This window comes from Phoxinus phoxinus, assembly GCF_949152265.1.
Source record: "Phoxinus phoxinus genome assembly, chromosome: 2".
NCBI classification, from domain to species: Eukaryota; Metazoa; Chordata; class Actinopteri; order Cypriniformes; family Leuciscidae; genus Phoxinus; species Phoxinus phoxinus.
The window spans coordinates 33,870,293-33,942,381 of record NC_136877.1 but is presented as its reverse complement, the minus strand read 5'-3'; the positions used below and the strand labels follow the sequence as shown (position 1 = coordinate 33,942,381).

Here is a 72,089-nt window from a genome sequence, read left to right as displayed (position 1 = left end):
TGTATCTATACAGCTGCAATTCATACTAGCCCTGTATGAATTTATAGAATTATTTTATGGTGTGGTGTGCTACAGACTTATCCCTTAATAAAACATGAACAAATACACACAGTTAACTAGAATTTTTTTTTTTATCTGACATACATTTCGCAGTAGTATATTATTTATTTTTAAGTGAAAAATAACTTCAAATGCAGCCACAAATCTAATACTGTAAACTGAAAAAGGTATTTTAGTTTTACAATATAACTGTATAAAAAACAGTACAACAAATAAATCTAGTGTTACTAGGAATAAAATATATATATATATATATATATATATATATATATATATATATATATATATATATATATATTAATAATTTAAGAAAATAATCTCTTTAAAACTTAAAGATGACGGCGTCACTGTGCCCACCCAGTGTGCTTGTCAAACTCAGTATTCAAACTCAATTTTTTATTGGTATAGTTAATTTTTTCAATCCACTGACAGCACTAATATAATATATTACATGTTAAATGCCCTGGCACCTTTTCGGTTCGGAAAAAGCACCAAGTGAATATAACAGCCAACCACATATCCTGATGAATATCACTCTGCTTTATGAAGTAAAACATTAATTTGAATACAATCTCACATTGTAATTTTATATCACCTTCTGCTGAATTTAAACACCTAATGAACTCTCTCTGCATGTGTTTGGAGAAATGGAAAACTTCTCCTGGCATCTAACACAGATCACTTCAGAACTTTAGGAGGCCTGGATACTGGCTAATGTCTTATAAACAACACATAGCTTAAAGTTGTCTCTGCACATTGAATTAGGGGGAGAAAGTATTTTTTAATCACAAAAATGACACATGAAGTGTTAAACCCTGAGTTTCTTTTTAATTTCCATTAGAAGGCGCTCATGCAAAAGAGTCATTTCAGGAGAAAAGAAAACAAAGCATCTAGAGGCAGTGTTTCGGAAAATATTGCAACGGTGTTAGCATGCATGATTTGAGAATAACAGTCTGTGGTTCGTTTAGCAGACGTCCACGTCAGTGGTGGTACCTGTCTTTTGCCAGCATTAGATGTTTGGTGTGCTAGTCCTGGGAATCGCATTAACCTGTTTTCAGCGGCAGACAGAGCACAACAATTCACAGCAAATAGATTAGAGCTGCTATCCGTCTTTCGCACAAAGCGCTGGCCATGTACAGCTTCAAAATGTGTTAATCTGTCTTTGTTTGCTAAGCTGTCCCGTCGTGCACCCCGCTCCATGCCAAAGAGTGTTCGGCTTACTTTAATACCCGCACAGCCATGAAACAAACGATTGTGTTTTTTTTCTGGCATCAGGACTTAGCTGATTTCAGTGGATAAACAATCCTACAGTCGAGGGCTTGTAGTAATGCCCTGCACTTCAGATGAATGACGTCAGACTTCCTAACACAAAGAGTGATGCAACTCCATTGTGGTAATGAATTGTGAAAGATAAAGACATTTATGCCATGTATATGCAAGTTCCTTTTGTTGAGGATGGCAGAGCTGCCAAAAACAATACAAATGAAGGGTAGTTTTCACAACACATTTTTGGGAGGATAATCATTACAGCCCTCCCTCTCTCGGTCTCTTATTTTCTCTTCACATTAGTCATATACTGTAACAGTAATTTCTCCCTATTTTTTCTTTCCCTGGTTCTCTTCATATCTCTCCACTGAATTACATCACAAACACTGGAATGATAAAAGAAAGCCTAGAAAATACACAAACAAGTTTGACACGTTTTCCCCCCAAATGTCTCATTTAATTTGTTGTGGATTCTAGTTTAGCATCTTATTCACTATAAGCATGGAATGTTCTTATGAACTTCTGCAATAATATATAAGTCAGCTGGAAAACTTCCGGGGAAAAGTCACTTGTTGGTGACTCTTTCATTTTCCAAGGTAGCTTTAACAGCATCAATAGTGTAATAGCTAGTTATAATCAGAATGTAGCCAGTTAAATAGTCAGGCCTAGCATTAATGTATACTGTAGTTGTTCAAATGTAAAACGAGCGGAGCACTGTTGCGACCCTTTAGTGTTCCTCCTCTGCAAAAATCAATTCGACCATCAGTTTTCACCCCACTGATGACCAACAAAAAAAGAGATGGATCATAAATAAAATGGATCATCTGCTTCTATACAAGATATGTTGGTCTTTCTGTTTAAAAGTTGTCCACTCATAAATCTGTATTGTTATATGACATTGGTTTATTATAAAATGTGATTGCCTATCTTGCCAGTATCTCTTGTTGTTTCTTTATTGCTAGTTGCCCAACTTGACAGGCAGCTTACAGATTTAATGTAGGATCAGATGCAGAAGTAAAGTTCAGCCTTTTTAACAATGATTATTACCTCATTACATGAGACATGATACTCAGTAAGTCGTTCTATATCTTTCAACATACCTTCTGATGTTCATTCATGCTTATTTGCTGTAACTAATAGTAAAGGGAAAGAGATGATCAGTCCACGTGCGCTCTGCGCTGCCGCTCTGCTTATAGACAGCGATTTGTCACACCTCAATCATCTAAATTTGAATATATTAAAATGCTGACCCAAGGCAGATCTTGAAGGCAGCAAGTATAGAATGACATCTTGACAACTGACAGTTCACCGGAAATGCCCGAGCTGGCTTGTAAAAAAACAGAAAATAACCGTGCATATAGCGAATTGACCTTTAAAGGAACACGCCGACTTTTTGGGACTTTAGCTTATTCACCGTATCCCCCAGAGTTAGATAAGTCCATACCCTTCCCATCTCCGCGGGTGCCGTAAATCTGTCTGACGCACCCACCGCTAGCCTAGCTTAGCACAAAGACTGGAGGTAAACAACTCCAGCTAGCATACTGCTCCCAATGAGTGACAAAATAACGCCAACATTTTCCTATTTACATGTTGTGATTTGTATAGTCAGAGTGTACAAATAACAAGGTCACATGAGACACAGCTATCTTCTAACCGTGTACATTCTCTTCTAACTATATTCTCAGAAGGCGAAGCACTACTTGGGTGGAATGATCCTTTAAGATAGTTAAACCAAAAATTACAATTCTGCAATCATTTGTTTTGAACACCACTGACTTTCACTGTACAGACAAAAACATTCTTCAAAACTTTTTTTATGTTCCTCCAAAGAGGGAAAAACAGGTTTGGAATGAGAGGGTGAATAAATTATGGCAGAATGGTAATTTATGGTGAACTATCCCTTTGCAACTGTGCACTGCTTAACTTAATTGGTCAAATCCTGTTACTGACTTCTAGCATTTCACAAATAACTATTATAGCCTACCACAAAATTTGGCCAGTGAAACTCAAGTGGTCCTGAAGTATTTGGGGAATGTGTTTGGCTCAAGCACCTGCGCTGGGAGCTCACAGTGGAGCCTGTGCAGTGGATTAGAGTGTTCCTAGAAATCCCCTGCTGATTGTGTTTGGAATTTAATAACTGAATAGGTGACTCATTTATCTGTGAAAAAGAGCAAATCGTCATATTTCCTTAGTTGTTGTGGTATGAGAGGAAGATAAAAAAGCTTTTGCAAACAAAGAAACTTAAGGCAACTTAAAAATGACTGATTTCACAGCTGCTGTACAACTGGACTGATTGAGTGCGTAAGCGAGATAAGAGTGTGTGCATGACTGGGAGGACAACTAACAGTTCAATCCAAGTGAGCTTTAGAGTCTGCATGGTAAACTTTCCTCTCAAATGATAAGTTTAATTGTTGATACAGAGCATGTACAATAAATGTTTATTGCTTGTCATACATTAAATGTTTATTGGCCTATTGTCCGATTAAAAAAGCTGTTTAGTAAAAATGCATAGCTTGTATTCTCCTTACATTAGTTTATGTCTTGTATATTTTGAACAAAGATGTTTGCAAATAACAACCTGATCAAGGAAACTTATTGGACCTTCTTGCAACAGTGGTGTTTATAATACATAATATCAACATCCAAACCAGATGAAACTGTTCCCAGCAGGTATATCACAAACAATAATGTTTAACTAACTGTATTTAAACCTCACCACAGACCTCATTTCATACTTAATGGCAGGTAATGACAAGTTAACATATTTGTGTGTGTGATGATAGTTCAAATGAAAACATTGCTTAAAGGATTAGTTCACTTTAAAATTTAAATTAGCCATCATGATTTACTCACCCTCAAGCCATCCTAGGTGTATATAACTTCTTCTTTCAGACGAATACAATCAGCTATATATAAAAAAATTTACGCTGATATTTATTTGCGTCATTACGTCATATCTGTACATAAAGGTGTCTCGGCTAGAGCTATTGCGTGTGAGGATGTTGCAGGTGGAGATTTATAGCCTTTTCTCACAGCACTTGATATAATTAAACGTATTATTTGATGGCGGATCCAGAAAGGTTTAAACGACAATCACCAATGACAACTAGAGATTCCCCCATTGTAAAATGCAAAAGACTTCGGACTTCGGAGTGGCTACAGAAAAAAATTGAGACTGCAACCGGGCCCATGCGAAAACAGCGATAAATATAAGAAAGGCCTTAAATGTAGTCACGCAATGCTGATGTTGTTAACATGAACAATTTGAAAACAAAGTATAATTTGCACAGTTTGACGTGATATAAGCGATCGTTAGATTTAATCAGCACGATTTACTGCAATGCTTTTTTTCCCCTTAGTTGGTCAGAACAAAAGTGGATGTTACTTGTTCAGATGACATTTTCCGGTGAAATTCTTATGTTGGTCATACTTCTAAAAAGTATAATCTGTGATTGCGAATGACAGTATCCACACCGGCGTGGTGACTGACAGCCGCACATTCTCCTCAAAACATTGGATTCATCCGCGCTGTGCCATGTCGAGGCACAACTTATGTAAATTTGTTATTTCCTCGAATAACTGCAATTGCAGATTTCGAAACAGAGATGGCGACAAAGAGGAAAAACTGCAGACTGCAGCTTTAAGTGTAAAGCGCAACTTATGCAAGTAATGTGACGTACTGCTGATATTTACGCTACGCCATGACGCACTACTTCTGACGTCACAAGTTGCGTAAGTTGTGCATTAGGCATAAGTCGACTGCCATTATAAAACTTGGAAGAGCCAGGACATTTTATAATATAACTTCTGAAAGAAGAAAGTCATATACACCGAGGATGGCTTGACGGTGAGTAAATCATGGGCTAATTTTCATTTGAAAGTAAACTACTCCTTTAATATTTTAACATGATTCAGTAGAGACTTGTGAGGATTACATCCTCAGGGTCCAGAAATGTATTTATACAACACACACACACGTGCATACTTGTTGAATGTACTTCATCAAATTCAGTAGCCTATATAGTCTTTCCTGAAAGTTTTGAAATTTGCAGCAAACCTTTTGCAAAGGAAACATATGTGGATGGAAAATGCATTGTTGGAATTACCGTAACTTCAAGACAACGACTCTACGATTCTACAATGAGCTGTTCACACCCTCATTAAGATTAGTTGTTTCTATGGCAGCACACATAACAGAAAATAGATTATTTTTACAATACTGAAATCACCTCTACTTTTTTCATATACATTTCAAACTACAATATGTGCCTACAAAACTACTTTTAACAGGTGAAGCTTTCATAAAATTGAGTTTCCAACATGTTACTACTAATCCAAAAAAAACATGTAATTATGGTAATTCTGCAGCATTACTGTAATAAAATCATACCCCATAGTGCTAAACAGATGAGGTGTGTGTGTATGTTTGAGGAGGGGGTGCGTTTGGCAGAGGGAGCTGAGGGTCTGTTTGATCACCAGCAGTAGAGCCAGCTGCTGTTTCCAGTAGAGAAGTGAAGACCCTCGCGCTGGCTCGCCGGTGCCGCTCAGAGTCTCTCTCTCGCTCTCGTTCTCCCATATTCTACTACCTGCCTCACCTCAATCGATACCTACATCAAAGGGCCAGGAGGAGGTGGCCACATTCTTTGAAGTTGTTTGCACAGAGCTGGGTTTGCAGAGCTAACACCGGGCTGAGAAGACTCCTCCAATAACCCTGTTTGCACAGAGCTCCTCGTGTCGTGTTTGCCAAAACACCTAGTGGATTCTAATGGAGAGCAGACTTCACTTTTAGCTCTCTGTTTTCCTCTCCGTCATTTTTTCCCCAAGAATCCATAAACCAATCAATGAGGCCTCTTATTGTGCCAACCTGATATGTTCTGTGTATGCTGCATGCTGCCAACTCTAATATTTATCCAGCATTTTATTGGCAGAAGCTTGTTGGAAACACTGAAAAAACATGCTGACTTTTTCAATAAGGACACAATGAAGATGTCCATTTGTTCCCTCCAACTGCAGCTGAATTGGATAATTACTGTAGTGGACTACATATTATTCTTTCTTTTTTTCCCATATAATCTTGCTAGGATAGCAATGAGAAGACTTTGAACTTGACTGCATGGTTGCAACTCACAAATGGTTCATTCAGATAAGAAAAAAATGATGTGCAAATGATTCTGATATGTGAAACACATTTGAAATAACAAGGTGATATGAAGTGATTGAATTGGGAATTTTTGTTGTACAATCAGTTAAGATAAAGGGCATTAAATTCACTCTCTCCAGGAGATGGCAGTACTGTCTATCAGAGTTGAGTCTCTCTCGCTTTCTCTACTGGTCTCAATCATAGTATTTATCCTGACCAGATAAAGCGGTTATAGCTTTATTAACATTAAGAAACATCTCAGCTAGAACACACTATCCTGGTCATTGCTCTGCAGTAGATGATAAGAGACTGATTATAGTGTTTGCGCAAATTTATGGCAGTTTCAATAAAGAACGATACTGGGCTGTACAGTTCCTCTTGTTAAGCATTAAAGGCCATAAACTGTTATCAAGTCTGTGGAAAATCATATCCAAACACTCACAAGGTTATTATTACCCACCCTTCTTCGAGAAATTCACAAGGTAAAGAGATAACTAGAGACTTTCTAGGTCATTTACACTACAATAGCAGTTCCGATAGCAGTCATAAAGACAGGTAACTGAAATTTTCACAAAAACACAGTTTCAGAAACAGTTAACGTTCAAATGCTAGCATCATACAGCAACACCTGCCCACTGTGACATCACTTCCTGTTCTGATCAGCCCCAGGCAGGGCTGTTATTCCACTGTATCTCTAATGCTCTTCAAATAGTATTTTAAATGGCCAAACTCAATAGTGGCAGTGTTTGGCAGCAGAGTAAATATTGGCTGAGCACACAGACAGAGAGGAGTTGCTATGTGTGTTACTGTGTGTTAAGTGTACGCTCCTCGCAAACCTGGCAACAACAACAAAGACGGGTAAAAAAGGGAAGGAACTCAAACATTCTGCTTGCTTCTTCATGATGTGATTCTTTGTTTGACAAAGAACAAAGAAAGACATTCCCTCTTTTCTACAACTATCAGTTGTGTGCATTGGATATTGTTAGCTTACATTCCTGCCATCTTTGTTGTGTCAACACATCCCAGCTCATGTTCAGACAAACTTCAATAGAGATTCCAGGATTTTTGGGTCTTTGGCTTTGTCATGTGAATGTGTTTTATTTATACACAAACACATTTGGAAAAGTCAGTGAATAACTAAGGGCATGTCATTGTGCGTCCTTTTCATACCTAAAATTTCTAGGCAAGAATCATCTTTTCATTGTAACTGTTTGATAAGACAACAAGAGCCATGAAGACACTGGAAAAAAATATCTGGACTAAACTGGACTTTGGTCCAGTCTGAGTAAATAAAAGAACAAGAGTAAGACAAGATAGCAGTTGTGAAAATGTTTGTGGAGATCTTAATCACTTCTTGTCTAAGGCGCAAGAAAAACAAAGAGAAGATATAGTGTGTTTAACCCTTTGCTTAACTGACTCTTCAGTGACAATGTTGATCTAAGCCTTAGCTGCAGCTGTTGTGAATTTGTTCAGCTATTTAGGAAAAGGCGGAGAGGGTGAGAGAGATAAAGAGAGAGAGAGAGAGAAAGAGGGAATTGATGTATTTCAATAATAATGTGAAGAATGTGTGTGTTTGGCAAGCAGAGAGACAGAGTTATGGCTGAGAGTTTTTTAACTTGCTGTGAACTGACAGCACATAAACAAACACACCACAATAGACGCATTGTGTTCTAAATGCTGTTTGGCATTTTGTAAACTCTGAAAGGATTCATCTAATCTTAATTCAGTGATACGATGATATCCATCACTAAATACTAAATGAACAATTAGGGTAGGCAATTTCAGAGAGGCTAGCATTAGCAAGCTAGCTTTGAAAGCATAAGATCAAAGCCTCTTGAAGGCAAGCCTGCAACCCGGAAAAAGCATAATGCATGCTAACGGTGCGGTAAGCAGTAAAGGAGGCCATTTTTTTATGGATGTTTGTTTTGTAGTTTTTTAAGAGAAATCACTGACAATTGCCTGACAGGTATGATTCAGTTTACGGCACTTATTAATTTATATGGTATCCGCAAACAGTGACTGCCTGTCGTACAACTCGATGAAATTCAATGACATCAGGCTTTAATGCGGTTATCAAGGCACATATGATACAAGTTAGCGGTTACGTTTTTTCCAATGGTAGACCCACGGACACTCGTATCTCCCAATAATAAGACCATCTCTTATAAGATCCCACCCTCCCTTCAGAGCGTCTCCAAATTGAGGCCTCCTCCAAAAGACATGAACGTGCACAGCCAGAGCAGAGTCCGCCGAGCGTCATGAGAGACTGCATTAAATTACCTCATGTCTAAGCACATAACATTACAATAATAATAATAATAATGAACGTAAACAGCTTAAAGGGATAGTCCACCCAAAAATTTAAATTAGCCCATGATTTACTCACCCTCAAGTCATCCTAGGTGTATATGACATTCTTCTTTGAGACGAATACAATCGGAGTTATATAAAAAAATGTCCTGGCTCTTCGAAGCTTTATAATGGCAGTGAATGCTTGTTTCTGTTTTGAAGTCCATAAAAGTGCATCTATCCATCACAAAAGTGCTTCAGGGGGTTAATAAAGGCCTTCTGAAGCGAAGCGGTTAGTTTGTGTAAGACAAATATTCATATTTAACACGTTATAAAGTAAAATTCTAGCTTCCGGCCAAACACAGTCGACTTACGCAACTTGTGACGTCGGAAGTAGCGTAGTGCGTCATGGCGTAGCGTAAATATCAGCAGTACGTCGGATTACTCACATAAGTTGCGATTTAGACTTAAGTGGAATCCGTATGTTCGTTTGGCCGGAAGCTAGTTATTTTACTTTATAACATTTTTAAAAGATTTTAGTTGGTTCACTGACTCGATTTGTTCACAGTGGTCAGAAAGTGGTCGCAAAAAGAAATGTATGTCTTTTCGTCACACAAAGCTATTATATAACTTCAAAAGACCTGGAATAAGTACAGGAGCCGTATGGACCACTTATATGATAATTAATTTAACATTGTGTTTGCATCATTTTTAAAGTTTGAAACAGTGGAAACATAGGCTTCCATGCACAGGGGAAAGATGTTTGTGTGTGTGAGTGGCACCTTTCAGAACAGCGAGCACAGTTAAAAGCCTCTGTTTTTGTTGGCCTCATTCAGGATCGCTCTGTTTAAACACCAGCTATCCACATTTCCTCTTCCAGTGAGCAGAAGTCATGAAAATGTCAGTGGTTTTGCATGATTAATGAAGACCCAACCAGATTTTTGACATGGCGTTGACAGCATCAGCGGCCTATAGCGGAGATCTCTTCATCAGACCATATAATAACACTCTAAACCTCTAGCTGCCATTGGCCTGCTTGTTTAATTCCCGTTTGGAACGTTTCAACCCATTCTTGCATTTTTCATGCCACTAAGATCGCCTAATAGTAATGCGCAAAGTCAGGTGAGAGGGAAACATGCCTGTCAGCTTGGTAAGAGTTGGCTAGCACTGATCAGTTCTGATGATGAAGCATAGGGGAACTGATATAATTTGAGGGGGAAATTGAAGCTCTGAGCGTGAAATTACCCATCATTAACACAGCTTTTTAAGGAAGAAAATTGTAAAAATTAACTCCCATTCCCTCTAATAACTCTGTCCACAGACACAAACTGCCAAAAGAAACAGCTCTGTAATGAAGCTCTGTTTTCCTTGGTCATTTTAAAGGGATTGTTCTCTTATGCTGACCCTCATTTTGTTCCAAACCTCTATGACGTTCTTTCTTCTATGGAACACAAAATAAGATAGTTTAAAGAATGCTGGTAACCAAACAGTTTTGACCTTTTTAATTTTTGGTCGAACTATGTTTTTAATACAGGTGTTGTCCAATCCGTCTGACTTTTAGGAATAACTCCAGCAGTTTTGCCCTAAGAACTCATTTGGGCACAGGCCGAAACGTTTGTTAATGCACAATATGTGCATGAATAGTCACACCTAGTTTATTATTGTTGAAAATTATGTAATAAACAAACTTTACTCATTGTAAATGTGTAAAAACATGTTCATTTAATTATCTGGGAAAGAACAAATGTGTATTCGGTATAGGAACTTGTAAGGGGAATTTGTTACTTCCTGATGCATGCACTGTGGGCGATAAAAAGTTCCGTTTCAGGTTTCTGTATTATGTGTGCATTATTGTTAAATACACACAAGGTTCAAAGGTTTGGGGTCAGTATTTTTTTATCAATTTTTTTTACTTATATATATACATATATATAAAGACACTAAGAGAGACAAAAAGAAACAAACAACACGGTGACCATTAATTATGTAACACTGACATGCAATGAAAGTAGTGTGCAAAGTAGTGCACTGGCAGCCTGACACCACACATAGGTTGAGAGTGTGTGTGTTTAGTTAAAGCATGCTGCTGGCCCAGACCATGCATTAGTGATGAGACTGTAGGCCTCACAGACCTCACATCCCCTCGGCCAAACTGTCAATCAAAGCCTCCTTACAGCCTGCAGGAATTACAGGAGCTACATATTCCAGCACTATCTACTGCATCTGCAAAGCTATTATGAATATATATTGACCCTATTATGACAGCATACTAGCGTGTGTGTGTGTGTGTGTGTGTGTGTGTGTGTGTGTGTGTGTGTGTGTGTGTGTGTGTGTGTGTGTGTGTGTGTGTGTGTGTGTGTGTGTGTGTGTGTGTGTGTGTGTGTGTGTGTATGTATGTTAGTGAGTGAGTGAGAGAGTGAGAGAGAGCCTGGGGCAGTGAAGCATACTTTCTACAAATTAAAGAGCAACTCTTGTGTAGTTTATGGAATGTTGCACAAGCAAAAAGGACAAAAAGGTGTGAGGCTGAAGAGAGAGATAGGGAGAAAAGTAGTGTGATGAAACATTAATAACATTTGTGTGTTTTTCCAATGCAATGTGGGAGTGTGAATGATTGGCACATTGTATTGTATTCAAAAGTTTAAATTGAGTCGGTCACACTCATGTTATTCATATTTTTATCCACTCAATCAGACAATTACCCCAACCGAAAATACAACTTTTTTGCATTTTTAAAATTAAGAAAAACATTAGCTTTATTTATATATTTAAATACAATTAAAAATATATGTAGATACATTCAATAAATGAATAAGCAAAATGACATGTTGACATACTTTAAACAGGTTTTTGGAGATTTAGCAAATTTCTGAATTTTGTCCCCAAACTATGCAAGTCACCCACATCTTGCTCTTCGCCCAGACACCACGTCTTGCTCTACAAATCGACACCTCAGTGCTTGTATTCTATGTTAAGTTTCAAGGTGAACCTGAGACAGCGATGTGGTGATCGTGTTCCTGAGCAGACGATAGAATAAGTACACACAAACACACACACATCTCCACTCGCGTGTGTGTGTGTGTGTATGTCTGTCAAGACAACTGAGCTGACACAACCTCAGGAGGTGGATGGTTTCACAGGGTAAGGGTGACAGTTTCTTGTTTCAGCCAAGTTAGATTGGTGTCACACTAAATTAAGTCTGGCAAAGCCTCACATGCCACTAAATCAGTATGTAGAATTCCTGAGTTGCCAAATATCTTTCCAACACCTCTTGAATGACATAATGTGATAGGTGGCCTACATATCTGCTCTTATGAATTTGGCTGGTGGGAGAATAAAAAGCAAAACATACACATAATTTGATACTGTGTTAGTCGCCGTTTACAAGATTGACAAAGAATAAAAAGCGTTATGCTTAAACCAACACTGTCACACTGCTTTTAAACTATAGCGTTATTAAATCAAGAAGATTGTTCTCACTTTTCCAGCTTGTTCCTCTTCCTTTAGGACTTACAGCTTTGTTTGTTTTGTGTGCTGGTATGAGGTATTTTGACGTACGATTACTGCCTCGTCCCACACCTGTTCTTCTCTCTCGACCCCTAAATGACCTTTACGCTTTCAACCGACTTCCCCACGGCCAGCAAGAGCCTCAAACGCTCTTTCTAGCTCTTTAGCAGGTCTGCAGCTGCTCCAAAAACAAACAGCAGGGGAGCAGGAGCAGGTGCTGAAGGTTATGAGGGCTAAAACTCCAAGATGAGTGAGAGGTAGCCCAGCGTCGACTGAAAATTCACCCACAAGATGGGAATAAACGTCAGGTTAACAGTCACACAGTGAGGTTCACGGGTCAATGAGTACACGGTTCACAGCCTGTGTGTGCGCGTTTTTCTCAGAAGTCCTTGTGTAAATCACACAGAAAAGCTGTTAGAATGCAGCTCTGTGGTGACTGACAGGAGTTTTGATTTGAAGTGAACCTTTTCAAGACTGTACATGGGGGTGTGAGACTTTCCAAAGCAGACTGACCTTTATCATGAAAGACTCTAACCCTTCCCTTCCCTTCATGGTGTTTTGATTACGGTGGTTGAATAAGAGTGTCTTTCGTGTGGGTCGGACACGGCTGCTAAAACATGACAGCATTATCTGAGCACCAATCAGAAAGCAGTTTGGGCTGGCGAGGGGGATATGGGGGTACATGTCCCGTACAACAAACATACTGCGTAACAAAACACGCTCACCAGGAAGTGAGTCATTTTCAGGAAATTGTGTTTTAAAATTCATTCCTGTGCAGATTTGGAGAATGTTAAGATTACACAGATGCACAAATGCACTGGAGGAGTGCAAACGTGATGTGGATGAAAGAGAAATGTGAAAGTGGATTGCTGTTTGTTGGCAACGTTTGTGCTGCTTGCTTAGATCTAATCTTTTCTGATCAGAGAACCGCTCCATAAGCACAAAAATGTCTTGACTGTCAGTCTCATTTACCTCCTATTGAGAAAGACTGTACGGGCAGCCCGTACCAACCATCACATTCCACAGACTGCGAGCGTGATAGCTTCTTTTCATCCGTGAGCTCTCTTTAACCTTGCTAAGATAGTGCACCTGCATTGATGTTGCAAAAACTTGAGTGGTTAGCCTCAGAGAAAGCAAAGCTTCTCTTTGAATTCCAGACAAAAAAGATAGAACAAGAAGCCTGATAAAATCCACGGTCAAATTATCATTCTCTAAAAAACAAAAAATGCTGAAGTTCCAACCTTTGATATGATTTTTGCATTAAAGTCGATGTCCATACAATAACAGACCGGCGACCAGATCTAATAAATTTTTCATTCAAGAATGTTGTGCAAGTTTACTGCAACAACAGAGCCACAAATCTCACATACTTTTGAAATTCAGCCTTCAGTTGATCCTGATAATAATAATAATAATTTGTTACATTTATATAGCACTTTTTCTGAGACCTCAAAGTGCTTTACATAGAAGGAGGGAATCTCCTCAACCACCATCAATGTGCAGCATCCACCTGGATGATGCGACGGCAGCCATATTGCGCCAGAATGCCCACCACACACCAGCTTACTGGTGGAGAGGAGACAGTGATGAAGCAAATCAGTATATGAGGATGATTAGGAGGTCATGATGGACAAAGGCCACTGGGCATATTTTGGCCAGGATGCCGGGGTTACACCCCTACTCTTTTGAAAGACATCCAGCGATTTTTAGTGACCACAGAAAGTCAGGAACTCGGTTTAACGTCTCATCCGAAGGACGACGCTCTTTGTCAGTATAGTGTCCCCATCACTATATTGGGGTGTTAGGACCCACACAGACCACAGTGTGAGCGCCCCATGCTGGCCTCACTAACACCTCTACCAGCAGCAACCTGGATTTCCCAGGAGTCACCCATCCAGGTACTAACCAGGCTCAGCCCTGCTTAGCTTCAGTGGGCAACCGGTCTTGGGCTACAGGGTGATATGGCTGCTTGGAGCCGCTGATGAGCGCTCATTGTCACAATTGACGGCGTTCTTCTCGAGGGGTTTCGCGTCACGCTCACTCTCACCTTGTGCAGGACATGCAATAGTCAGGAGAGGTGTCGTATTTGGCCAGAGAAGACAAAAAATTTGTTACGGTTAGAAACCGTTTAGGCACCGGTACCATTTTAAAAGCATCGATTTGGCACCGGTATCGAAAAAACCCAAACGATACCCAACCCCAGTCCTAACGCCCCAGTATAGTAATGGGGACACTAGACTGTAACAAGCACCGTCCTTCAGATGAGACGTTAAACCGAGGTCCTGACTCTCTCTGGTCATTAAAAATCCCATGGCACTTCTTCAAGTTTGTATTTGAAGTTTGTATTTATTTATATAGCACATTTAAAAACAGCAAACAGGGCTGACCAAAGTGCTGAACAATACACAAAATAAAGAACAAGGACAAACCACACATTCATGACAGAAGCCCACAGTGAATTAAAAGCTAAAGAAAAAAAAAATGGTTTTAAGAGAGGATTTAAAACCAGTTAGAGATTGAGACGCTCTGATGTAAACCGGAAGGCTGTTCTACAGCCTAGGGCCAGCAATCGCAAAGGCTCTGTCCCCTTCTTGTAAAGAGTAGGGGCGTAACCCCGGTGTCCTGGCCACATTCCATCCAATGGCTTTTGCCAATCATGGCCTCCTAATAATCCCTATCCATTGAATTGGCTCTATCACTCTTTCTCTTCTCCACCTGTATCTGGTGTGTGGTGAGAGCATGGCGCTGTTGTAGTGTGGCTGCCGTCGCATCATCCAAATGGATGCTGGACACTGGTGGTGGTCGAGGAGAGATTCCCTGATATGATTGTAAAGCGCTTTGGGTGTACAGTAGTACTCACTCACTCATTCATTCATTCATTCATTCATTCATTCATTCATTCATTCATTAATTCATTCACTCATTCACCCATTCATTCATTCATTCATTCATTCAACCAATCTTTACTCAAAGTAGCAGGAACTACAGACAGTCTGCATTAAATGGACATAATTTTAAGTATAGTGGCCCACAGCTGATTAGCAGAAGTATTTCAGTAAGACAGGAATAACTTGAGTTAACCGGAGACGTACACAATATAAAACACAAAATGACAAATTTTGAACACTCTGTAGAAAATACATAATTCATTATACTTACAGTGATTCTGAGGAGAAAGTTGGTACTGTCCCATCTTTAATGGATAAGCATTTTTGTAAATCCCATTTAGACCTCACAAAGATTTGAGAAGCAATTGTCAGAAGGTTATACTGCTGTTGTATCGCTGTGAAACCATCCTTTGTAAGTGTTTACAAAGAGAATTTGCTTTTGCAGAGCAGAATACAGCATCTTCTCGACATGTACACAACATGAACCATCAACAGCGTTTGAGGACGGGACGTTGTACGCGGGCAGCCAATGAAGACCATAGGTGGGCATTATGTGTTACGTATGCAGGTCATGGAAGTGATGATGGATTTCCTGACTAATCGGCGGTTCAGAGTAGATTCTTTTTTTTGGGAGACAATAAATTTATTTATCGTGCACTTTTGACTTTACAACTTTGCAGACCGTCTACATTCACAGACAGCTATATTACACACTGCATAAAAAGGCAATATTCGAAAAAGCATAATAGGGGCACTTTAAAGCATTTGTAAAATGTTTAATTTCCTGTTGTTCAACTAAAACCCAAAAGTTCATAAACCCATTTCCTCCAGCCTTGGAGCAGTATGTGTGCGTGAGTAAAATCTGCTGCATGTCTCTGCAGTGCAAGTGTGAATGTTGTTGAGCATGTGAGTCAGAAGCTGCCTATGTGTTTCTCATTAATAACTGTGTGGCTAGTGCTGACACTTGCTGATTAGAAAGGAGAGCCTGTTATTTACTGTACAGTAAGCTACCAAACTACCGTAATAAGAGTAGAAGATGTACCTACAGTACATCCAGAGACTCTTACACATGTTCAGTACTGTATTTAATTAACTATATTACAATCCTATTCAGATCCTAAAATCATGTTGCTGTAAAATGATACATAAAATCAACCAAACATTCCCTGGCCCTTATTAACCACTACGTCATGGTACAAACACACACTCACAAATCATAGTTTAGGTTTCCTCTGCTCTTTGCAGCTTTGTACACTTTGATGAAACTGTCATTGTTGTTTATCACAAACATTCACTCTCTGTGATCACATATCTAATGTTCTCCATCCTTTGAATCTTGAGTGAAAAGGACAGACTGTGTTATTTATTTGCTAACGCATGAAAGAAAGAACTGAAAGAAAAGACGATGAAATGTCTGTCAGTGCGAATGACTTAACAACACACTGCTGTATAAAGCAGTGACCATTGGCTGTCAAATCCCCAGCAAAAACAATGTAAGCACTTTCATCCTGCAGTCTTTTAGCTCTCCAGACACCTCTTCTGTGTTTGAATTGCTAATGTGCTCTCACTCTTTTGAGCCAAGTCTCCCTCAGTATTACCTATTCTGTTGGAAGGGCTGCCAAGCTACATGCAAGCTAGCTTCCATCAAGACACACAGGCGAGTTCTTTAATACAGTCTGAAAAACATGCATCATGCACAAGATACTGCGAAATTCCCAGAGAAAAGATGAGGACTGTGATGGGATTCAACAAAAACATTTAAAAAATAAAGTCCAAAAGGGCTCTTTAAAAGTGTCATATCAGAATGCGTCACCTCACTATGGTTCAAATAAGCCCATAAGTGTAGAGTCCACATGATGTGACAGGTTTTCTTCAATCTCAATAAATTCATGGTGTTTAAATCCATCTGCCTGTCTTATAAAGCTATAAATATTCCAACAAGTGAGTACTGCAGTATACTGTCAGAATAGCAGCGCTTGCCACTTGATCACAGTGAAGTTCACAGTGCAACAGCTTTTTATAACAAAGGACAGCATAAGAGCACAAGCTTTTTTCTTTGGTTGCCTACTTGAGTTGTTTATACTGTACAGTAAACTAGTTTGGGGTCATAAGAATTTGAATTGATTTTGTAAGTCATTCATTCGATCAAAAATACAGTAAACCAGTTATATTATAAAATAGTATTACAATTTAAAATAACTCTTCTCTATTTTAAAATATAATTTATTCCTGGCTAAGCTGAATTTTCAGCATCATTACTGTCACATGATTTGGTTTGTTTTTATTTACTGATTTGGTGCTCAATAAGCATTTCTTATAATTACTTTATTCTCAATTTACTCTAAATTACTTTATACTTTATTCTTTTTGTGGAAGCTATGATACATTTTTAGAAAAAATCGTATACAGACCTGAAACTTTGTTTTGTTTTGCTATACTTGTGAGGACTCTCCATAGGCGTAATGGTTTTTATACTGTACAAACTTTATATTCTATCCCCTTACACTGCCCCTATCACTAAATCTACCCATCACAGGAAACATTCTGCATTTTAATTTTTTTTATAAAACATTGTCTATGTTTTTTAAGCTATTTGAATTATGAGGACTCATGAAATGTCCTCATAAACCACATTTAAGTTGTAATACCAGTGTAATACACATGTCATTCACACACACACACACACACACACACACACACACACACACACACACACACACACACACACACACACACACACACACACACACACGTTGTGTTTTCAAGTTTTATGGGGACTTTCCATAGACATTATCATTTGTATACTGTACAAAATATTCTATCCCCCAACCCTAAAACTGCCCGTCACAGAAACCTTTATGCAGTTTTACATTTTCAAAAAACATCACTTAGTATCATCTTAACATCACTTAACATCCTAATCTCCACAGTGGAGGGCTTTTAGAGAAGGATCAAGCAGGTTCTTACAGAAGGGGTGGGGACTACCTTGAAGCCTGAGCAGAAGCTAAAACTCCCCATCAGCAGCCTACATTAAAACATTTTGGTGACCCGAAGGGAGGTGCTGCAATACCGTGAGTCCTGTGACCCAAAAGTCTCCCAGGCGGGGATTGAGGTCAGGACATGGCAGAAATGGCAGAAATGGCAGTTGATGATGCTGAATCACGTCAAAGCAAATTAAGTTTCCAGAAACTGTTGCCATAACATCACGAAGGCCAGATGGTGCTGATCTCAGAATACTCCAAGCAAATTATCCTCTTAGAACTTACAGTTCCCTGGGAGGACCGTATCGAGGAGGCCAATGAGAGGAAGAGAATCAAGTGCATTGAGCTGGTACAAGAGTGCCGAAGTAACGGCTGGCAAGCACGGTGCGAGCCCATTGAGGTGGGATGCAGAGGGTTCGCAGCCTAGTCTCTCTGCAGGGCCTATAATATGCTGGGCATCAAAGGGGCCAGTAGTGTTGTCAAAAATATCGATATTTCGATAAATATCGATACTGAAATATCTGAATGGTAGGCTACCAATACTAATTTCACAAAGTATCGATACACCCATACTAGCCGAGCTGTCACTTCTCTCCAAAGACACGTTGACAAATACCACACGTGACCGCACTCGTCTCATTCGCTCTGGTAGCAAAAGTAAAGTGAATGAAAAGATGGCGAGTGCGGCGCCCCCGCGACCGGTTTTGGTTGATAAAGAACACCGCAAACTGGCATGTCGGAGAATAGCGCGGACACACGTAAAAAACACACCGTGATTGGGCATGTTGGAGAATAGCGTGGATACGCTACGCAAGCAGGCATGTCGGAGAAAAGCGCGGACACGCGTAAAAAAACACACCGCGAGCAAGCATGTCAGAGAATAATTGTTGTTTGGACAGACCTGCCCCCACTGCTAAAAAAATCCTAAAGGAAACACTGTAACTCTTCTCATTTTAACTTTTCTGAAACATTAACCAAGATGGCCTAGCTAGGCCTATTGTTGTTGATATGAGTGTGTGTGTGGTCTCGTTTTTTCACCGTAATTCTTAAAGTTAATATAATCTGACTGATGTTTTATGTTTTAACTCTGGTCAAATGTAAATTAACTTGTGCCTATTTAACTTTATTAAAAAAAATTATTATTTAATTCTGCAATTTGCCTTCATTAGCGATGATCAACTATTTGATTACACAAATACTAATTAAACTAAACTAAGCTAGACAATGACAATAATGAAATGCCTTTAACTGAAAATGTAATGTTTAATCTTATTATTATTATACATTACTGACACTCTATCCTCCAATTTGACTGTTAAGTGATTTGACACAATCTGTATTGTTAAAAGCACTATATAAATAAAGGTGACTGACTTGACTTGATGTCGATCCAGTGAGCATTGTTTTCGCGTGTGATGCACGCAAGTTTGCGTTTAAATCTGTTCATCAAATTACGTTAATGTATTAACCAGCATTTATGACCAATGAGCAATGCATTTGTTACAGTATATTTTAATCTTTGATAACAGTAGGTAATACAAATACAATGGATCAAGTTAGCTCTGAAAAAATATTAACAGATAGAACTCAGGACATTTTTGTTCATGTAAAATATACCTCATTGTCATGTTCTAGACTTGTTATATTTAGATTTAAATAAATAAAAATACCCCCTTAATATTGTGGCAGTTTTTTCTCTCCGTGGTATCGAAAATGGTATCAAATATCGATATTTTTCAAGGTATCGTATCGAAGTTCGAAATTCTAGTATTGTGACAACACTAGGGGCCGCGGAAGTTGCTTCAAGATGGCTATGGATCAGGAGAGGAGAGCTGTGGCTGGGGTAGTGCTAGCTGGACACAATTCAGGGCGTGATCTACCCCGGCTGGGTCGTCTAGGTGTCTGATTGTCTCATTGACCCGAAACACCAGATGACCCAGGTAACATCACTGATGATGTGTTCAGGTGGATCAAATTTGTAATGTAGGATAAAAGTATGATTTATAAGCAGTTTTTCTCATGGGGACCAAAAATGTCCGCACAAGGACAAGGATTCCAAATATTGCCATCTTTGTGGGGGCATTATGTCCTCATAATATAGGGTATATCAGAACCACACACACAACTTTTTTGCAAACACAACCTCCCAAAATAAATCAATGCAACGTGACAAAGCATCACTGCAACTGATCATTTAAAAATGAAACATGTGGCCATAATGTGCCACTTAATGGTCTAACTTTTAAATTGCTTTTGTCCTCTCCTAAATTTAGTGTGAGATAAATTATTAGGGCACAACCTATCAAATGAACTGGAAAATAAATCACTTTTATTAGTATACATTTTCACCAAAATGTAATGTTTTTTGAGGTATGAGAAGAAAAAACCCGAAGCTAGGACAAACAAACCTGCAGCAGAGAACTCCAACCCACGTTTCTCTATCATTGCTGCTTGCTTGTCCTGACTTCAAATCACTTCCACGGTCTGCTTGTCATCCATCGCAACAATGCTCACTAATGACACACCAGGCCGCTGACATGTCTTATCAGTTTTACCGGCATATGTAACAGACCTCTGTGTGTAATAAGTGATAAGGGACATTTCTCTCTCTCCTTCATCAGACAGAGCGAGAGGCATCGCTGTCAACAAGACTGGGGAGCAAGAAAAGACACGGACCCTCATCACTTCTAAACTAGCATGAAACTGCCTTCCGTCACGGATTAGCCAGCCAACACTTTTCATTACCTGCCATTCAAAGAACGGTATTTATGGCGGCAGGGGGTGCAAGTGTGTAGGCAGTGTATAAGATGAATACATGTCTTGCAAGCATTTCGGAAGCTTTCGGAAACCAAGCACAACTGTTTAATTCTGCAGCCAGAATTACGACAAAGACAATGACTATACATTTAAGCATTATTAAGGATGTATAACAGGGATTTCTTATATATCTTATAATAAATATTTTTTCAGGTTCAGATGGTACATTGGCAAGAAAGGCTAGTGTTTGACGTGTTTTACATGTCTAGCAGATGCTAACAGGACAGATTACAACAAAAGAACATTTTAATAATATCCAAAAAAATACACTTCACTAAAAATAAACCATAATTTCTGACCATTTCTTCTAACATGTTCCTAATACATAATTGTAGTATCCATTATTCTATTGACAACACTACACATATATTGATGTTGTGTTTTGCCAGGTAATTTGTATTTATAGGTCATGTCACAGGATTTTTCCCCCCAGATCTAACAATTTATTAAGAAAAAACAAACACCCCACACACAACACACACACGCGCACGCACGCACACAATGAGCAATGAAAGTCATTTTTAAGTTTGTGTCCTCAACAGACAAAGTGATGTTCACGATGTAGAAACCAGACCTAGAGAAGAGAAGAGGGCAGGAAATGTTTGGGCATAAGAGGGAAATGGAGAGATGTCCACAGCAGTTGTCCTTCACATCCCACAGTAGCAGCTGCCTGGATTTCTTAATGGTCTTTTCATGCTCTCGGACACTGAGTGTCTCTTTGTAAGCCGCTAGCTGTGGCCAGGGTATAATATTACTCCACTGTGTCTACTGCATACTGCATACTGAGTCGGTGGCACTCAGTAAAGCATTACTGAAGCCCAATGGTGCATGTTTGAATTTAGAGCTAGGATACTTCATTCACAGGTGACCACAGAGAGAGTAGCATTTACCCTTTTAAGTTTAAGTTTATTTATATTCTATTTCGTATTACATTTGATTAATGTTTTTTTTTTATATTCTTAGGTGTAGTTAACAATAACAGTTAGTTATCAGTTAGTTCTCACTTTCTTTGACTCTAGCAATTGGCTTTTTATTAAACTGCATAAATATTTTCTGTCAAGGAGAAATACGACGCTGTGTTTCTTAATGCTCTGAAGAGCAGAGAGCAACTATAACACACACACACACACACACACACACACACACACACACACACACACACACACACACACACACACACACACACACACACACACACACACACACACACACACACACACACACACACACACACACACACACAGTTGGCCCATCTGCCAGGTGACGCTTGGTCTCCTCAGCAATCATACCTCACCATGGCTTGCCCAATCTGTCCCACCACAAGCAAAGTGGCAGCAAGCCACATACCACTAGCTTATTAACAAACTCAGCTAGAAGTAACTCTCCACAGCTTTCAACCCAATGCTAACATCTAATACTTCCAGCCAGTTTATATAAAAACTGTGCACAACGATTACATTGTCGTATTAACATATACAAACAAAAGATTAATACTGTTCGCATGACACCATAATAAAATAATGTGTGGGAATTAGTCACTGCTGTTATTTTGCTTTATTATCTATTTTCTCATTGTCCTTGACTGTTTATCTGTACCTGTATGAGCAGGTGTGGCCCTCTCAATGGATGTTGAGCTAAATATGGTGACGCGGCAGGCATTAAAGAGTGCCAAGATATGCAAAAGGGAGACCTTGGCAGTAGCAATGACACCTATATTGTTAAATAGTCAGGGGAGTGGCCTGTACATTTTTTTTAGCCAATCAGAAAACGGGCCACTCTGAAACATCATTTTGGACAATGATTGCTTTTTATATAGTTCAAGTTAGGAAAAGACACCAGTGCTTTTGCATTATAGCATGTTGAGGTACATATAGCAGCAGTCAAAAATGCACACTGGAATTGAGTTTGGTTATTAATAATTATAGAAGAATGATAAAATGCAATATAATCTAGTAGGCCTACTATGGATACATGGTTAGTAGATAGGCCTACTATGGATACATCCCCACCCACTCCTCCCAGTACCTGCAGAGACGTTTTTGCTTTTTAGCGGCGTGTTAGGGGTCCCGGTACACCAGCGGTATACCGAAATAATTACTACAATACCTGCCTACGTTCTGCGTGGACAGGACATATTTTTTACTGACAACTGCTTCTCAAATCTCAGTTCAATGGGGGATTCGCAAAACGCTTGCTTTAGAAAGATGGGTCAGTACGGTTTAGTATGGACCAATTTTTTCTTCAGAATCACAACCTGTAAGTATGACTAATTATTGATGTATATATTTATGTATATATATTATGTCTTACTGAAATACTAATGCTAATCAGCTGTGGGCCACTATTACCTAAAACTGTGTATTAATGCAGATTGTCTGTTGTTCTTACTACTTTGAGTAAAGATAAAGGATGGAGCAAGATTTGTTTTACCAACGTTTATGTTACATCAGTCATTCACGTTAGAGCTCGGATAACATAGGCCATGCATGGTTATTGATATAGTTCCCGCATGTTTATCGAAATATACACATCAGTTTGTTGATGGACATACACTGTTAATACTAATAGTGAGGAATTACAGATGCAATATCTCAATGTAGCTCAAACTGAGTAGCGCATCACTGAGAAACGTCCTGTTCAAGTTGTCCTTGTGATGGAGGTTCGGGTTGAATAACTAGTTCTTCCAATGTTTCATCTTTGGACTCGCGCTCAGATTGTTCGTTACTGTCTTCTTTAGTTTACGGTGTACAATCGCTGAGCTGTAGGAAGCCTCCAGATGGAGCTGACGTTCAGTTATGGCAATGGGCGTTTTGGTTTCCGACACGCGGTGTACGCGGTAGACCAATCACAACCAGACTGAGCTATCTGGCCAATCAGAGCAGAGTAGCTCTCGGAAAGGAGGGATTTAGAGACTTTGGCTGTGTCCGAAATTGCCCCCATACCCTTAAATAGGGCACTATTTGAGTTTGTAGTGGTGTCCGAAACCGTAGTGGACGTTATCGAGTGCGCTTATTCAATCCCATAATGCACCACAATAACGATTGTACAACTGATGTACGCCAAAGAGTATAGAAGAACAAGAGGCGAAACTCTGATGCTTTCTGGGTAACAGCCACTAGGTGGCGCGGCCGCCATTTTGGGGTGAAGATTCCAACTGGAGTTACTGGACAACAGCACAGATAACAGTTACCGTAACAGTTACACATAAACAAACAGAATGACAACGAAGTCCAAGTGGAATAAAAGAAAGCAGTGCTCGGCAATAAACTGCAAAAACTATCAGTGCAGTACAAATCTTGCCTTTCATCGGTTTCCCAAAGACCCTGACAGATAAATTTGGCCTTTATGGCATGCAACTTATATATTGGTATTAATTCAGTGTTTGAAATGCTAATACTTGAACTTCAAAGAATGTCAAACCAAACTGAAGGTTTTGTGGGGAAAAGAAGACTTGTCTAAGTCTGTGAAATAAACTGTTAAACGGGATTTGATGATCACTAGTCTAGTGATTGTACGTTATTATATGTTGTCATCATTCAGTTAGGATTTGATCTTTAATGTACTTTTTATATATATAAAGCAGCTGATATTGCCATAGCGACAGCAAGAAGCTAGTGGATAGTGATGGGAAGTCCGGCTCTTTTCAAAGAATCGGCTCTTAGAGCCGGCTCCTTCGCGAACGACACATCACTAGTAGTGGACTGCCGAGTCGCTTTCACCCCAAAATGGCGGAAACGTAGGGCTGCTGCTGGGCGCTGGTGTTGCAATGGAACGTTCTATTGGCTTTCACTTCTTGTCAATATACGTTCTTTGTGTACGCTCAACTGCTAGAGAATACCCATAATGCACTGTGTGTCGCGCGCTGAATGAATTCCCGCATCTCGCCTGGAGATGGCGCCGCAGCTGAATCAATCATCCATTCATTTTCCAAACGCACTTCCGGCGCACTTAGTGTCCGAATTCAGTGTTCATTCACTCCTTCAAGTGGACTATATTAGTGGAGTAATGTAGGGAATAGTGAATGAGGGTAAAGGGGGTGATTTCGAACACAGCATTTGATTCATCCAACGAGTCGTTTGAGAATCATTAAAAAATGTGGTGATGTCTGTGCAATGTATAATATGAAAATGAAACCTTTGATGCATGTAAACCTGTTGTAGGAGACCTCCAAAACTAAATTAGGAGACTTTAAAATTCCACAATAGGGGCACTTTAACTTGTTTACAAAGAAACTGTTTTATCATAGGTTTTCAAGAATGACTTGCTCCTTGGTAAAAAAAAGAAGAAGAAAAAAGATGAAGAAACACTTCATATGTGGGGATATTTCTATTTCCAAGAATCTCTCCACACTACATGCCTGTGGACACTATTTGCATTTTCATGACAACACCATAAAAAAAGCAAAACAGTCATCAGCTCAGAGATGAGCAGTGTACTGAAACCACAATGTTTAGAGCATTTCTGTGAATGCTGCTGGGGGGCTTCCTGAGGCTTCAGAAATACCCTCACTAAGCAAAGTGTGGATACATTATCTGAAACCAAACAACAACACACCCTAGGATATAGCCAGGAGAACATTAAATATAGAGCTTTTCTTTTTCCTGATGTTAAGACTGGGATTTGTTTCCCCCATTCTGCTGGGTGTTTTTTCCCCCCCTCTGACAGCTCCTGGCAGGAATCCCCAAACCTCAGCGCCTAACCACATTTTAACATTCTCAGTCACTCTCACATCTCTTTTTCTTTTACTCCCTCACTTTCACTGAATTGTTATGCACACTCTGAGCCAACTCATGGTCTGAGCCAAAAGAGCTTTATCCTGCAGAGTAAAACTGACACATAATAGTGTGTATATTATAATTATTGCTATTACCACTCACATTATTACAACAACCATCTATGAAAGATGCATATGGTTCTGAATATTTGCTCAGAACTTTCTCTTTTACCTCTGAAAATAACAATAGACAGAGACAAAAAGACACAATATAGCACTGGGAAATAGTATACAAACAAAGTACATTTCTGTTGTACTTGCTTGCGATGAGAACCAGAAAACAATCAAACTTAGATGACATCTCATGACTCACTAAGTGAGGAAAAACTGGTTTGTAATTACCATAATTCTGCTTAAACATTTCACCACATCTGATTATGGCTGAAAACATACGACTGTGGTAAAAAGCTGCTTTTCCGGAATCAGGTAAGGTGAGTGCGCTTTGAAACCCTCCTCCACCTGCTTCAGTTGATCACTTCACATGAAATAATGAGCAAAGATAGCAACTTAGACAAACGCTCATGAAACCGCACACCAATGAAACACTCTCACAGAGAGGGAATCATAAGAGGCGAGTGTCCATTGTCAAGAGAGCATACTAACAGAAAAAGGAGTTAATTACAGGATCAGCCCACCTGGAGCATTCTGAGGTTAAGAACACTTAACATGACTTACACAAATAGGACACTTTCCTGGATTAGCATCCTTTTTTTTTTTCTTCCTGGAATAACATTCCTCTCATCCAATAATTTTAAGGTTAGGGTTAAGGCTATGTTTAGAAGCTTCCAGGAACAACAAATGTTGTTTATCCATAAACATATTCTATTTAACACCTTCTTAGTTTACCCAAAAGTGAAATAATACTTTCATAATTCTTTGATACTTTATTATATTTAATAATTAATTAATATTATTCATAAATAATAATAATATGTAGATGTAGAATCATTCATATTAAAAATTATTATATATTTTTTATTTATTTACAATATTTAAGTATTACCCAAGCGGATATTCATTAAATCTTCTTTTGTGTTCCGCATAAGAAAGAAAGAGTAAAAACTAGGGCTGTCAAAAGACTAATCGTGATTAATCGCATACAAAATAAAAGTTTTGTGTTTACATAATATATGTGTGTGTACGGTGTATAATTATTATGTATAAATACACACACATTCATGTATATATTTAAGAAATAATTGCATTTATATACTGTATATACATTTATATAATTTATATTATATATAAATATTTTATATATAAATATAACCAATTTTTCTTAAATATATACATGAATGTGTGTGTATTTATACATAATAATTATACACAGTACACACACATATATTATGTAAACACAAACTTTTATTTTGGATGCGATTAATCACGATTAATCTTTTGACAGCCCTAGTAAAAACCTATTTGCACAATAACTAAAACGATTACAGCTTTAAAAAATGTTCCACTGTAATTCTATAAGAAGAGTCCACCACACAACTACAATGATAACAACATAAGAGGAATGATATCATTGGAATCACTTTTTTTCAGCTAACTCTAAAGTGTCAGGGATCAAACCTGCAAAATTTGCACAACCACCTTTACCCATTACACTAACCAGCATCTGTTTATAAATGCCACATACAACTTTACATCAGCTGAGATGACTCACAGCAGAGTTCATCTCCTCAATGAGAGAAGCGCATTAATGCGTAAGTACCTAAGAGAGCAGCCAAAAGCACCTCATTCAGCTCTTCCCCTCCCTTCATTAAACAGACAGGTGCTCGGGGCGACCGTAACACTAGCCCTGTAACCCAATCAGCTGCTAAGCTATTACCATGCCAGTGACTGTGACAAAGACACATCTGCTAATACCCTCCGAGTGTCATCAGAATGTCAGCTGACGTCACAGCTCAGCAGGCCCATCGTGTCAGAATGCCCTTCTCTCCCAGAAAGCATTAAAGTAGGGTTGGGTCAAATGTGCTGCTCACACCTTGCAGTGAGATCGGGCACTGCGGGTTTCCAATAACCATTTACTACATGCTAACGGGCCTCACTCTAGTTTAAGAGTCACTAAGAGTTGGTAAGACTAGAGGAAGATCGGCTAAACGAGAGCTTGAAGTCAATTGTAAAAAAGGGACGGGTTTAAGGGGACTGATGATTGGAGAAGTCCAGCATACATCACAAGTCAGAACAAGTTGAGGTTATGATCTTTTGAGTAAGTATTACAGAAATGTAAACGGATGAATCCATCCCAAAAAGAAGATTAATAGAAAATAGGCTGAATATAATTCATTAATATTTTCAGAACACAACTGTATAAAGCTCAAAATGTGTATCTAACTATTATGTACAAATGTACAAAAAAAAATTTCACAAATATTTTGCAGGAAATACTGGTAACACTTTACAATAATGATTCAATTTGTTACTTTAGTTGCAAATAGAATATAAAATGTTAAAGTTAACTTTATGAATCTATCATTGTTCATTAATTATAGTTCAGTATACATTAAATATTATACCATGATACCTTATGCATTAACTAATGTTAAAAAAAAAAAAATCTTATTGCAAAAAGTTACCAAAGTATTTTACGTTGCACATTCACTGTAAGATTACATGTGTCCGCGGCCCTGCAGTAGCACTGTATCATAGCGGGAGGCTGCCGATTCTGGCAGTCTGTGTTCCTTTCCTCACAGCTGTAGCGGTGTAATTAAGACCTCTCTGGAAGTGACAGCATGAACTGGAGACATAAAACTCTCTCTTGCTCGCTCCCTCTCTCCTCCACCCTCCCTCCGAGCTCAGCTGTTTCCTCCCTTTGCTGTCACAAGCTGTGCGAGCATGAGAGAGAGAGTAAAGGAGGGTGGAGTGCAGGGAGGGCTGACAGGTGTATTTATAGCATGCCAACACATTAAATTGATAGATGTCACCTTGCTGCTGTAGTCCTGAGGGCACTGCACCAACCCTCCTGTGCACTAACAAGCTGCAAAGTGCTTTCAGGGAACACCAAGCGAGAGAAAGAGAAAAACTGAGAGATGGTAAGATAGATAAAGAGACAGAGGGGGTGAAAAACAAGCGCTGCCGGCAGTTAAATGAACAAACAGAGAGAAGAGGAGAAAACAAGCACAGTTCTCAGTTTCACCTGCCTGACTGCATGTGCCGCTCACTAATTAAAACAAAACCGCAACTCCCAGAGCTCCTCTGTTTCCAGGAATAGCGTCACTCTAACGACCAGGCAATTAGCAGCGAGCCGCTGAATGATGCGTCCTGTCTGGACCATACTGTGCATGTCTGACAGTGTTCGGTATCAAAACTTTTTAAAAGATCTCTGTTCCAGTTTAAATCAAATGTCATCACAGGCTGCATACAATACATAGCCTACAGTGAGTACACTGTAAAAATTGCTTTAACTTAGGTAAGTAGGCTTATTTTGGTAAGTTATACAAGATTCAAATATATTTTTAAGTCTATTTAATGTAATTTAAGTTTAAATTACTTAAACATCCAAGTTGATTGTACTTAAAGGCAGCTTTTTTTTACAGTGTACAGAAAGAGTAGTGTAGCCCAATTCACAAATGAACTGGTTCAATAACATCAGCATAGCCAGTACAAGCCCAATTAATGAACAAATGACTAGTAAGTAAGACATAATTACTTCCAGTGAAACGAAGCAGAATATTTTTTTCTTCTTTAATACAATTATTTTTCTTCTTTACATTTTTTATGTTAAAATATATTTCTATTTCAAATAAATACTGTTCTTTTGAACTTAAAGGTACACTATGTAACTTTTGCCGCTCTAGCGGTAAATAAACAAAATTGCCTGCATCTTGCGGAAGAACATTGTAGCCACTTCTCTCCGTTTATGGATATGACGAGTCGTCCCGCCGGTCTAGAATAGTCTGAATATAAACACTTATTATAAGTGTACCGTAGTGAATTAGGATAAGACAAAAACGCAGTTTGGAAGATGGATTCATGACGCTCATTATATAATTTTTTTTTTACATTTTGAACAAACAAAGAAAGTGACATAGTGTACCTTTAAAACAAACTCTGGAGGGCCACAGGCCTGCAGAGTTCAGCTCTAACCCTAATTAAACACATCTGATCCTGCTAAGGTCTTTAGGATTACTAGAAACTTCCAGGCAGATGAGTCGGAGCTTAACTCTACAGGACAGTGGCCCTCCATGTAGGAGCTGAGTTTGATACTGCTTTGAAAAAAAAAATGTATCACGGTTTCCACAAAAATATTAAGCATTACAACTGTTTTCAACATTGATAATAATGTTTCTTGAGAACCAAATCAGCATAATAGAAGGATTTCTGATTAATCATGTGACACTAAAATCGGATCAAATGGATAGCTTGTGTTCCTATTCACTGTGATACCTCTACCTTGCCTACAGGGTTTATAACATTTGAATTTTTATTGTTTTAGTCCAATTGAAATGAAACATTTAAAGTGCATGTGAGCATACTAAATGTTTTGTAGCTGAGCGAGATGTTTTAATAGTGAAGGTCATGAGTGTTCTCTTGTGTTACATCTCTCCACAGCATTACAGAACACATTATCCCGTAAACACATTAGACAGTTTCAGATAAAGAGTGTCTGCGTTGAGCCGGTGGTGTTGAAGCTGCTGAAATAAAAGGCTGTCAGAATGATTGTGTTGACATTGCTTAAAGTCAGCATGTCACCTGACCCCAGTCTCCTGAGGCCGGCTCTGTCCAGTCGAGGTATTGGGTGTCAGCGCCAACGAGCTCTCTCAAAATACACTTAGGCTAAATTAAAGGGTTGGGGAGGCCCGGCTGTATATGTCAAGACCCTGAACTGTCATTTCCACACTTCTAAAGCCCACTTGGCTCACACTTATAACTATATCTATAGCAGCCAGGAATACACTGCCTAAATGAAACCCAGTAAGATCAGCACATATTTAGTTGCTGGTAAGCTATTAGCTTCAATAACACTCATAATGTCCCATTACAGTTGCTTCAACTGTCGGTGTGTCTAAAGCTACGCTGTTAAAAGGCAATCTGAATGTGTCAGTGCATGCATGTTTGTGAGTATTGACCTAGTATGTGCCTAGATGGTATAGCAACATAGTACTTATTATCCACTGGGAAGGAGGTGGAGGTAGAAGAGAGAGAAAGAGAGAGGGGGGCGGCAGACAGATAGGATACACTATCTCTGTGCTGACATGTGTCACTGGCCTCAGCTGCTTCTGGTACTCTGTCAGAGACTGAGGGAAAGAGCGATGGAAACAGAGATAAGCAGACAGAAAGAGAAAGAAACTGTGAGTGCAGTGAGATATGAGGATATACCACAGCAACACAAACACCGCCACCAAACACTGATCCATCTGTTAGTCCATCTGTCTGTTTGTCCATACACTCTTCCAACCCCACTTTTTTTTTTGGTCTGTCCTACACTGCCATTTTCTCTACACCATGCTAAGCAAAATGCCATGCTATTCCTGCTGGCTCCACCAGCTCACACAGACATGAGCCGTCCAATACATGTGCCACATTAACTACTGCTACACTCACATCCAAGTAACATTTATAGAAGGGCAAGTGCCACAGACTGAATATGTCTCTTTAAGACTGTATAAATAATATACTGCTTATCTGAGAATTGCTGAAGTTTGACTTTGAAGAATTGCTCAAAAGTTGTATTAAATGATCACATTAGGCTGGAAATGACCATTGTATAAAATGTATCTATATTGATAAAATGCACTATTCAGGGTGACAAATGTAAAAGAAACCCTGCACTGTGATAAACGTTTGTATACAAAAGACAACTAGGTAAAAGGGAAGATTGAGTTCTGTCATCCCAATATCCTGAAAATGTGCTTCTCATAGTAAACAACAGGAGTATGATGAGCATTTTACCCTAGAAGCGTTATTGTAAAACTAAAACTGCCAAAAAATAGTTTTAGTAATGGAAATAAAGCTGAAATAAAAGCTAAAAAACAAACTGTTTTCTAGAAGAAAATAAAAGGTAATTAAAAAATATTCATAAATACTACAATAGTATAAAATAATACTAAAACAACACTGAACACAGGAGTACGATATATTATATATATTATATGCATAAATGTATAAATCACATATTTAGCTTTACTTGTTGCCATCATTTCAAGAGTTTGCATAAAATCATTTTTAAAGCAACTTTTGGATTCACTTTACACTCAGAGACGTGTATTCAGACGGGAATTAAATTACAGAACAACCTTGGTGTTTGCCCAAAAAAAATCAGCCAGGAACATTCTCACTGGTGGTAAATAAAACCCCCTGACTTTTCAGATTCTGCCAGCAATTCTCAACATAAAACAATTACTGTCCAAATAGGGCTACATTGTGTGTATCGAGACATAATTAAATATGAAAATACTCAAATGAAGTGGTGAATGCAATGACTTTCCATTAGACATAAAAGTAAAATCATCTCATGAGGTTGGGGCATCTCCTCTGTAATAAAGTGTCACGTCGCTCATGTGAGCTGAGGATAGGGTTACTCTTTCGGGACACTGACCACATTACCATGAGAGCGGAAGAATGCTAATGTACTGTTAGTTATGACCCTGTGTAAATACCCTGCTCAAATGTTCTCCGTGTACCCGTACCTCACACAAACAGCCATAAGCAAACATGGTGCAAATCACAGTCCTTGGCCAGTATCCTGGGCGCAGTGTGTAACTGGTGTTGGAGAGAGCGTGTCCTTCCCCTCTCCATCAGAGCGGCCAGTAGCATGCTGGGACTCCGCCAGCGGCAATCATAGTTCCCAGAAATATGCTTACGTTGTAGCCCCTCACGAAAAAGCATCTGGCACGTACACACACACACACACACGCACACTCTCTCACACTGAGGGTCATGTTTGTCTCGGGTGTGAAAATAAGATCCCTTGCATCGGTAAATGCCTTTTAGCAGCAGGGCAGTTTAAAGCTTTCCAGCTATGCCAGGACCTCTCAGCCTAAACCCCCTCATTAGCAACAGGGGACCTCATATTTGCAGCCCAGTTTAACACCAGCTAGATTTACACTTAGTAGGCTGCCACCTCGCCAATTCCTAGCTGGGTCACCTCTTCAGACCACTTTGTATGCTCCTTGTGTGTATTAAATGTAGACTAAACTGTCTGCACATTACTTTTTCTACAGCGTGTGTGTTTCTAGAGTGCAGATATAGAAAAAGTCATTCGTTTTGCAGCTAAAAACATTTTTGAGCAACACACTGATCGACATCAGATCGAAATCAGTTACAGTAATCACATTCTTTGTTATTTGTAATTGATAATTCATGTCCATTTTATTTTATTGCATTATATTATTAATTAGTATCATTATTATTATTATACTATAACAATCATTGTTTTATAACTTCTTAATTTCTTTTCTTTTCACTATAACAATATTGTATCACCATATATCATGGCAATGAAGCATTTTGAAACTGAAATTCAGAAATACAATCTGTAAGAGTTTGTGAGATAAATGTAGTTGTGTCGCATGTATGCGTTTACGTGTGTGTGTGTGTTTAAGATGAATAGAGATCTCAGACTGAAGTCCCACTACTGATGAGAGTGTCAGACATGCTGTGATAGTCTGATCCGCTTAAAGCCACTCATTCGGTTTCATTCACTCAACCACTCATCAGCTCAGAAAACTGAACCTACACACACACACCGAAATACATTACATGCATTTCAGTCATATAACACCTCTCCATCTAATGCATGTCCTCACTAACATCTCATCCATCACTGTATCATATTTTTACTTTACTATATCTGACATATAAATACACATTTGTGTTAATATAACTGTATTCTACTATATATATGTATAATATATATATATATATATATATATATATATATATAAGATCCATAATATAGTTAAAGTAAAGTAAAAGTTAGTTCCATGATTAGTTAATATAACTTTATTAGTTATTTTATGCTATTTATTAAAAACCAACAGCACAAATTCAAATTTTTGTTTGTAAGACATCAGACCAATTTAGAAGTTTTAAGTAAGGACAAGAAGACTTGTGAAGCAATTCAGCGAAAAAAACAAACAAACAGGAAATATATAAACACTTATAAGCTGAATCAAGAGGGTGTTTCTTCAACACAGGATCTTATTAGAGATGCAAAAAAAGGTGTAAAGAAAGAGAAGAGGAAGCTATTCACGCACACACACACTAGAGTTTGGCAAGAGAGTCAGCCTTTTGAGACTGTCCTTCCTCCTGCATCCCTTTATCCGTATGGCAGGATACTTTCAGACACAACAGGGGTGTGTTAGGGTTAAGGAGGAGGTCTGTTGACAGCACAGATACACACTGATGTACAAATGCATGCACACACATACACACAATAATCTTCTGGCAGAACAAAACAATACCCTAGTGAGTGGCTTGGCCCGGGCACCCTGGCATCCACTCTCCCGCATCCTCAGTTCCTGGCCTGATTGGTGCCAGCTCTCCTGACTCTTTCTGCCAAATGCATAAAGAAAGACTGTGAAGAGGGGCCCTGTGGAAGAGATTGAGGACGTCTTCAGATATTCCGGTAAATAGAGAAAACAATTCTTCCAGGGCAGAAAACCAGGGGAGGCCACAAGAACATTCCAGAGGAAAGATATTTCACTCTGCCAGTCAGACCTGCTGCATAATAATTCAACAGCCGACGATAAAAACCTGAAGACACTAAAGTATCATCATTACATGAGAGGGCTCTGAAATATTTAAAAAGGGTCTGATTGGCTGACAAATTATAAAACACTCAAACGTGTCTTAGCAAAGTTCAAATGCTAACACCAGCTCGTGAATTGAGATGAAAATCAGAATACTATAAAGCCTAGGAGGTTTAATACTTCTACCCTTTTTCTCTCTCTCCCTCCCTCTCTGTTCTCTTCTTGCTTCGCTACTCCAGGCCCAAAGTGCTCATTTGTGATTAAATAAGTCATCGTCTAGCAATCATTTATTCTTAAATGAATTCCAGTCTCTCTCCAGATCACTCCGTCCTCCAAAACTGTTCTTCCTCCTCATCAATGTAATATAAGAGAGTGAGAGATAAAACAATGAAAGGGAGATGAACAGTCTATATGCAGTGGATGCAATGCACAGTAAAAAAACAACAATAAAATATCTTTTCTTATCTTTTGACCTTTCAAATTAGCAAAAGTGGTACTGAGGAAATGTATGAATCAGAAAAGAAAACATAAAAAAAGCACAAATACATAGTTTGAAAGAGAGAGCGAGCCATCAGATTACAGCTGTTGTTTGTTGCAAAATGCCTGTATCATGTGTATTGTCTGTTTTCAATGACTGCCTGATGACCTCCCATCAGCACAAAGCCAGTACAAATCCCTTTGATTCTTCATCGCTTTTCCTTCTTAAACTTCCTTGGCTGCATTTCTGTTTCACTTCTGCCAGCAAATCATTGAAAAAACACTGATTGCAAAAGTCTGCATCTATTTTATTTTTCTAAACGTTTGCTCAAGGCTACAATAAATAATATTTTTCAAGGAATCATTGCAGGATAGTTTAATCAGGCATCTGTAAATTGGCAATCATCGTCATAACATCCATCTATGACCGGTAGGGATACTCTCAGCCAGTGCTGTGGATTGATTTAATGCGGCACAAGTTTCTGTGGGTACAAAGTGGCATAACTATGGTTTCTTATTGGTGGGAACAAAAAAAAAGATACAGCATTAACGTAACAGAATATACATAATTTCCAGACCATATTTTAAACATATTTATATTATTTCCACAATGTAAAAATGTCTATATTCAAGAAAATATATACCTGTTCGTATATTTTAGGAGGAGGGTCCCTCACAATTTCTTTTGAGGATTCTGTAGCATCAAAAAAAAGTTTGAAAATCCCTGAGTTAAGATGGGAATTCATAACAAGGGCATAACTTTGGTTATTAGCATTATATTTGTTGCATTAAGTGCAAGAGGTCGCACTATTGAGTCTTGCATATAGACAAATTCTTAAAATGAACGCAGGTGTATATTAGTAACGATGTGGTTGTATTTTACTTTGTGATGTGGAATGACATGGAGAGTGTTCCAATAAGTCTAAGAGTAATATTTAATGTAACAACTGATGACTGATAAGGGGAGGATTTAGAAGGAAATAACCTCTGCTTCAGCAAATGTAAAGAGAGATCACAATCACAGACTTCTAAGGGTGCAGATTACAGATTATTTGGGTGGTTAAGATGAAAGACCAGGCCAAAGGTCCAGCAACATCCACTACAGTACGGCGTGACAGCTGCTGAAGCATGTACTGACTGTTCCATAGAGAAACACATGTCATTTCTTCAAACTGTAAGCACACTCCACTTAAAAAACAAAACAAATGTCTGGCTAGATATGGGATACATTCTTGCATGTCACAGATACATCAATGCTACATGTCCTCGCACACAAAAACACACGTGCCCAGTAGCAGAACCTGATTTCACCAAGATACAAGTACCACATGTTCCAAGATCAACATCCATGATCCTGGAACAACATTCCATTCAGCCAATCAGATTTGAGATGACAAGTTTACAGTTTATGTCAGGTTTAGGCTTACAATCAGGGTTTGATGCTTCTACATCAGTGTCATTCACCAATCGTTTCCCACTAAATTTATGGATCACTTATAGGGTTATAGGTTTAAATTCGTAGGACTACATTTTTAGACGGGAATGTTTTTCCAGGATTGACAGAATATTTTGACCCAGGAACGCGTCTAACTCTGCAAAATCAGGACGTGCGTACATGTGTATGCATGCTCACATGGACACCCGAGTAAGTCAAGCAAAAAATAAATCACATTTCTGACCTGCAGCCAACTCTTCACCCCAGAACATGCCCTCAGTGTGCAGATCTTCTTCAGGAAGCATGAATGACCCTGCCGCCCTGCATTACTCCCCATTAGTTATGCTAACTGCATCATTAGGACTCAACAACCATTCATTACGCAGGTGTGACACATCAATTATTGCTGATGACAGAGAGAGAGAGAGAGAGAGAGAGAGAGAGAGAGAGAGAGAGAGAGAGAGAGAGAGAGAGAGAGAGAGAGAGAGAGAGAGAGAGAGAGAGAGAGATTTTCCTAGGAAAGAGAAAGAGGAGATCCCACATAACTCCACTCGAGGCTGCAGTAAATGTCAGCCAGTGTCAGGGTGTGTTTGTCTCCCCCACTGGTCAAGATGCCCTAGAGTAGCTATCTGTCACGACTGCCCTTTCTTTGCGTGTGTGTGTCTAGGCATTTATTTGCTCACTCACACTTTCTGACTCCACACACATATTGGGAACATTAAGAGTTGTGGAGACCGTCAGACGGGGGTTGTGTGTCTCGAAAGGTGACAGAAAGTTGTATACTGTGTGACTCAGTCTGACACTGTAGCCAAATGTCCCTGAGACACATGCTCATATCTACATACTCAAAAAGGAATGAGGGAACATAGCTGTCAGATGGTTATAGAGCAGAGACTATGGGCCAGGATTTATGTAAACTCAAAGGGACTAAAGGAAGTCACTAATATTCATATGATATCATAACTCCAAGGCCCGCTATAGTCCTCAACAATAATCAAAGGCCCATAGCCTTAGTTTTGTCTTTAATACTAGGAGTGCTTATAGATTAAAATAAATAATTAAATTATAATTATATAATTACAATTACATTTCAGGATTCCAGAAGTTTTAAGAGCTGGATGTTCTTCAGGGTTCTATAATCCAATTCATCTGAAGAGTTTGTGTGCACAACAGACCAAAGCTTTTATTTACTAATCTTTCCCTCTACCGAGCTCTTTTTTATGGGGGGTGGTAACTTGGGGTAACTATTCCTGCAATCCTCAATCTACCCACTTTATTGGAAAAACAGACTGTGGTATCCAGCAGAGGGCACTCACTCTTATACGCACAAGCAGTGTTTCTTTCTTTCCAGAACAGTCTCTTGGGGACAGCAGACTGATTTGACCTCTTCTGCCCTTACGTCTGTTATTTCGGCAGTGACCTCACAGATGTCACTCAGTCTTCTGCTCGTGGGCCAGCCTGCTGACAGGAGGTCACAACCAGTGCTGACCCCGTCACTATCACTTTGCGCACAAAGAGGACATGCACACAGACTCTCACACGCAGGTCTCAAGTCTTTTGTCACAGTGTGGTGTGTATAGTTGCGGTGTGTGTGACAGTGTGTACCCAATGATTTCTGTTGTTGGTGTGTGAGAGTGTGTTCATGTGTGCAAGCATCAGTGAACAGCATATTTTTTACATTTCCACATGCAGAGCTTCTTTGATTGCCATCTCGCTGCCAATGTGTGAAAACTGCTAATGAGAGACAAAGAGTGGAAGGAGGGAGAAAGAAAAGGTGGCAAAACATAAACTGTTTACTTGCAAACCACCCACACATCTCCCGTCTCCTCTCTCTTTACCTTCCTCACTATCTTTGTTTGTCTCTGACTTTGTCTTACACAGGCATTTAGCAATTATTTGTTAGTGAGGAGAGACGCAAGATAGTTAAAAAAATTCCAAAAGCAATGAATTTAAAAATCTCCAAACAAAAAGTTTGTCTCAGCTTGTCTCTATAATTACATACTGTTGAACTCATTCATTAATTAGGGGATAGATGAAATTGCTCTGGGTACATTCAATAATGTATTATGCAGATAAATAGAGCAATTATAATAAGTAATTCTAATTATAGACAAACATTAGGAAACAGCAGTAACACACCATGCGTCTGTGTCCAATTATGTTTGGCTGCTACTGTCCTCCATTTTCGATGCTTGGCTAGCCATGCTAGCCAGACCATAATCACAGCTAAACATACATTAAAAAGAGGAAATATGTGAGCGTACACACACACACGCACACGCACACGCACACGCACACGCACACGCACACGCAAACACACACACACACACACACACACACACACACACACACACACACACACACACACACACACACACACACACACACACACACACACACACACACTAAATGACTGGATGATTTATGAATGAGTAAATAAGTTAATTAAGTTAATAACACAGTGAGTGACTGCACAAGCGAACAAACAAATGTAATTACCCCAACAATGAACGAATGACTGAATGAACAAATTAATAAACAAACAAATTATGATAGTGTATTTTTATTTTTTATTTTTATTTGTTATTGTTTGTGTTTTGTAATAATGTGCTTAATAAAGCTTTGATTTGATTGATTGATTGATTGATTACACTTGAATGAATGAGAAAAGTAAAAAAATTGTCAATAAATGAGATGGATGGATGGATGGATGGATGGATGGATGGATGGATGGATGGATGGATGGATGGATGGATGGATGGATGGATGGATGGATGGATGGATGGATGGATGGATGGATGGATGGATGGATGGATGGATGGATGGATGGATGGATGGATGGATGGATGGATGGATGGACGAATGACCAATTGAATTTATAAGTAAATAAGTTAATAACCAATCAATGAATGTACCTAAAACTAATGATAAATTAGGTAATAAGTTCATTAAAAATAAATGAATGAAAGAACGAACAGATCAATGTTTAAATGAATGAATAAATAAGTTAAATACTAATTATTCAATTAATACATGAACAAAACTGTTTGAATGAATGAGTTAATAATCAATGAATGAAATAACAGAACAAATGAATGAATGAACAATTACGATTGAATAAGTAAATACGTTAACAAAATGAATGAACAAATGAGTGTGCAAGCAAACAAATAAATGAGCAAGCAAACAATACATTTGCACGCAATATATTTTGCAGGTCCATGTTGTTCAGTGAAGCTTGTTCTAAGTGCCTTTGTCATCACAGCTGAACCTGAATGATCCTGACACAACTATATTCTCCACTGTTCTCTCTACTCACTCTCTCTCTCTCTCTCTGCTTTAACCCTATGGGTCACATCTTTACAGAGCAGCCTGTAATGGTGTTTAATATTAGGCTATTTGCTCCCTCCCATCAGCCCTCTATGATTTCTCTGATCCATTAGCCTTGGTTTTCAGGGCTCCTGCAGCTAAACACATTTTCTCCTCTCTCGCCCTGGATCCCACATGAGGATTCATCCCTTTGCCCTGGAGCTAATGTATTTAATTCAATCACAGCAATCCATACCAGGACCTTGTTCCTTTCAGCCTCTCTGGAGGGGGAAGAAAGAGATGAAGGGAAAAACGGAAAGAGAGAGAGAGAGATAGGTGAACGGGCAAATAAACAACCTGACCCCCCCTACACACACACCCCACTGATCTTCAGGGACAGGCCTGTCGAATCTCGATAAGAATAACCATGCAACCACCCACTCGCCAGAGCAACACACACACACACGCTCAATCACAGACTCTCAGACAGCCAGTAGTGACAAGTGTACGAAGACTAATCTCTGAACCAATGAAATGTCAGACAGACAGCGAGAGAAAGCAAAAGGAAAAAGGAGCGAGTATAACTAGAGAGAGAGAAAACAAGAGCAGCAGCAGTCGTGTTGGCTGTCCTTCCTCTGTCAGCCGGAGGGTAACTGCAGTAGCAGCTATAAAAGTTTCACAACACATCTGTGTCTGTGCCCTCTTTTTTTTTTTCATGCCTCCTTTTTTCAAGGCCAGTTTGCCAGCGATGTCGAGAGGGGGAGGTGGGAACGATCCGCCGTACCCCCCCCCCATCACCCTCGACTCCTGTTTTTGCTGCTCTAGTGCTCATCAGACTCAGTCACTTGTGCAATGTGTTTTTATGAATTAATAAACGGCACTTTAGAGGCCCGGGGCGGGGGGAGCACGAGGAGGCGGCGGGGAGGGGAGCAGGCAGTCGTTGGCAGCTTAATGAGCACCATGGGGACGTCTCTCTCTCTCCCCCTCCCTCTCGCTCGCCCGCTCACTAACACACGCACACACAATGCTCTACATCACTGTCACCGGCATGCAGAGCTTGGCCGCAGAGCGCCAGATGACTATCATTACCCAGATAAATACATCTGCCCTCAGCTATACCCCCTCTCACTAACACAGCCCTCTCCATCCATCTCTCTTTCCCGTTCTCCCCCAACATTCCTATCTATCCCCCTCTCAATCACTCCCGTCCCACCATAGCTCTCTCTTGGTGTCGACCACACCTCTCCGCTCCATCCGTCTCTCTGTGGCTTTGGCTCGGGCGTCCCCGAGGGCCGTCTTTCTCAAACAGGTTCATTGATTAACAGCCCGCCATGATCATTGATTGAGGCGGTTCAGGTCTCAGCTGAACGCAGAGTCATTTCGGCTCTCTGTGTAGCTAATGATGCTTGTGATGTATGAAACATTGTCATCCGCCGCGACGACACCTCCGTGACAGAAAAAGTCGTCAGAATCATTTTCATACATATTCGCTTGTGTTACGTGCTACTGTTGCAGGTATCGGACTGCCGTTGCTAATAAGGTTCACTCCGGCTCATCATTGCAGTGGCAGTTTGCACCGCATTGTGACAGGCCGGCTGAAAAAAAATACATTTCATTTGCCAAATTAGGCCTGAAACAGCCCTCCGTCTCAACTGAGAGGGGATGGTAAATGGTCTCATTAGAGTAGTATGGGCTTTCTCCAGACCATAATCACTGCCATGACAACCGTTTCCTTAGAAACTGGACCGGTCGCCAGGCAGCAGCACAGATTCCTTCTGTAGTGTCGACCTGAGTAAAAAAGGCCTGGAGCCAGAGGGAGTGAGAGAGAAATGACACTGTGACACCGTGCAACAGGCATGAAACCATTAGAAACATTTGTGCAGCAAATAGCAAAGCACAAATCACCGTTACTTATTCATTTGTTTTACAAAAGATATTTTTAAATTACGTGTCTGTATGCACCAACATTAAAGATCTGGTCAATAATTGTCATTATGTGTGATCACCAATAAATGGTTGATATTAAAATTGTAAATGCATCTGAAGTGAATTTAGGAATTATAACATCAATTTACAATACAAAGTACAATACAAAAAATGGATATTCTTCTTAAGATTTATTAAAGAATACATTTAACAGTGCTATTAAATTATTGGTGTTTTTTAAAAATCAACTTAAAGGGAGCGTTAGATGACGGAAAATGTAACCTGAAGGTAACCACTATCTACTATCAGACAAAATATATCCAATCTTGATAAAATAATATCCAAAACCAATCAATAATAATAATAATTTAAAAATCCTCTATTTAATTTGAATCTGAATCAAATCGGGGTGATATTAGGTTTCTAGCTGAGGGTCTTATAATGGCTTCATGGACAAATGAGAGAGAAACTCATTTAAACAAACACTTGGAAATAAAGTGACCTGTTTATTCCTTTCTTTCTATCTCCGTCTCATATTCATTGTATGCTTCTTTTCCCTCCCACTCTCCTCCTGCACCTCAGTCCTCTCAGACAATATGCAATTTCCAATTCTATATCTCTCTCACTTGCAGTGCTTTTGAAAGACTACATCTCACTAGTCCTCTCAAACTGAAGGATTACAATTTAGTGGTGTAATAAAGGATTGCCTTGATAGATGCTGCTACTCTAGACCGAATAAAGAAAGAGAGCGAGAGATAGACAGAGCGAGAAAAAAAGAAGAAGCATGAAATCAAAAATACAATCCTTCTGAATGATACATGTCTGAAAACCAAACAGTGTTCTACTAGATAATGCAATTCACTTTCATTACACACCACCTAATATAGCAACCACAATAGAAAAACACATTACCCACCATTTCATAAAGTGGCGCAGGGAGAGATGGAGGGAGTGTGTGAATGAGGAGTTTATTTCGACTAGTGCGTGTTGAGAGTTGACCTAGCTGGCTCTGTAATGAGGGATGTGGGATTAAAACGTGCTAGCGTCTGCCTGAAGAGCTCCTGTGCTTATTCTAATGGAAGCTGTTGGCTGACAGCAGCACCACTTGACTGCTGCAATAGTCATTCTGTCATAATAAAACACTTAACATCAGACCCTGCATACTCGCTCCCTCGAGTGCCACCACTCCGTATCTCTCCGTCGCTCTCAGTGTCACTCTCATTCACTACTCCATTCTGATTCTCTCTCTCATGCTCATTAGTGTCCCCTTACACACAAATATTAAGCAGCACAACTGTAACATTGATAATACTAATACATGTTCTTGAGCATCAAATCAGCATATTAAAATGATTTCTGAAAGACACTGAAGACTTGAGTAATGCTGCATGGTGAAAATTCATTACATGAATTTTAAATTACATTTTAAAATACATTACAACTATTGTAAACTCCAATAATGTTTCTTATTGCTTTTTTGCAGCATTTTTGATCAAATATATGCAGCCTTGGTGAGCATAAGAGATTTATTTATAAACATAAAAAAATATTACTGACCCATAACATTTTAATGGCTGCAAAACTCAAGTCAAACACTTATGCAAGTCTAGATGTCAATTGACCCTTCGCAGGGAGCTTGATTGACAGGTGATCTGATCAATCATACTTTGCCATCCGCCATTTTGTCCGACAAAGCAGTCAGGAGAGTACTGACGCCTTTCCGCGGTTAAAACAACTTTCCATCTTATGTTCATTCATGTTTATTTGATGCTATAAATTAACTAGAAGGAAGAGATGATCGGTTCACGGGCAGCTTTAACTGAGGCTCTACAGCGATCTGTCCGACTCATTAAAGAGCCACAAAACAGTATTTATTGTTTACATTTCTTTTCTTTTTTTATTACCAAATTTGAAAAATGTATTTATTTGTTTAATATGTTTAATATCAAAAGTAACCTGGTCTGTCAGCGTGTTGTCAGTGTCCTCTCTGCTCTGCGATGTGTTTTTCACGGCGTGAGAACATTTAGACATGCGGCGTAGCTTGTCGAACATAGCGACAGTAACTAAGGGGGGCGGGTCTTTGCGAACGGTCCATTGCGAGACAGAAATGTATGTTATTCACCCTTTTTCTTAATGCAGCTGCTCAAAAACATCCAATAAAAGCATCACCTTTAAAAAAAAATTAAAAATCAAAAAGAATTCATTCAAACGTGTCATTCAAAGTCCATGTTCATCACTTCCTCACAGAATTTCTTAATGCATAACCCACTGAGAGTAAACAAACTTAGACAGTGGTCTGTTATCCTGTCTTGTCAAATAAGAACCTGTAATCCCAAAATTAGCCTGTTTTGCAATCTTACATCATAATGCAATTCGTCATTCTTATCGGTCTGAATCCAATAAAACGGCACAGAGACAGATCCTCTGCGGGCTGATGGTTGTGGCATCTGGCCCAGCGGGGTCAGGCCAGGGGCACTTGGCCCATGTCATAAGCTGTTTATGGGATTGGTCTGCTGTTAATATTATACCATTCATCTACAGATTAACAACAGATAATGGTGATTACAGGTTAAAATAAGGTTAAACTATTCTGGCAGTGACCAAAACATACATAAAATGTAGGCTAATGATCTCTATTGCAATAATGGGTACATGTCTGAAAGAAGAAAAACAAACTTACTACAAAAGGCAGTTATTTTTCGATTTCTGAACAACATAATCTCCTCCTTATTTAAAATAGATTATACTGCTGCTAAATACATCTAATCCATTTGATAAACCTCTAATGTCAGAGAGAGAAGAATAAATATTGATTCTTTCTAGATTCTAGATGTTTGTTTAACAAGTGAAGTGTTCTGTCTTGATTCAAAGGCATTTCTTTAAGTGCACTACTTCTAGTGCACAAGTTCAGTTCTGGGTTCAGAATGATTTTTATTTGAAAGATTTTTTTTATATATATATATATACAGCAATGAGACATTAAATTGATCAAAAGTGACATTATAAAAATACATTGTTACAAAAAAAGTATTAATTATACACAGACAAGTACACACAAAAAAAAAAACTTTTTTTTAAAGTTAGCGACCCAAAACTTCTAAACTTTAAGCGTCCTTGAGCCCTGGAAAGGCGCTATATAAATAAAACGTATTATTATTAATAAACAGTAGTGTACATGTATAACTTCATGTTTTATCCTAATCTCCTTGCTGGTGTATATATCTGATGAACTCACTCAGTGATTGTGGGCCTTTATTCGTTTTTCTGTCTGAGATCATATTAAACGTGACAACTGCCCACTACTATTCAGTGCTCACTCCTCACTGGAGTAAATGTTTGGCCATCCCAGCAGTGCATTTAAAAATCCCCATGTCTGGTGTATGTGTGTGTTTAGAGCAGTGGCTTTAAATATGTCTGTCTGACAGCAGCTGCTCCTGATTTAATAGTGTTGGCTGAGGTGGCAGGCCTGGGATTCAGAGACCCATAGTAATCAGTGTCTCTGAAACTCGAACGGTTATTTAAAAATCAATGGCTCGTCATTAGACCTCAGCCCCCTTATTCCCTGCCTGCACATATATCGATCTGCTCGTACGCTTACTGATTATCGATCAGACCGGTAATTTGCAGATAAGTGTACATGATGCATGGAGGGAGGGCCAGCCGGGTAATAGCGCAGCACTATTAATACTGGAGCGCTTAGCCACTGTGGTCAAAAGGGGGACAAAGAGGACTGAAGGAAGGATGGTTTCAGGATGTGTACTATAATGATTTTGTGATTAAGAAAAAAAAAACATGAATTGGGAGTCACTAAAGCAACAGATTTCAGATAATTAGCCACCTACTGCTAACTCTTAGAAGAAAAGGTTCTATATAGAACCTTAAAAGGTTCTATAGGCGCTTCGTATTTGGAACCCCTAAAAGGTTCTATACAGAACCCAAGAAAGGGTTCTTTCTTGTCATTATAGAACCTTTTTAGCATAAAAGGTTCTTTGGAGTTGAGTAAAGAACCCTATGGTTCTATATAGAACCCCAATGAACCCTTTTTTTCTAAGAGTGTAGAACCTTTTAGGGGTTCCAAATACGAAGCGCCTATAGAATCTTTTAAGGTTCTATATAGAACCTTTTCTTCTAAGAGTGTAGATGAAATCAGAAATATTAGGACTATGAATTATTACAGCATCCATCTGACTTGCTGCTTTGTAGTGTCATCTCATTTCTAAAATAGCAAATGACATTAATATAATTTAACAGAATATAATTTCAGGAAACGTGAATGCTTTTATGCGAGAATAAGTAATAGATATGCGAGTTTGCACAACTCACACAAAAACTTAGTTGCAAATGTACATATAGTGGCTAAATATGGATTGCTCAAAAATCCAAAATAAATAATTTAGTAGTAGTATTATTTACTGTTGTTATTTTTGTTGTTGTTATGAAAAAGAAGATGATTATGATGATGAAGACAAAGAAGGGAGGAGGATTACAACAGTAATGATAAGGAGTTCAAAAGGCTTATTTTGAATAACTGATTGCATTAATTGGTCAATCAAGGTCAGGCGTGATCCATCACTCTCCTGATGATCAATAGAAAATGATGTGGGGGAAAAAAATGGAGCAGGTGGTAAACAGAATGAACATCGGCCTATAATGTATCCATTTCACACAGGAGTGTGACTGGAATCTGAGTGTCAGACGCAAACACACTCACAACTCTCAACCACACACCCTACATTCACAGAAATCTCCATTGTTAGCATTAGAACAATTAAAGCTTAAACTGCCTCTCCCTCCCCTGTTCCGCTGGAGGGTTTGTGTTTGAAGAGTGTCTCCTTTGTCCTCCGCTGAAGCGGAGAAGGTTAAGTGCAGTATGCCACATCACTAAAAAAACAAGGGAAGAGGGCTTTCACTACCACAGCCATTCACTTTGAACTACTGCCCCAGTTATGGAGAATAAATTCAGTGGAGGGATGGATGGTAAGAAGTGAGCAGAGAGACCATTGAAGAGCTCTACATAAAGAGCTTTTAGATATAATTGTTCCGTTTTAGGTGTCTGTAAAAGCTTAGCAACATAAGAACACTTGTTATGCTAATAAACTGTTTTAAATATAAGGCTGGGGGTAAAAAGGGAGACAAAAACAGACAAAAGAGGAAAGTCACACGCTGTTATAACCAAAACCACTCACAGAATAAACCTGTCCCAAGATCATCTCTCTCTTTCTCTCTCTCCATCCGAGTGTTGTTTCGGTCCTAAAGGGACACAACCAACACAGGTTCACATCAAAGTCTCAGTCAGAAACACTATACAGGCAACATTTGCATAATTTAAGTTTGTGTACAGTTGCTCTATGGCATTGATGTATCAGCCGCATCTAATGTCCGAGTTTGGACGCACCCCTTGAAACAACCACACCAAAATAGTGCTTCCTGGTGTTTTAAATGTGCTGTGTGCACAGGGACGGCAAGCTCCATTTATAATGTAAATAAAGCATCTCACATCTGACTATCACTAGCAGGAAAATCCACAGAAATAAAAAATATGCAGCTCTGGTGAGGTTAAAATACTCCAGATTCATGTGAATATAAAGATCCAACCCAGGTTTTTCCAGTAACACTTCAGGCCACCCCTCCTCCTCTTCTGCTTTGCACTGATTCAGTACCCATCCCATCACACCCCCATTAATGACAGGGACCCTGCTGGGCTTTTGTGGCTCCATCCACAGACTTTGCTCCAAACTGCCACCCCAGCTACTCAGACCCCCACAGGCAGCCCACCTAAACCCTCCGCCCTGACGCCAAGCCTCCCGGGACCCATTCAGCTGAGGGAGGAGTCCCACAGTGACCCTTTCTTAGGGGCCATTATCGGGACTCGTAATGGCTGCTGGGCACGGCTACACACTGCCTCAGAAATGCTATAGCTCTTTCACACCACTGCTGGCTGGATGTGGCATTTCGAATGTGGTGGGTAATGACGGGGAGAGAATGAGAGAGGAGGGAGGGATGCGTGTGCGGTGAGAGTCTGTTTACATGCCTAGTTATAGACATGAGTGCGCGTCTACATGCAAGACCGAGAGGAAGAGAGACTGATGCCCTTCTGAGAGGACACGTGCTTTTATTAACAAATGAGGGTGGGTTCGCAGGCCTAACTGCCTAACCGATGGTCAGATTAGCCATCGTGAAAACTCGCTCTTCTATTGGTCCGCTTTCAACCGACGGAATGGAGTTCCGCTTTTCCACAATGACCATAAATCATCACTCATGGCTATTACGGCAAACCCACATGCATTACTACTCAAACACAGGTAAATGTGGGCAGGCAAATCAGTGCGCCAGCCTGGGATTTGCATTAGTGTGTAGTGCGGCGAAAGAGAGTTACACTCGAACACGCTGCACATGGCCATAATGTGCAAATGAGGCGGCCCTGGCACCTGCTGCAAATTTGCATGGATTCAGGGAAAGCACAGGCTGTAAATAGGGAACCATATAAAGAGAATGGTGTTGACTTTATTATTTCAATATGTTCCAACAATAAGGTTTTATTAGTCGTAAGGGTGGGGCTGTTATGAGGAACTAAGGGAATTTCTATTCCCAAGGTAATGTACGCATAACAATTTAACCTTGTATTACATGCTTTATCTGTTCTATCCAGCTAGTGCTCTGATGCAATCTATCCTCATGCAAAATACTACTAAGCACAATCAAACTAAAGTATTTTGCATATGTAAAATCAAATGCAAAAACAGAAGCATTGCAGAAGCAGGGGGGGAATCAGCGATGTTAGATGAGAACGCCTTTGAAAATAATATCAAACGCATCAGACACATTTAAGATAAGAAACTGTCACTGGAAAAAAAAATGGTGCGGATATGTAAAGGTCGTCTGGATGGCTCATTTTTATGTACTGCGTGAAACGCTCAAAGGATTTAAAAAAAAGAGAAGTTATGAAGGTATTTCTCTGAGATCAATGAGCTAACACCTCTTCATAATTCAGCTGCTTTGATCATCTTGTCAGTTGTTCTCATCAGAAAGTTTTAGAAATGCATATCTGTTACAAGGCCATGTCTACAGCATTTCCCTTAGTGGAAACTCTTCTGCTTTTGTATAGTATTTTATCTTTCAGTGTTTAAATGTCTTCAGGGAGAGTTTATAGAAATATTTCCACCTCAGAATAAAAAATATATAATAATTGTGAGAGTTTAAAATAAGAAATAAAATCACATTGTGATATTTAAAGACATTTTGTGAGAAATAAAGTTGTAAAATACAGTCACATTGCGAAATGTACATTTACAGCTGACATATACAAGTTTGCAATTAACATTTTATCCTTTTTACTTAAAAACAGGCTTCCATACTGAAGTGTACTGTGTATTGTGAAACGCTGGAATTTGTTGTGCTGAATGCAAGGCTAGTTCATATGATGCTTACGTCGCATACACAACACGCACAGAGCGAGAAAGAGAGAAAAAGAAAAGAAAAGCACACACACACGTTCTTCTCACACATATTACACACACCACTGAAATTTGCAAAAACACAACCCGGCAAAGCTAATACACAGAATGGGCTTGGGGGATAAGCAATTTCTGCTTTGCCCCGCAATGAGTTTGCATAATAAGTCATTAGTTAGAATAATACAGTGCATTCACAGAATAACACATTCTTTGTGTTGGGAGCTCTAAGAGAGTGCTAAAATATTTAAATAAGGGGAAAATGAATCTGTGAATATCCAGCCTCCAAAGCTGTGGGTGTTGAATGTTAATCTCTCGCTCGCTCTCCTGCAAGCAACGAGTTTAACCCATACCCATGTTTATTCCTCATAAAACTAGGCCACATTTTCCATGCATGGGAATTTACATATTATTTACATTTGCTGTAACCTGTCTCTCTCTCCCGATTCTCTCATGTTGTCTAACAGACTGTGAGAGGTCGTTTTCATGCATTGTGTAGTATAATATAACTTGGCACTGCATGTTGATAGTGCAATGGATTTCTTCTGTATAATGTGTAGGAGTATACCAGAGTAGACACTGTTAAAAAAGACAGTTATGTATATATTATTCTCCATTATTTATGATTTCACTTGTTGGTGTAAATATAACACTGTTCTCTTATACAGTCAGCATGCTGCAGATGTACGGTTTGGACTGAGCTGTGAGTCATACATACAAATACCCAACATACACAAATCTCTCTCTCTATCAGTCAGTGTATGTGTGTTTCTCTTGTTCTGTACACCATCAGTTGTGGTTGGCTCATTTATGGATTAGGGCTACATATCATAGAGAAGGAATTTGTTTGTTTGTTTGTGCTGGAGGCTGGAAGACGGTTTGAGATGAATAACTCAACAGGACTGCCATGTGCCCAACAGAGCAGAGGCACTGCGCTAACCAATGAACATTACCATTCAGAAAACTCAACTTCAAAACATCCACATCTCCATATCCATGCAGTAGACAACAACACAGAACTAGAAGAGCAAATAGGAAATTGGATTAGAGTATCCAAATAATGACCTTACCAGTCCTACTAGTCCAGTGGTTTCCCAATCGATCGTGCAAACCCTTCCAGAAAAACTGGAAACTGATAAAATCCCAATAATAAAAGTCTTAGTAGTAACAGTATACTATATTGTCGCAAAAAACACACAATAGAAATAAATTAGTTGTTGTAAATGCTAGTGAGTTTAGGCATCCAATAATTTACAGTAAGAAAACAATTGCTATTTAGCTATAATTTAGAATTTTAATTATTAAAAGTGTAATTAGTGTTTTTAAAAATTAACTTTAAAATCAAAGGCTAAATGTTTTTTTTATTTTTTTTATTTTACAGTTAAATATATTGTACTGGCTAAAATGAGAGAAAAAAAATGATGATAAAACTTTAGAATAATGGCCCGTCATTAATTATACAGGAATTAATGCAGAACAAATTAATTTTCAGTTACTATTATTAAATTATTACTATTATTAAGTTACAAGATGGACTAATAAGTTAGTAATATCAAGTTTAGGACTGAGATAGTTCCTTTGTAGGTAATCAGTAATTCCTGAATAAGATTGGCCTCATTAAGAACTAATAACTATGAAAAATGATAAAGAATTAGCAATTAATTACTAATCACAACATTAACATATGTCTGAGATGTAAGCAAGTGTCTTTTTTACTGTAAAAGTGGTCATAAAATACATTACAAATTACTCAAGTGTTGCCTAGTTACTCCTCAAGAACTACTATTGATCTGGAACATTATTTTAAAATGAAAAACTTTTTTTTTTCCACTTTAAAATAGTGATCAGATCAATCGTTGTTGTTGTTGAAGATTGAAAAGAAAACTCAACATGGTTATAAAATGCATCATAATTACTCAAGTATTATCTAGTCACTATGCAGGAACTATTGATCTGGACTATTATTTCATACTTTTTTCTTAGCACTTTAAAATAATAGTCAAGATCAATAGTAGTTCAATGAAGAGTGACTGGGTAACACTTGAGTAACTTGTAATGCATGGTATGACCATGTTTTGAGTTAAAAAAAGACAATAGCTCAAACTCATTTAGTAATGATTATTGATTATCTAACAAGGAACTATCTCAGTCCTAAATATTACTTACTGATTAGTTAAACTAGTGTTTCCATTTTAGTTAATAGTAGTAGCGGAAGTGTTATTTGTCCTGCATTACTTCCTGCATAGTATACCCATTAATGACGGACCATTATTCTAAAGTATTACAAAAATATATTGGTCGGTAACCATTAGAGTGCTGATCCCTTGCGCATCCCTATAAATGTTTATAATGATCCTTTATATGATGATTCCACTTCTCTGATGGATCTAAATACAAAGTATTACAGCACCCAAGAACTAAGCCAACAGGATACTGCCAAAAGGAGTTACCCACCCCAGAACTCAAATTCAGCATCACTCTGCTGCCATTTCCCACATAACCATATTCCAGAGTAAATGGCAAGCTAAACAATTAAGCTAAAGCTTCACTCCTATTCTGATAGGCTTGATGCGGTAAAACGTAGATGCACCTGCCATTTCGCCATGCCATCAACAGGGAAACAGACACAGAGAATACTGCCAGTGCAGGAAGTGCCAGCGCTGGCTCCAGCATTTGGCTGAAGCTCTGATGCATGTGTCCTGCAGTCAGAGCTGCTCTGGCCCACAGACTCATGCTCACATGTACAAATGTGATATTATCAACATGGATATAATTAATCCCAAAGACACATCCATGTCTCTTGGTAGTGGCTGGATCAAGGTTATTATAGTTAACTATAACTAAATACAAAAATTCTAAAACATTTCCGTTACCTGAAATAAAATAAATGTTAAATTAAAAAAGTAACTTTTTTCAACGTTTTTCTTTTTTTATTTAATTTAACTTGATGTACTAAAATATCTAAAACCCTGAAATAAAAATGCATTTTTTAAATTTGTAATTTTGTTTAATCTTTTTTTTTATATATAAGTTTTTATGTTATATATATATATATATATTTTTTTTAAATGAAAAATTAATAAAAAGCTTTTATCTTCAAGACCAGGCATTCGAGAACAGTTAAAGTTGTAAAAATTTGCATATACACACACGCCTAAAATGCTAATTGCGAGGAGTCTTGCATTAAAACTTGGTATTATTTTTTCTTCTTTTCACTCTTTCTTTCTTTCTCTCTTTCTTTCTCTCTCTTTCTTTCTTTCTTTCTTTCTTTCTTTCTTTCTTTCTTTCTTTCTTTCTTTCTTTCTTTCTCACTCTCTGGCAAGTGATTTATTTCTGCCCATCCTTAAGCATTTAAACCCAGCATTTAAAAGAGAATGATTTAACACTAGGTATCAAACATGTCATCGTAAACACTGCTCTAATTAAGCTTAATTAAAGCAACCTAATGGATGCATAATCATTCAGTGGATACGAGCCCGAAGAAAGGAGATGAAGCTTTCAGCTCGCACCCACACGCACTGACAATCACTTGCTCTACGAGTGCACCCACTTCCATCAATCACAGTGCTTTCCAAACCCATGCCAATCCTTCATTAAGCTGAGGAAGAGCCTCATAATTACGATAATGCAATAATCTAATAGAGTCGTTGCCTCTGTCTGTCTCAGTTTAGCGCACCTGGGAGGCACCGCTCAATCTCCATAAAATGTAGACGATGGACAAATCAGTTTCTCCTAGCTGGTGTTATGCTTTTTGAATATTCATAGTGTTTTCAGAATTTTAATCAAAGTCAGTGATGGGCTCGAATATGAGCTGGGCTGAGCAGACACACAAACACACACACACGCATGCAAGCAAGCGAATGTATAATTCATATTGCTTAGCACACGGTAATTTGGCCACAGCTGGCTAAAGGAAATGTGTGAGTGTGAAATGTGAAATGTGTGTGTCCTGGCTTGAGGGTTTTGGCTGTGCCTGCTGGACACATGGCAGGTCCAGATGTTCTGGTTTCGTTTGTGCATAGCTCATCAAAAACTCCACGCCTGTGCCACCCTTGGGCCCCTGCCAACCCAGACACCAAGCGGGACTCGCTCTGCCATCTGCCATGCACGTGTCCCAATGCATTATGGGCTTGCTGTGTGTGTTTTGTGATGTCATAATAAGCTGATACACAGGACGACGAAGCTGGTTACCATCCAACTTAGTACCGGTACAGACCTTTTGGCCAACACCAAGCAACAATCCAAGATTTTTCATACAGGTGTGTTTTGTTGTTGGTATTTCTCTTATTTTTTTATTTAGCAGATGTGTGCTGCTGCTCCCCTGATTTTGTTTTAGTCCTGTCCAGTTTTCGATCTGAAAAGCCCTGCAGGCCAGATCTAGGCAGCTTACACACTAGTTCTGTATCACTAAACTGAGAGCCGTGGCAAATACATATTGACCAATATGCACATATGCACACACACAAGCACACACCCATGAGAGGCGATAGGTGTCCAAACTGTAGCAGGTCTGGCACAGAGTGATGATGTGTCCCTAGTGACTACCCGCCATTTTGTTTTGCTTCACTAAGCATGTCTCAAGTCAGTCAGTCTCACTACCCAGCAGCCAGCACTGGTCTATGGCAGCCTGTCAGAAATGCTAATACTCTCAGACTCGCTCTCACTCACTCACTCACTCTTTTTAAGTTCAGTTTTTAATTCAATTCCGTCCCTTTTGAAGTTGATATAAAACTAAATATGATAAATCAAAGGCACGTTCCATGACTATTTTGCGCAGCATTAGAGGCTAAATGTATCTAGCAATTCAAATCAAACAATGTCATCATTTTGACAATCTATTGAATTGATATATAAAGAATTTTAGTAATTCTAGATATTAATCAATATTATGATAATATAAATTCAAAAAACACTTTTCTCATTTCGCGGAAATAGGCATATCTCACTGTCTCTCTCAGTCTTTGTAATGCTGCTGTCAGCCTTTAGCTGCCTGCTGGATGCTGCTGACAGTTAGACTGAGCGTCATCAGACACCTTCCATATCCCTCTTCCTCCATCAGAGAGAGAGAGCACGAGAGAGCGAGAGAGAGAGAGAGAGACAGACAGGTGAGAAAGGACAGAAAATACAGAGAGACAAAGAGAAGTAGCACTATTCCTACTGCCAAGTTTTTTTGTCTTTTTTGTGTGTCTGAAGCATTGAGGTGTATGTGAGTGGAATACAGGTATACCTGACTGACTGGCCAAAGACTGTCTGCCTCCTCCTGAAGAGATCTGAACATCTGGACTGCAGTGGAGTTGTTCTCAAGCTCGACATTTCTATCACCAGAAACAAATGAAATTAGCCATTAGTGAAAGTGAAATGGAGAACTCTCTGTCTCATCAGGTGTCCTCAAGTACACACACACACACACACACACACGAACGCACACGCACGCATGCACGCACACACACACACACAGCAAAGAGATTATTTACTGCTGTTGTACGCAAGCAAAGTTCCAGTTCCACATATGAATGATTAATATACCTATAAAATATAATCCCTCTGTAATCAGAACTCTCGTACTCTCTCTCACACACTTAATACATCTGGGTGACACACACACACACACACACACACAATCGGAGTAACAGAGAGACAGACAAACACTATTAATTATTTATGCACTCATGAATCTAGCAGTCTAATATAAAAGAAAAGAAAAAAACACATTTGTTTTTTCAACCTCAGTCAGCTGCACTATGAATCTCACCTGCACAAGTGATGGCCTAATAGTGTGGTGTTATTTTTGTGCCGCAATAATTTTTTTTGGGTTGCAAGATTTTCAGCCAATCAGAGATGAGCAAAATTCTGATTGGCTGGCTAGATCACCAGAGCTATTGCTCATTAGAGCCATACGAAAAGACAGTCATACATAAATAGCTAGGAAGTTAGTAACCAAAGTATACTTTGGTTTTTACTCATTATGCTAGTGTGTGTACAGTGCTTGTGACATAAATTTCATCATTAGCATAGTACGGCCAACTGCATGCACGCTGCCAGATTTTTTTAACCGTGTACTTTGTGCGCTCAGCTCATGCACCTTTTTTTCACTACTTATTTTAACACTGGCCCGGGCCATTGTTTTACAGTCGAAAAAGAAACGGAGGAGACAGAACAACAACAAACTACTGAAGATGGCAACAAAATAGATGGTACAGCGTTGAGGAGCACTTGTGTTAGGGGGTTAAGAGATGCATGCTAATGAACTAGATGAACTATTTTTTCATTATAACTTCTGGAGATAAATTGTACTGACACTGAACAAAGACTTTAGATATATTAAGACTGTGCAGTCTTATTACAATAAATGGGAGACAAATCCTGCAATATGGCAGAATTAGTCCCGCCTCCAGTTTAATAGCCAAAGCAGTTTTTGACATTTTTGAATTTCCCCATTCATATACAGTAGATATGACTTGGTAGTGGACACCCGAAATAGCTGCCCATTGCAAATATGGCCACCAAGTTAACTGACTTTCCTTGGGACATTGACAAAGATTAAACTTTCTAATGCACATGTGTTGAGTGCCTGTGTTTGTGTACACTATCAAAAGTCGCATACTTGTTTTATTGCTATATGCATTCGGCTGTGCTCAGCATTCACATCAAAACTGAATTTAAATTTGGACTTTACTATCAACGAACTAACTAGTGTGCAGAATAACTATGTAAGATAACTAAATAGTGGGCAGAATACCTATACCTAAAAAACAATTGGTGCACAAAAATCGTGCCATATATTATACAGCACTCCATGTACACAGGAACACAATGCAAACAGACTCCTGGACCAAAACACAACAGTAGACAGGACATTCTCTGGATAATATATGAAACATAACCTGCATAATTGCAGTGTTAAATTAGACACAACACATTCCCCTTAACAACCTGCCCCAAACAAACCATAACACAGTGAACGCCAAGACCATTGCTTTTCCATCTCATTTAACAATGCCTTGTCAAACACACACATACAATGCTAAAACGCATCCCCCGGATAGAAAAAGGAAAAGCATCCCCCGGATAGAAAAAGAGCACCATTCTAGTGCAGTGGAGAGTGAAGTTCATGCTGTTTTTAATGTGCTGTAAAATATTGATGAGGAAAGTGTGTGTGTATGTGTGTGTTTTTTTATGTATTTATTTTTTATTTTTTGGCATGCAGGGAAACACCAGCCAAACCAACATGAGATGAGCTATTATTTTATGTTGAGTAGAAACCAGCGTCTCCATCTAAAATTGAGTGTTAATTGCAACGTAGGAGACCACAGAGATGATCTCAGCACAGGGTGAAAGGGATTGTGGGTAAACAGAAGGGCCAAAGGGCAGCTAATTTATTCATGAAAAAGCCTGATAGTGGATGTGTCTTGTTACAGTGATGTGGGCTAACACTGTCAGTTCGATATTTTATTCATGCTCCTTATGAACATACACTTTAACATGGCTGCTGCTCCCTACTGAACCGGAGTTAGTGTGTTTGATTGGACGGAGTGGACACCTGATAGGAGCTCTGCACCATTATCAGCAGCACTATCACAAGCTCTTACCACTTTATCTTACTCATCCAAGAGCGGCTCTCAAACTGCAACTGATAAGAGGTCAAAGTTGACGAGGATCACAGAGGAGACATTAGAATGAAACTGGAGACGGCCTGAGCTTTTTGTGATCACAATCGTGCAACAAGAGATGCTTTGCTGCACTTAAAAGCATTGAATATGATTTGTGCTTCATAAGGAAATACATCTAATTTATCTTCATTATCTATGTGCATGCATACAAGCTACCGTTGTGCAATAAAGCTTTTCAGAGGGCACAAAATGTTATCTTTCTCTGCAGCCTGAGGCAGGGGCACAGGATCCACACTCACATACACACACACATAGATAAGCCCTGCCATTGACTACTATTAATCCTGGCTGATTTGCATTGTCAGAGTGCCTGTGTTTGAACAATGCTGTTGTTTCCTTGTTTGCTAATTTAGGAACAAACATTTGCCTGTGCAGCAAACAAGCTCTCCCAGGATGTGTTATTAATAGGCTAATTAAGCCAGCGGTAATGAGCAGGATTACAGCTAATTATGACAAGATTTGTTTTGGCGTTCCGTCTGGGAAGAAGCAGTGGAGTGTGTGCATCTACCTGGGAGTTCATTACTGCCATCACCATGCACCTGAGTGCACAGAGTACACCGCTGGGGGAGTGCTGTGTGTATTTATGTAAAGGAGGACGAGTGGAAAAGAAGCATGAAGGTGTGTAAACGTCAGTTATTAAGGTGGCGGTGTCCTGGGCTATGATATTGATAGCGCACACACAGAACACACCTAACAATACAATTGTGTTGTTCGGTATTCAATTACTCACCTATTGAGCATTTCAGACGTCTTTTTGATGAAATACGCGACTCTTCTGTTACTGTCGCTAACGCAGACGAGCTTTACCGAATATTCCATAGGAACGAAGTAGATTTATATTACAGCAAACAACGCAATATTTCAGGAGTAGAGATGTTGAGGCGGGCGACATTCAAAGGGGGCGGAGCATTCAGCAGGCGATCGCAGGGGACTTGTGAGGTCACGCCCTTTCTTTGACCTTTGATTTTCGGTAAACTGTTGTAAATAAAGTGGTGAAACTTCCTACATCACTAAATTGTTTCCCATTCGAGAAGAATTTTCATGCATATCGTCACAATACGGGTAAGTATGACATCACGTATCACAGTTTTATATGTAGGCCTATTAGGGCGGAGCTTAGCAAATAATCAATAAATTCAAACTTTTGCAATTGTACACCAATTTCTGATCAGTTGCTTTTCAGTTGATTCAGTTGATAATCTGAGACATGAGATACACATGTTTTATCTTGCAAATGTTTTTAAAAGCTTTAAATCTTAATTTTTGTAATACATGAAACATACATCCAATACATCAATGAAAATATGTGCCAACTGATGTTATGGGATTTTAAACGGACATGTGAAAAGACAGAGAATTTGACTCGGGGTTTAATTAAATGCTTAAAAAAAAAAAAAAAAAAAAAAAAAAAAAAAACTACATCCCAACATAGCCTACACATTTCTGTAGCTCAGGATAAGAAAGCTGAGATTGGGATTTACAGCTTAGCTTCATTTTCACCCTCGTCTCTCTAAGAACAGCCAACACCAACACAAATCCCTGCATCTCATATATATATATATATATATATATATATATATATATATATATAGAGAGAGAGAGAGAGAGAGAGAGAGAGAGAGAGAGAGAGAGAGAGAGAGAGAGAGAGAGAGAGAGAGAGAGAGAGAGAGAGAGAGAGAGAGAGAGAGAGAGAGAGAGAGAGAGAGAGAGAGAGAGAGAGAGAGAGAGAGAGAGAGAGAGAGAGAGAGAGAGAGAGAGAGAGAGAGAGAGAGACTCTGAAATCTCCATTTGAACAGGTGGATTTATTTGCCTGGATCAAAGATTAGGTCACACATATAACCTTAGAAATGATTGCTCACATTTTCCCCAGCATTAAGAAAACATAAATCAGACACACATTTAACAAGCCTTCTGGACTTTCCATTAACCTCTATTGTTCTTAAATCAAGTGAATTATAATTACTATAGTTCAAACCCAAACACTAAAAATTAAAATTCAAGAAGAAAAAGATTCCCTTTATAAGGTCTTTTTATGAACCTATCTTCTTTAAAGGATGTCCAGAGTTTTTTTTTCTTTTCTTGTGGGGACATTTTTCAGAAATTATGTTTTTAAAAATAAAGCTATAAGCCAGAAATAGATCTGTACATCCACAAATGTAAATTTGACATTTTATTAGAGAGAGAAAGAGAGAGAGAGAGGGGGGGAAGGTATTTACGTGCTAAACTTGGACAATAGTTTCCCCAAATAAAACTGCTTTTATTCTTCTTAACATGTGTTCATGAAGATTATGCCACTGTAATCTTACAGGGTTTAATAATACAGAGAGAGAGAGAGAAAGAGAGAGCAGAAGTTAAAACAGAAAAATTAAACAAGGCTACACTGCTTCAACAGATGACTTTAATCCTGTTTATTAAATTATAAAGAATCCGTGAGGATCAGGAATAGAGAGTCAAGGATTTAAGCGATTTGTGGATTTTTTTTAGCGGAGTTATTTGATGAAATGTGGGATTGTAGTGAAGTAGGGGAGCTTTGTGAGTGTGTGACAGCAGACGTGAACTGGGATAAATCGCTTGAGAAACAGAGCACAACCGACAGGATCAGATGCAGGCGTTTATTTGTTCCGAATTCATGAAGTATTAAAAGGAATAATTCACTCACTCTCACACAGAGAGAGGCAGATCCTAGAACAGCATGATTGATGGAGTATTGACGGCCTATAAAACAAACACAACAAAAATAGCAATAATCAAATCAGAAATCTGCAGGCTATATTTATAATCGAACATAACAATCTAAGATGCATTAATGAAAGTCTGTTTATGAAATAAACTCAGATTTCAAAGTGCAAGCACAGGGATGTGCGGAATTGCAGAGACTCATTTTAAATGGCTAATTTTCTTGCCACTGATTATAGGAGCTCTCAGTTATTCTTTGAGACTTTATATCTCATTGACACGCATTTAGGAACAATAGCGGAGGCAATTTGTGACCCCAGAATAATCTTCAGAGCGGTCTTTGTGATGTCTTTTAAGAGATACTCAGAGGTTGCGATTTGGGAAGATTAGAGCGAATGAGAATTAGTTGGGTGGATTCGCCCGTGGCTCTTGGGACCTCTATGTCACTGATAACTTCCACTGAGCTGTTTGCTAAGAGGATAGAACGTGCTAATCCAAGTCAGAAGACATACCATGTGAATTACATCTCCAAACAGATTACTCCACACAGATTAGGATGAAAGCAATAAATCTTGTCATATCATTCCTCATTCTGGTATACGCAGGAATTAAAACTTGCAGATGAAGTTGAAATAAGTTAACATATTCAATTCAACACTAAGCAAAGAGCCATGAGAAAATGATCACATGCAGGTGTGAAAATTTGATTAGTAATCTGAAGTGCAGTAATGCTTATGCATTAGCCGTCTCTATGCATTCTTTGGTTTCTCTCGAACACTCTTAAATATATTTAAGCAAGTATCAGCATTTATTTGGCTAGATTTGCTAGAAATTGGGACAGGTTTTGTCTAGTCCACCATGTTTTTGTATTTATATTGTATTACAGTAACCCTCTGGTTATCTTCGGGGTCTTTTTAACCCGCTAATAACTTTTTCTCAAATACGTTTTTTCTTCTTCTTCTCTTTGTCCAAATGGTATGAAACTTTCGACGGCTCTCAACACTTTCTAGATCTACAAAAAAAAATAAAAAAAAATTGGAATATCCGCTTTTATGTTAGCGTGACAAAAATAGTGACACTCGTTGTCTTCGGGGTCCCTGGAGACCCCAGGCAATAACATGTAATTTTGTAGCAGAATAATTTTTTTTTTTTACAAATGTAATTTTACTCTGTTTATTAATGTTTTTACTCCACATTTGTGCAGTTTTTGGAGGATTTATGATATATTTTAAATTTATATAATTTTTTTCAATAGGTTTTTATACAAAAACAGCTTTTTATGTAAAATTCACTTTATAAAAATGTATACATTTCATTTATGGGGATGACATGGATAATTTTACATGGTTTAGTGCACATTTGTGCAAAATTTCCAAAATATGGGCAAAAATGTTAGAGTAAAAACATTAATAAACAGACTCAAATTACGTTTGTTAAAAAAAAAAAAGATTATTCTGTTACAAAATTACACGTCATTGTCTGGGGTCCCTGGAGACCCCAAAGATAGTGTCTGCACAAATTAAAATAACCAGAGGGTTAAGTGTGTTTGTGCTCCAGAAGCCTATAGGCTTTATTTTTAAAAAATGTTTTGTTAAGATGTCGAAGAAAGTTATTGTCTTGAGGTGAAAGAGGAAGAAAAGTAGGCCTACCCTTAAGGCCCGAATATGCTTCAAGCCAAATTGAACAAACTGGTGTGATGTCATTTCAAAGAAAATCAGGCCAAGACAAAGTTAGTTTTGTGTTTGTTTCGGGAGGTTGAAACAGCTTGACAAAGCCAACTTTACGGAAAAGTTTGATCTGGCTGGTTAAACACGATCGTAGCCTACTACCATTGGTCCATGCGATGATGTAATAGGTATGTGTGGCTCTGAGACTCCGCCTTCTGCTATTTTTTTTAATGCAGAGCAGTAGCATCAACAGAAATTTATAGTAGCCTATAAATGGGGGATGGACTGTTATTATCTTTTGTCTCGTCGTCTCACACCTCCGCTCTCCTTGCACTCAGAGGGTGTGTTTGAATCAAGTGAGAAAGAAGAAAAAGGTGTAAGACAGGTGTGTGGTATTGTCTGTCTTGAGCATTTGAAACAGTGGCACCCAGGGAGTTCCCGGTGCACACATAGGCATAGATGAACACAACACATACCCACAATGCATGTGGTCACCTAACACCCCACCCAAAAAATAGCTTCACTATTAGATAAACACTCTTTCTTTTCCACCTGTGAATGTGAGGAAGACAAAAGGGGAAGGACAAAGAGAGGAGTAAGAAGAGGTGTCAGATAGGCATGCTGTAGGTCATCAAGATTCTCAAAGGCATTTTATCTCAATCACACCTGGGTCACACACCTTGGCATTCTGGGACTGCGGGGAGCAGGTGTGTGCGTATGACTGCTTTTATGCGTGTTTGTGCAACCACATTGAGCAGATGGCGAGAGCAATAACTGACAAACCCTGAGAGGGAACTGAAAGCACCTAATAATTATCCCTGTGTTTTCTGCCACAAACACGGCAATTAGAATCCCAGCAACACCTTGCCAACACATATGTTTGTATGTCTGACACTGAAACCATGTGTACAAGGATATACTAAACACGCTATTTTGAACAAAGGGCCATTGTTTACACTCAAAGTGAATGTTCTTTCTTTCCTTTCTTCTGGCTGTGTTTCGGTGTCTCACTCTCTCGGGTCTCTAGGGGGTAAAAGCAGGGATGTAGCTGTAGATCCCAACAGATGGAACACTTGCTAGAACAAGAAGTGCACTTACAGGACCCACTGGGCTCCCTAGAGGTCCTGCTTCTCAGACTAACATTCAGATTCAGCTAACAGCAAAGTTCACACTGATTTGTCGAATTTAAAGCTGTCAGTATTTGAACATGCATAATTGAAATCGGGTTTTTGTGTGGTCAAGCTACAGTCATGACACAATGCATAATCAAATATTTGACGTATTACTACACACTACTATTGTTTTAGTTCAGCTAAGATCAAACTTTTGAGGAACCAGCTCAGCTTTTGAAAAGCATTTTAGACCAATGGGCCACTGAAGATAGTACAGTATGTTTAGTTCTTTTGTTGTTGTCATAAATCACACATTCAGGCAAATTTAAAAACAGTGAGATTTGAGGTCATTTTAGAACAGACATTTTTAATTATGTAGCAAGCAACTGATCAATACTCAGTCAATCGAGGCATATGGCAGGAAAGCGGCTTGGATAACAAGACTGGAAACACAGCATTAAGGAAAGGAAAACTGAATTATTTACAGACCAATATTGTGGGCAGAGTGTTTAAAGATCTGGACTGGTAACATGGACAGTGAAAGGCCAGAATGTGTGATATATGAGTTCATCCATAAAAAGGATAAAAGCAATTCCACTTGTTGTTGGCCAAGCAAATAAAATAAAATAATAAAATAAAATGATTGATAATATAATACATTGCTAAGAAAGTCTAAAGTCACCACTTTATTTCTGGAGTCACAGTCAGTCACACACACACACACACACACACACACGCACACACACACGCACACACACCCCACTGGTTTCTAACCACAACCGCCTTAATCCCTCTAAATAATTACAACTGCTCTCAGACATTCAGACACCCACTTAAACAGACACAATCAGATTAAATGACCTTTCAATATTTATTTGGTTTACTCCTCATCAAACTGAGGCAGTTCAATTGTATAAAGACAAATGACACACCCAGTATCTACAGAATACAGAAATTGTGGGGAAAAATGTCCACTTAAAATATTTGAAAAACTTTTCTTTGCCCTAAAATCTCCATTCTCAGTAGATTTTACATGTACATGTCTTCTGAGAGGGATTGTTCGAGATTTAGACTCGCATTAGACAAAATACTACTTGAGTCTGATCTGTAAGAATAGCTTCCCACCACCTAATCAACCCGAGGCCTGTGCTGTCTGTCCGCCTGGGTGCCTTGCCTTTGTTGCTCCCTGAATAGACGCTAAATATCCTCCCAATCTCCTTCCTGGCTCTGGCTGAGCTCTCAGGACCCGGGCTATTCACATGCTAATGCAGACAGGCTTGATTCCTTAATCACAATCCTGCTGAAATCCAGGAACAAGGAGATGTAATAGGGAACCATTTCCTCATTGTTATTTCATTTTTTTTTCCTCTCCGTAATTCTCTTACCTTCTCAGTTTTGCCATGAATTGCAAAGCAGGGCGATGAGAATGGAAAAAAAAGTTGGAGTCTAAGATGAGCCGTTCTTTATTGTAGCATTGGATGCTTAGTGGCAGCGACTCTCCGCATCAATTCAGTGGAGGATTTGATTTGTTTCTGTTGACGAGCTCTGTTAATTTCCTCTCCCGCCTCATTAAGCTCTAACTGCCAATTAATGTCTTTTGTTCTCGGTAATGGCTGCCTCCCAAACAGAGCTACACACACACACACACACGGACACAGGCTTACACAACAATAAGGGAAAAGTATCAGTGGTACACCCCTACAGACGGGAAAAGAGAGCGAGAGAGGGAGTCGTTGATTAATTGGGAGCTCAGTGGAACAGCAGGCAGACAGGATCTCTCATTAGCTCCTCTCCAAACTCCACCAACACTCAGACACCACTCATAGCCCCTCAGGACATGAGGTCACGATCTCCCATGGCAACAGTTGGACAGACTAACATCGCCCTAATTGCGAAGACCTACACAATAACACCATAACTTTATAAGTCTGCACACATAGACGCATAGATACACACTTTGGGCTATAAAAGCTTTGGGGAACAACATCATACGTAGACATGGTTTAAGACAAAAAATAGATGGTTTGTGTAGTTTGTTTGTCTATGAGAATAGTTGTGTACCGCATGCACTCATCTCTGCGTTGAGATCATCTCAACTACGGTCCCATTATTAGCAAAGAGTGGCTTTTTTGAAACACAAGGCTCTTAGATTGAGTGTGGGGGAGAACCACGCTTCACCCTTCAGTCCATTAAGAAAGAATGGCTGTTTTTGTTCCGGCCAGGGAATAGAGAGAGATACTTTCTGCGAGCGCTCCTATCGGGGCTTTTACGGGAAAATATGATTATGTTGTGATTCGGTTTTCAAAGAGATCCATCTGAAAGGTTTTTGAACCTTGCATTTTCAAGATGACCTTAATGAACTTTGGTCAGCCCAACTTCTGAAGTACTGAGAACAGTCATCAACTTTTCATTTGAGTCTGAGGGAGAGAGAGAGAGAGAGAGAGAGAGAGAGATCAAAAGAGAGAAAGTTCATACATTTTTAGAGGATTTTTATGGACCTCTAAGAACGAAGGCAGTAGTGAATGCGCGCGCGCGTGTGTGTGTGTGTGTGTGTGTGTGTGTGTGTACGCACACAAGTACACTGCAGAAATTTTATCTCATTCGTACGGAATCTCATTCGCTCTCGTCTAACACAACATTCCCAAACCATGTTCTTGACAACAACGCTGTAAAATATTCCCTTGCATGGCATTTTACAGATATGTGCATAACACTGCATATAGAAAGCACTAGCCAAAATGCCTGTATCAATCTTTCCAGTATATTGACTACTTTGACACACACAGTACAGGAGAAGAAGACGGGCTACTTATAAAAAAAAAATTATGGGAGAAACCATAACGTTCAAAATGGTGGCTGTTTTCACACATTAACTGAACCAGCTAACAAAAATACAGCTTTATATCGCACCTATTAACACCCCATTAGGGGGTAGTTGAGGAGAGACCCCTGATATGATTGGAGAGCACTTTTGGGTGTACATAAGCACTATATAAATCCATTCATCCTTCCACATTTATTCATTGAATTTATTCTTACCAATATATACCAACAAAAAATGTCACCTAAAAACACATGGAGTAAATCTGCCTTGATACCACGTGGCAAGTAGTGTCAGTGCATCTCCTCGCTGGCCTCATTTGATACTATTGGAGACATTAATGAGGCAGAAGTGAGTGAGGCTTCGTGTCACTAAGCAGCTGTTGCTGTGTTTACATATCAAACTGCTGTATCATTAAACCCCTCCAAAGCACTCCACAGAGAGAGACTTACTGTGAGAGAGGAAGCTTTAAAACAGAAACAGATCAAGCTTATGCCAGTACAGAACCTTGCATTGGAAATCAAATAAAGGATTTAAGGGAAAAAAAACATGCAGCTGTAAGCGAGGTGATGTGTGTAAGCGAGCAATGAAATGTTTATGAATGCTTTGGCAATTATTAAAGAGTAGTTCACCGAAAAAAGACAATTTCGTCATAATTTACTCACTCTTATCATTCCAAACCTGTATGACTGACTTTCTTCTGTGGAACCAAAAGAAGATAGTTTAAAAAACGTCTCAGTTATATATATATATGGAAGCTATCTGTTGAAAGCAGAACAAAGCCTGCAACTAAATAATCTCCAGCACAAGCATTCTCACATCCAAACACCCTTCTCTCCCATTCTCTATCTCCACCACTGATCAGTGGATTACACTGATCAAATGAGACAGACAATATGCCCAACATGGTGGCAAAGCAGACATCCTGCTGTGCCATGGACTGACAGAACCCACTCACTCGCCTCTGCCAACCCATAGAGGACATGCAGTCTGGGGCTGGCACAGGTTCTGCGTCCTGACCACTGCAGCCTCACGCTCATTATCTCTTCCTGGGATTTCCTGTTAACACACATGCATGAAGCAAAAAGCACACACTTGCACACTGCTAGCATTAGCAAGAAACTACTTCGGCCTGCTAACAGAGAGCCAACAGAGCAGAAACAGAAATATCCATCCCTCACTTTCTGAAACACACATTTCTCACTTGTTCTACCTGGCTTTATTTACACGCACTCTGTATCTATCGGCACACTCCTTACGATACAATAAAGCCAGCGAATATTTTGAAACTTTAACAACAAAAGTAAAAAAAAAATAATAATTCAATAATGAAGTACAATATAATAACATTAAACATTTTAAACTACCCGTATTTAAATTGACATTTGGCTTGCATTTAACCCTGCCGAAGTTATGGGAACAGTTATTTTATTCTCCACATAATTCCGTTTGGTGGGATTAACTGCTGTCATCAGAACTAAAGAACGATCTCCAATCTGTTTTTCATTATTGAAATTAAGCAATTAAACTATGCAGTTAAACATTTATAGTGGTTCATTTTGTGGTCCATTACAAATCGGTGCCCTGTTTCACCACTTAAATTAGATCGGTAGAACGCATCTGAGAGTATTGATTTTTTCCCCGGAATATTTGGACATTGTTTCTTTTGTTTGTGTGCAGGTATTTTCTGAATATTATTTTTTATTTTAATAAGCATTTTTGTTTTATAATAACGAAAAGGATTTTTCTTTTCTTTTTTAAAGGAAAATATCTGGCTTGGCCTGTACAGTATACATACTATCGCATGTTTGCATAAAGTGCTGGATACACAAAAACAAGTCTCTGCCCTTGCAGCCAAATTTCAGATGTAAAGCAGTAGTACTAAAGATAAGCAATTATCCAAGTATCAAGTCTTTATTTGCATCATCACCTGACAGAGCAAAAGTTCAACCAGAACACAATCAACAATCTCCTTTTCTCTACTCACTCAGAAAAGAGGAGCACTTATCCCAGCGGGTTGCCAACGATCAGTTTATTCTCTTTCTACCACTTCCATTTGCCTCATTCCCTCTCTCAATCTCTCTATCTCATTCCTCTCCCTGCTGTCTCCTCCCTCTCCTGTTGGTAATGGAGTTATAGGGATGGAAAGATGTCATACTGTGCAATAGGCACATCAAGTCAAGCAATGGGATATTAAAGCTAAACATATTGCATGATTTCCTTGGCTTGTCTTACTATGTTTTAGGTGCCGAAGGTAGGAATCTCCAAGGTGATAGATTTCACTGAACACACAGGCTTGGTTAAACAGGGAAAAAAGGCAAGCTGGCTGTACAGTGGCATGTTGTATCCGACACGTATGGTTTCATAAAGGGTCTATGTGTTAGCTATAGGTATAATTACTGTATGTACCAGTGACCCTGTTGGCCATCAATATGCTATTCAAATGAGCAGAAGAGGGAAGCACTTCTCTTTTATAGCTTTCATGGATAAGGTGAATAAGTCAAGGTCTTTGACAGAAGACGAATTATATATTTGAGAATTATCTTGTAAAGACTGTACCCCCAGATATGATATTCCCATTGGGAGGGACTGTCTTACAAAAATATAAAGGCATATGTATGTATAAAGACCTATTTATACTATGTGAGAAAAATATTAAATTATCGGCTTTTATATTGTTGCTGTAACAGAGAAGGCAAATTATTAAAATAATGTTTTATCTAAGCCTGAACATTTTCATTTCAATTAAAAATGACTTATATAGCACTTCTCACAATAAATATGACAGATTTTCAATTTTCAATATTACAGTAGGTTTTACTGTTGTGCTACGGTAGTTTTAGTGCAAAAAAGTTTTCTTTTATCTTTATTTTGAACCCCTTTGGGGACCCTAGACCCCAGTTTAAAAACCCCTGCTCTGACCTTTCTATATAAAATGTATGCAACATATAAATATAAACATTTTACTCAACTTACAGTACGGAGCAAAGGCTTTGCTCTTTGTTTACAGTGTTGTTAGTGAAGCAGAATAAACCAATATTAAATTGCGCACATCAAAACCAACTTTGCATTATGTTAGACAAAACAAAACGCATTCATCTGCATGTAAACCTGAGAAATTAAAAGCAACACACAGTCGAGCGTATGAATGGCGTGAAGGTGGAGAGTATTTACAGACAGAAGCAGTTGTGCACCAACCACCAACTGTGTCTCACACACACACACAAACATCACCATCTGCTCCTGTGTGCGCTGTTAGCCCGACGTGAGAACATATTAGCATTGTGGAATGTGTGTGTAGGTGGGTCAGCTCAGTCACGGCAGAGATCAGGGACAGAGGCGGAAAAAAACATCTCATCAGATTAGGAAGAAAAAAGGCTTATGGTGTCAAGAGGTATGAATAACAACCAGCCCCATCTGTTATCACTCTCTCAATGTCATTATCATCAACTCTCTAATTATTCTCATTATGACTATTTATTTAGAGTCACAGTAGTCTGTCTCGCATTCACAACATACTTCAAGAGCACGACCACTGATGCCCCGACCGCTCTGACAATCATCATGAGACAAACAGGTCATTCTTTACTTGGACTACTGAGGCTGAGGTCTTCAAGAACAACACTGCAACCGAAAATAATGAAAAGATGCTGCTCATGAATATAAAAACATCACCCTTTAAGGATTTAATGGCATTTTTGAGGCAGCATTGGCAACCGCCCTCAGTGCACCAGTAACCACAGGAAATCATTAGCAGTAAGAGCTCATTTCAGTCCTGCTCCGTCTGATTGAGGAGCTAGAGGAGAACTTCATAATCATGTTAAATTAAAGGTCCTTTAGATTTAATCTCACCCTTTCCAATCTCTTAATTACTTATTTGTCCCAATTATTTGCTTTACTGAGCCCATTAACGGCCCTTCTCACCTCAGAATTAACCAGTAGCAGCTGCAATCATGCCAGTGTGAAGTCCTCTTCATTAGAGCGCACACACACACGCACACACACACACACATGCGCGCGCTCGCAGGGGAACATATCAGAGGAAGCTCTCACACTGATGAAAACCAGCATTAAAGTCACTTCAGGTGGCGTTTCAGAGGAAGAACCCAACTGTGCTGAGATGATCTGTAGCTGTCACACTCTCCTACACAACACACACACTCATCACAGAATATAAATCATCATCCAATGCTCATGTTCCACTCTTTGTGTGATGTATCACTGCATATGTAATGTAATTTATGTGCAAATAAAATATTTTCTCAAACAGTCACCTTCTCGGCATGGTGCAAATCTTTCATATCTGCTGTGAATCATTCTGAAGATCCCTGCCCCGCTCGCTCTGCCAAAACAGGATATTAACAATTAAAGCAGCATCGATACATCATCATTTCTCAACACCCTAAAATGTTGGTACATGATAGACATTTATCATTGTAAGAATGAAGATATGAACTGCATGCGCAGCAATGATAAATCATTGGCAAAAAGTGTGATGATAGCGTAAGCTCCGCAGTGTTAAAAACCAAAGAAAAGAAGATTAATGTCATAGCGTAGCACAAAACCACTCCAAAAACATTGTCTGAATGAGGATTAAGGGGAAACCTTCCCAACTTTATCGGTCCATCTGTGCAGAACAGCGTGCACTGGCCTCCTGTGGCTATTACATCTGATTTTGTCAGAGAGATGAGCCACAAAATTGTTCAGGGCAGGCCGTTCAAGAATGAACGGTTTGTTGGCGCTGCTGCTAAATGACCTTAGCAGAAAGACTGAGCTCTTACACTTCTAATGACCACTGCAGGAAGTGTTCCCTTAATCCTGTCTGATTGCTAACGTTATACATTTCCACTTCCAACAGGTTCAAAGTTAATGACCATTATGGACATACCTGACGGTTAACCTCATAATAATCACTTCCTGCTTCTGTTACCTCTTCTGTCCAGTCTCTCAGAGCTCCATGATGGATGTACAAACTGTTGGGTACAGTAGGATTTGTGCACATGATCCATTAATTAACAAATTGTGATGTGAAAAGAAGTCCTAATTTGATAGTTTTTACTGTGTTTTGACCATATAAATGCAGCCTTGGTGAACAAAGACTTCTTCATGAATCTTAATGAAGTGGTCTGTTTCTATTATAATGTCTGAGACTGAATAAACGTAACACTGAACTGAAAAGAGATGTGGTGAGACTGCCAAGTTGAAGTTTTTGTCACGCGTTAACTATACTTCAGCCTCCAACTGCAGATGTCAGCAAGAAACTCACATACGTGAAGATCACATACACACTAAACTGCCCTCTCAGTGTCTAATCAGACGGATGAAACTAATCTTCTCGCACAGAGTTCTCCTCCAGTTCGGTAGGAGTCTCCTGAAGAGCCGCAGGAAAGATTCCTGAGCACGCTCGTCACGCAGGAGGAGAGAGAGAGACTGGAGCGGAGGATGAGCGAGGTTACCGTTTCATCTGGCTCAGTAAGCCTGGACTAATTTGAGGCCTGAGTGGAGAGGGCACTTGTGTGCAGGCCTGATGAAAGCTCTTCAGAGGAGAGAAAAGAGTGGAGGATTGTATCAAATCGCTGATCGCTCTCATAGAGAAGTCCTTCTCTATCTCTCTCTCTCTCTCTCAACAGAGCCTCTTTTCTCTCTCTCTTCCTCTTCAGCAGTGCCACTCAACAGGACAGCTCTTTAATCTCCACCTATTCAGCTGCTCCCTTATTAAGAGTGAACCTAAGAAGAAACAAAAAGAAAAAGAGAAAATAAAAACACACCTTGTCTATGTACAGCTTTTTCACATCAGAGCAAAAGAAATGAAAGAGATGAGAGTGAGCGAGAGAGCAGAACTAGAGCCTGCAGGAAAATCAGTATGTTGGGATTTGGAGTGCATCTCTCCCTCTCCTTCATCCTCTGAAGCACTCGTTCTGAGGAGAACATCAAACTCAGGGCTGCCAGCTAAGAAAGGTAAGGTTTAGAGAGAGCCAAGGAGGAAACCGAACAAGCAACCGAGAGAGAGAAGAAAAGAACTGGCTTCACAAATGCTAAAAGGCGCTCCGTCAGTCAAGTTTAAACAGCATTCACGGGAACTGAATTAGCTCTGGGTTTTGGAAATCCCAAAAGGGCTTTCGGACAGTGTGGATAATGCAGACGCCCGACTCTCCGAGCTGGGAAATAGAGGTCAGTCCGTCATCGTCTGAGGAAGACAACAGAAATCTGCAGAGATTAGTGCAAATCAATAACTCTCATTTGATTTACTGCCATAATGCACAAAGCCGGCGGCTCATTTAACAGGCTGGTACATCAGTCCAGAGCTGAATCACGAAATCTGCTGCTGACACTCCTTTGCCAACAGCAAGACCAAGTTCATCATCCAGCATGGCTTATTCAGACAAGAGAGCCCATATTAGCAGCTCATGTTCAAAAAAGCAGTTCAAAAGCTGCCAAGGTGTAAGGAAAGCATAACGCGGGCCACTTCTCTGACACCTGTGAATAATCAGAAGTGGCATCATTATAGACGGCTTGTGCCACTGCCAACCTGTGTTAATCTTTATTTAAAGTTGATTTTTCTCTTTTGATGGCGGGTTCACATCAAGGACAAAAACTATAGCGTTGTAATAATCTCACAATATGAGAATTGTGTGCACAACACAGTTATTACGATAACGACACATTGTTTGTGCATGGACAGGTTGATGACTAATTTCACTGGTACTTGTGACTAAGTGACAATAAAGGCTACTACTTCTAACGACACATTGGAATCACACAGAATCCAGCTCAGACATTTAAAGCAGCAGACAACATAACTGCAGCATGCACTTATAAACAATGTTATCGTACGCTGGTGTGGATGCTAATGTAGTTTTCGTTCTCGGTGTGCATGGACATTAAAGGAACACGCCGACTTTTTGGGACTTCAGCTTATTCACCGTATCCCCCAGAGTTAGATAAGTCCATATACATACCCTTCTCATCCCCGCGGGTGCCGTAAATCTGTCTGACGCACCCACCGCTAGCCTAGCTTAGCACAAAGACTGGAGGTAAACGGCTCCAGCTAGCATACTGCTCCCAATAAGTGACAAAATAATGCCAAAATGTTCCTATTTACATGTTGTGATTTGTATAGTCAGAGT

General features: G+C 39.1%; 1 protein-coding gene across 1 annotated transcript; it reads right to left on the bottom strand.

The window, feature by feature from the left end:
- Nucleotides 1-46,333: 46,333 nt before the first annotated feature.
- LOC306987846 (uncharacterized protein) lies at nucleotides 46,334-57,568 on the bottom strand (the record flags this gene model as incomplete). Its single annotated transcript, XM_079592435.1, has 4 exons — nucleotides 57,417-57,568; nucleotides 54,244-54,331; nucleotides 46,752-46,815; nucleotides 46,334-46,446 (listed from the first exon to the last, which is right to left on the bottom strand). Exons 1-4 carry the CDS (start codon nucleotides 57,503-57,505, stop codon nucleotides 46,334-46,336), a joined length of 354 nt encoding a protein of 117 aa, XP_079448561.1. The 5' UTR covers nucleotides 57,506-57,568.
- Nucleotides 57,569-72,089: the final 14,521 nt, after the last annotated feature.